Source organism: Triturus cristatus, chromosome 5_1, assembly GCF_964204655.1.
Source record: "Triturus cristatus chromosome 5_1, aTriCri1.1, whole genome shotgun sequence".
Taxonomy (NCBI): Eukaryota; Metazoa; Chordata; class Amphibia; order Caudata; family Salamandridae; genus Triturus; species Triturus cristatus.
Window position 1 is genome coordinate 192,054,145 of NC_140587.1, and position 72,089 is coordinate 192,126,233.

Here is a 72,089-nt window from a genome sequence, read left to right on the forward strand (position 1 = left end):
TTTATGTTGAGCCAGAATTTTTTAATATTTTCTCCTTGGTCCATTAACAGGGTCTGATTTTCTGACTGATTATTGACCCAATTCATTTTATATTTCAGTTATACTAAGGAAGCTGATTGCTTTCATACATTTATGTAGCAGATTAAACACATGAATGTCACAGACAAGGAGAGCCTGACCCCAAAATCTCAATTGCAAAGTCCCGTCACTGCTTCTAGCACAAAGGTCATTAACTAAAGAGAGCATTGTGCCTGATATAAGAATGTCCCAATAAAATGAGTTAATGTATTAAAAAATCAGCACAAGATTGTCACACGTTAATTTCCCAAACAAGCCACAATTCTACAAAGCACTTTCATTTCCCTTCAAATAAAAGGTCCAGTTTTCTGCTATCCTGCACCACACAATATTAACTCACTCTGCTTTAAAACACTTTCCAGCAGGGTAAAATGTTTTCAGATGGAGAAAAAACACACGTGGATTTTTACATTGGGTCAAATTTCCGCAGTGCTAAAGACTACCTATGTAAAGTTACTCATTAGTAAAATAAGAGTCGCGTAATACGCCCCGTAGTTCAGCTGGTGGCCTGCAGCTGTTCCACTGCTGGAAATATTGGTGATTTCCAACAAGCAGTGAATCTGCTTCGGTTCGTTCGAGTATTTGCAGATGTTCTATTTTTAAAATCATATTTATCGTTTTATAATAAATAAACAAATGCACACATCACTGACGTCATAGAGACAGCTTCACAATAAAGTGAATCGAGTCGGATACATCACGTTGTTTCTTGCTCTACCGTAGAACCCGTCAATGCGACTCTACCTACAGACATTAGGGTTGAGAAACATGCCCAGTGTCGGACTTACCACACACCCCGTCTGCAGCAAGTCCCCATGCCGCATAGAACTCCTCTATAGCATGTCTTTACAAGTTCGAAACTGCCCCCAATCTCAGAATGTGGGCCACTTTTATAGCCGTCTAGTTCACTATTGGGGGACATTTTAATTTTGGTGCCTGGGCCTATTGTCTATCCCAGTCCAACTCAGGACAAGCCACTGTACCCGTCGGATAGCCTCGATCACTCAGTATGCTTGATACCATTGCGTGCCTCCTCCCCCTGCTCCCCCGGCCGTGCACACACGGCGCGCGCCCGGCCCGCCCTCGCACAAGTGATGAGCCTCAGCAGAAACCTGGGGCACCGTCTGCAAAGACCCCCGTTAGACCTGCAGAGAGCCCCAGAGGCAAGGGAGCGTCGAGAAACAGGCCGCTCGGGTTTAACAGGAGGCCGCCAAATCCCTGCCAGAGGCCGCAACGAATATGTATTGTATCCGATTCCTCGTGGCTGCCCCTGGGGTTTGGCGGCCCTGTGCAGGTGCACAGCTTGCACATGCCTAAGGCCGCCCCTGCTTAGGCTTTGAGAAAGTAATGGTGGAGAAAGTAGTAATAATGGTATTATTAACCAAAACAACAACTGGTAACATTTACAAAGAAAGCATTGAACATGTATACAATTCATTCTCACTAATCCCTGGCAAATGTACTCCATTAAATGCATTTTAGCGCAGATTAATATCAGCAATCCAGATGTCTTTGAAAACAGAAAAACGTTAATATGCACACACATCTTTGTTTAATACACACAATAAATGCACCCTCTATACCTTTGGCGCACTGTATCTCATGAGTATTCTAGCATCACAAGAGTATATAGGGCCAAAGGTAACTATACATATATGGCCTAACCAAGCGTAAAAGGTCGAAACCAAAATTATACTACTCCAATGCCAAACAGCTGAAGCAGCGGAAGCACCACCTCCTGTAGCCCACATGTGGGTGTGTACCATGTTCTGATTCAAGGGAGTAGCCAGAAAATTAAAATAACTCCACTTGCAATCAAAGCTCTCATGGCTCCAAGCAAGCAAAGTAAGTCATCACAACCCTACTCAGAAGAGTTCTCTTGTCTCTTAAATCGAAGCATCTATCTATTCATCCTTTTATCCTTCCATCCACCTGCTGATTTCCACAATTTCACCTTTACATTCCGTCTTCCATTCATTCTTTCATCTATCATTCAGTCTTTCACCATCCTGCCCCTCTGCCCATCCATCCATCTATCTAACCATCCATCTATCCTTTCACTAATCCATCTCTCTATCCACACTTTCACTCACACATCCACCCATACTTAACTCACTCAACTCTTTCATGTTATTTATGAGTTTGCCGAGTTGCAGACAGAGGAGGCCAATCAAGAACTTTACCCCCGCTGTAGCTGCTAAAGCAGGGGGGGGGGAGGGAGGATTGACGGCATACCTGTTCTGATTTTATCATTGGAGTGGAAGCCTTTTTCGAGTGAAATGGTTCTAACTTTCTTGGCCTGAGCCACGTCATAGAGGAAAAAACAGCAAAGGCCATCCATTATGCCAGATCTGAGCAATTTTAGCATTTTCCCAAAAATCTGCTGCCAAGACAATGGTCGGTCATGGTGGGACTTGCCTTTCAGTGAATGAGAAAAGGGTTGAGATTTTCACTTTCCGGTAACACCACAGTGTGCATGTCAGGTCTGCGCAAGAAAAAGTCAGTGTAAATGGAGCTCAAAGGACAGCCGTAGATGGTTTGGGCTTTACAGAATCAAGGGCCAGATTGGGAACCAAAAGCAGCCGTCACAAATGATGTCAAACAAACCCAAACACTGCATTTGGCAAGCGAGAACCGCGAGTGAGATGGACCACTGAAAGAGGGGCTATGAGAGGGTTCCTCTGCCAAACATTTCTTGAAAACAATTGCAAATGTCGTGCATTTAACAATTCATTTTGCATGGTGGAACCTTGTCCAATCATTGAATGCATGAATGGAGGCTGGAAACTGATCTGCATAGTTTAATGAATGAATAGTTGGATGGTGAGGAGAGGTTGGATGAATTTCTTCACTGATGGATGACAATGAATAAAGAGTTTTAGCTACATGGGACGAATGGTCTCAATCCACTGACCGATGGTAGGTGCACTGGTTTTCATTTTAGCTTCTGAATAAAACCATCACCCTCTCCAAAATGTACTACCACCTAACCTTATAAAGCCTGAATGTATTTAACACAGTGCACTGATTAAGTATCTCGAACAATCAACCACAAAGCATTAAGCTTTGACCTAAAACAGGAGAGAGAATGAGATGACCATATAGTGGCTCAACTGCACAATGTGAAACCAGGAAACTTTAACCCTGCTTCTCAGGTTTGAATCAGGTAAGCAATCACGGCTTCCACTTTACCACACTATGTGATCCTAGGCAATGACTTTTTTTTCACTGCGCCTCCTTTTCCTTCCTCATCACATGCGAGCACCTTCAAATACATCAGTTTGTGCAAAAGACTCTGGGGGCAGATTTAAAAGCCCTTGCGTCACTTTTGCGCCACCGTTGCGTCACTTTTGTGAAGCAGTGGCTGCGTGAAAGTTGCGGCCGATTTACAACGTGATGCATCTAGGGAGATGCGTCACGTTGTAAAGCCCTGCGTCACATTATACCTGCGTCAGGTAAAATGTATGCAGGGTGGGTGTTCCCATGCGAAAAGCCATGTAGAACTGACGCAGTGAAATTTACAACATTTCACTGCATCACTCTGCGCCTTCACTGCGTCAAAATCCCTACACCTGCTCAGACCAGGCGTAAGGAATGACACAGGGCTTTTTAAATGGGACTCACCTCTCTGTCGTGTCGCATTGCTGGAGTTGCGTCACTTTCATGAGCAACTCCAGCAATGCGTCACTTTTGGGTCAACAGATGCATCAGAATATCTGACGCATCTGTCAGTCCTTGCGCCATGGTGCGCCGTATTGTAAATACGGCGCATCCATAGTGACACTAGGGTTTAGCATGGTGGCGCAGGGAAAGTGACGCATCTCTACAGATGTGTTACTTTCTTGTAAATCTGCCCCAATAATTTTACTTTATTTATAGTAAAACAACAGGCCACATATCAGGGGCAAAAGAGAGATGACTTTGCTCTTGGTTTACTAATAGCATCGTTGTCAGGCCAGTTGGGGGGGGGAGAGGTGTGGCATGACGTTTCTAAGTTCATGATTAGAATCTGTTACTGCTAACAACTGCAATAGGATAAGTTATTTACTACATGAAACTGAAATGCCTTGCAAAGTTCACATTTGACGAGTCATATGTACTGGACTTTCTGCGCAAAGCAACAGGAGATCCTCCAATCCCACGGCGCTGAAGGACAGCGCTGCTTGTGGCGACCCTGCAGGAGAAACGAACCACCCAAAGTATGCTTTAGAGCCATTTGTTCTGCATTATTCATTTGTAAAGAGCTGAAGTGCTGCCAGCAACAAACCGGTCCCCACCAGCAGTGAACTGGGTCCCCACCCTGACAGCCCACCGGGGAAAAGCCTGGTGCCCGGTAGCGCCAGGCTGGGCCTGCCAAAGCCATGTTTGTCCGCAGTTGACCCGCGGCATGAGCTTTGCAGGCAGGTATCTCGCTATCTTCCAAATGAGGTATCGGATACAAGAGGTCGGTGGAAAGAGCATTCACCAACCTTTGGCAGATCACTGCTGCCACCCACCTCTAAACGACCCCTTGTGGAGGAGGAGAGAAGAAACAACAGGTGAGACTTGCTGATGCCTGTTGCCCCAGCTGGTTACTGACTATTGTTGCTTTTGTGAATCCTTCTGGGAATAACAATCTTCAGAGAAGTGAAACTGCTAATACCATGAAATAATGTGTCATTCATTTAACACTTCTATTGGCAGGGCTGCGTGCCTTGCCTCTGTAATTACAATGGTGTGATGGTCAAATGCCTAGAGTCAATGCGACAAGGTCTAAGATGTGTGTTTCAATAATATTTCTTGTGTGCTCTCTCTTGGTGCTAGCATCATGCTTCATTCTATTTTTTTAAGTAGTCATTTCCGAGCATTCAGAAAAAAAACAAATATTGGAGGCCAAATTTATCTAGAATATATTGTTCACAAAGGTTTACTATACAAATCAAACTTGGCAGAAAATCTTTGGGAACTCAAAAGTGATTATCAATTAATCAATCAAGGCGAGCTCATTTCGGGATCTATGCTAATGAAGCCACCGTTCTGAAGCAATTTATCTAAAATGCACAAAATACATATTCAGATTTCGATGCCATGAACCCATTCCATTTACTACTTCTCATTTTCATAGAACATTGTCTTATTCAATCATCAGGAAAAGAACAATTTAACAGTTCACATCAACTTAAAAACGTGCTCAAAATACATTCTCCAATTTACATATCTACCCAGAACGCATCTCTTAACAAAATAGAGTGCACAACTAAGGGTCAGATGTATCTCGCCTTTTTGAGCTCGCAAGCAGCTCAATTCGCAAAATCAGGCCATTGGGAACCGCAAAAGGGCATTTTCACATATACAGAACCCTATTTTGCAGTTCAGTAACCTATTACCAAATCACAAAATGGGTTAGTGATTCGGTATTAGGAAGGGTCTTGTTATGGGTGTCCCTTCCTAATCGGCACTTAAATGCGGTCACCAAACATTCACATTTTATAGTCTATTTAATGTAGGTGGTAACCCATTCACAAACAGGAAGGGACCCCTTCTCCTTTGAGAATGGTTTTAAAAAGGTTTTTTAAGAGCAGGCAGTGTTCCCACGGACCCCTGCCTGCTCTTAAAAAATGAAAAGAAATATAATTTTTGTTTTGAAATGCATCCCAAGGATCACGGGCTGCATTACAAAAAAAAATTGGTTTATTTTAAAGCAATCACAGACATGGTGGTCTGCTAACCCCAGCAGGCCACCATTGCTGTGATTTTAGCAAATCCCATTGGGTCACAAATTGCGACATACCTCGTGGATATTTGTGAGGTAGGTCTATTTGCGACCCAATGGGAATCGTAAACAGTGTAAAACACACTGTAGCAAATTGCTGTATGCAATTACCTAATAGCGAATCACAAATATTATTACTATTAGGTAATCGCAAATGCAAAGGTATGTACATCTGGTCCTAAGTGTTTTTGTATATTGTCTAACGGCAGTTCTGGTAAATGAAAATAAGTGCCATTCTTTAGCAGCTGCAGGGCACTGCGGTAAGGAGCACTTTCAAAAAGATAACAGGAAGTACACATAACAAGGATAATCAGATAATCAGAGCAATATTTGCCAACATGTTACGTGTTTGTTACAAATAACTCGCTGAAATATTTTTTCTTACCTTTGTTTAATTATGGCTTTGTCTGAGACTTCCGACTCCTGCGCAAACCCCAGTTTGTGCAGGGGCTGGAAGTTTCAAGCTGTTTGGACTTTATCACACACAGTAATTAGCGAGTGTGATATATTCAAACCCCTCCCAATAAATTTCAGCAGGTGAAACCATCGAGAATTTAATGGAGAAAAGGCCCTTAGTAAGTTAGTAATCTAACATTTGTATAGTGCACTCCACAGCAGGTGTTGGGTCCGATTCACAAAGGTAAAATTACTACTTTTCTGTACTCACAAAGGTAAACTTAGACCAAAGGTCTAACTTTGCTACTTTTCGGTATTCACAAAGTTAAACTTAGACCAAAATTCTAACTCTACTAGTAGTAACCTCTGTGAATACCGAAAAGTAGTAAGTTTACCTTTGTGAATCAGGCCCAACATCTGTTGTGGAGTGCACTATATAAATGTTAGATTACTAACTTACTAAGGGTCTAAATAGGGGTGCCCAGAGGGAAATACCAAAAAGTATTAAAGTGAATAGGGCCCGTTGTCTCTTGGCACTAAACGTCATGAACCTATCACACAACCAAGAAAACCGCCTAAAAAAGTCTTTTTGAGGGATTGCAATCTCTCAGTGATAGAAGTTTTTAAATCTTGAATCACAGCATATTTCACAGTATGAACTTTGAGCTTTATTAATAGTTCCTGATTTTGAATAGCTTTAGTAGAGAAATAAATAAACTCACTGAGCTGGTGAGGCACTTGAAAATATTTGTTTAAAAGTCCCATGCATCAGTGCTAAATCTTACACTTATTCATTGCTACTTCATTTCCCAAGATGAGGATGTTAGGGACCCGTTTAGAGGATGTAGTAAAATCTGCAAAAAGGATGGATTTACCACCTGCATCTCCAGCAGCAAAACCAATCCGTGTAGAGTCAGGTTCATAAGTCAAAATATGGCAACAGTAAAACTGTGGGCCACGCTTCATCCTACAGTTGTTCAGCCAGCTTCAAAGAACAAGCATTGGCAATACCATTAGGTCTGCCTTTAAAGAAATGCAATATGGAAATGTGAAGTTTTAAAAGTAAATAGCATGGGAAAAGATATGTTTTTGCGTTGAAGCAAATAACTGTAGAATAATATTAGTGTAGATTAAAGGGTTAGGTGACAGTTACTCTGTCAAGCAAGACCTAATAATCCATGTAGGTTAATGACTGCCATTCTCCCATCTGTGCTGCTGCCAGAGAAATCATACATTATCTAGTTATCTTCAACACTTTCATAGCAACCCACTGTCATGTGTGTGCCCCTGAAAGTTCAATTTTAGGCAGCCTGATAAATAGACAATGTGATCATAGCTGCATGGAAGGCAAGCGCTTTTAATGCGAAAGCACACACTCTGCTCAAACAAAACATGTACTCCAGCCACCCAACATGTAGGCAGAACTAAATCCCCTCTCTAGTGAAGTTCACATAATTGTCTGGATACAGCTGAGCTATCAAACCAGACCATAGAAAATGTGGTGGGTAAGCTGCACAGTCTAGAGTGGATGATCCGCAACTATGTTTTTCAGAGGTAGCTTCCTGAATTAGCTCCTCGGAAAGCGCGGTGGAATTACAGCTAAAATGTTGGACAAATGAGTGACAACACTACTGGTGTTTTAGGAAGACTAGCTATGTGCACATTGAGAGTATACCTGAGTTTGGTGATGTATTTTTATCACCAATATTTTCTGGTTTGAATTCCAAAATCTGCCACTGCCATTGAGATAGATTTTGCTGTCCCTCCCTCTTCGTAAAGTTGCTTTTCCAATTGTGTATACAACCACTTTGGTGACTCAACCTCCTTCTTGTGGTCTTCTTTAAAAGTGTTGGACTTTCATAGTTATCGCAGTGCTTAATTTGAGCTGGTGGTTTCTGATGCTCGGCACCAGCACCTAATTGTCAATACCAGCACTTACGACACTCTGACACAGGGTGGCCCTGTTTGTGGAATTTAGAGAAGAGCACAACAACAGTTGTTAATTAATGCAACATACATTACATTACATTACATTACCAAAAGTCATTATTATAGCTTTGGTGTACTGAAGTTGTCAGAATTGTCGCACTTGTAGGAGTGTGACGGTTAGAAGTTGGGTTGCCACTGTATTTGGCAGCGCTGGCAGTAGCAATGGGCGATGCAAGTGGAAGTGGCTTACTTAAAAGGGCCCTACCTGGCACTTATATTTTTTACAAACTAAGCACTGGCCTTAGCAAAGAATTTAAATCTAGCACAGCGGAATCAAGCTGTTTTTCTAAATAGGGCAATGCACCATCAATTGTTATATTGTGTGTTAGACCTGTCAGCCCTAGGGTGGTCTCCCCCTCTATTTTTGATCATGCCTCATTTTTTCCACCCTCATTTTTATGTTGGACCTAGGTCTCCGGGCGCCTTTTCATTGCCAATCAGTGTTAAGGTGCAGGTGCTCCCTTCTCCCAAGATGGCTGCCACAGGCCCCTGCTACTGCAGAGTGGTCTTTCTAGTAGCACCTTAGCTGCCAGGAGCTGGCTGGAACCCCACAACAATGTTGCGACACCAGCCCGCCTTTTTTGTCCCATAGGTAGAATGGGGAAGCTCCCGGAATGTGCTGGAACCTTCTAGAAGGGAGGTGGGGTTTTTACTTTTGCCGCCTTGGATAGATGTCACCTGACCTAGGGCTACTTAACAGAGGGAGGGAACATTTTCTAGTCAGTTGGCCAGTTGGGATAAAGCAGACCTGGAGGATCCACGCAGGAGTTTTAGGCGGTAGGGCCTAGCCAGGGACTTATGCCTCTGAAAGTGACAGGACTTAGGTACTGCCTTTTAAGTGAGTGAGGGATCCTGTACAGCCCACTGATCTAGCCCAGCGGTAGGAGAACCTAGGGGCCATCTGCCAAACCTGACTAGGAGGGAACTAGTCACCAACTCAATCCCTACCCCTAAGAAACAGAACCCCTAAGGGCGCCAGAGACATCTGCGCCAGAAAGATCTCTAGAACTTCATGCTGAAACTGAATGCTGAAACTAAACGCTAGAACTTCATGCTGAAACTGAATGCTGAAACCAAACGCTAGAACTTCATGCTGAAACTGAATGCTGAAACTGAACGCTGGAACTTCATGCTGAAACTGAATGCTGAAACCTAATGCTGAAGCTCCCTATTGAAACCTAAGCTGAAAGTGACTCCTGGACTGCTGGGGATCAACCAGGTACTAGCGCTGTGACCCCTGCGCTCCCCGACCTTGCCTGGGATCCCCCCGAGTCAGTCCCACATCGGGCGCGGAGCGCTGAGCCCGCCGTCGCCCCTGCTTAACTTGTCACCCCCCCCCCTGGTGCGGGGACCTGAAGCGTGCTCACCGCCGCGGCCCGGAGGCCTGAAGTGTGCCCCATCATCGAGTCGGGGCCCGCGGAGAAGCCCGGGGCCCCGTCGCTGCCGTCGCAGCTGCTGTCGGAGGCGTGAGAGGCTGTGACCCGTCCCCGGGCTGCTGAGCGCATTGATTGCGGGGCCCGGAGCCGTAACGGACGCCGCTGCAGTGAAGATCCCCCCAGGACGCCGAGATCGAGGTAACCCCCGGGGGCTGGGAGGTAGAGTGGCCGTGCGGAGGCCTGGAACTCACCCCCCTGCTCCCCGGGAGGCTGGTGGAGGACCTGGTGCGCCCCCTGTCGATCGGGAGCAGCACCGCACTCCGAGACTCTGGTTCCCCTCCGTGGGATTCCCCCCTGGCATCGGAGACTCTGATTCCCCTCTGTGGGATTGCCCCCCTTGCTGCTAGACTGCTGCGTGCAAGGGGACCAAGTGCTTAAGGCCTGATTATTACGAGTAGCGCTGTATTCTTAAGTTCTGCTCTGACATGCTTACGGCCTGATTATTACGAGTAGCGCTGTATTCTTAAATTCTGCTCTGAAGTGCTTGATGCCTGATTATTACGAGTAGCGCTGTATTCTTAAGTTCTGCTCTGAAGTGCTTAATGCTTGATTATTACGAGTAGCGCTGTGTTCCTAAGTTCTGCTCTGAAGTGCCCAATGCTGGATTATTACGAGTAGCACTGTGTTCTTAAGTTCTGCTCTGAAGTGCTTAATGCCGGTTTATTACGAGTAGCGCTGTGTTCTCAAGTCCTGCTCTGAAGTGCTTAGTGCCTGGTTATTACGAGTAGCGCTGGGTCCTCAAGTTCTGCACTTAAGCGCTAGTACTCTTCCAGGTCTGGCGCTACGTTTTCCAGCCCTATTTCAAAGCGCTGATAATCGCTAGATACTGCGCAAGGTACCCACGGCAGATTGAAACGCTAGTGGTGGGAGGGGCGCAGCGCGCTGGTTAACCGCTGTGTTCACCGTTCCCCCAGGTTCGCCAGGTATTGCCAATGGAACTATGATGAGTTGCTGATGAATCTGACGCTAAATGTATTCAGGTACTGCATATTGCATCATAATGAATTGCTGGTGAATCTGACGCTAATGTATTCAGGTACTGCCTAAGGCACCATAATGAAATGCTGGTGATTCTAATGCCAATGTATTCAAGTAATGCCCATTGCCATCTCATGAACTGCATTTGCATCTAACTGCTTAGATAAACTTGATTGATTTTCATTGAACCTACTGTGTGGCGTTCATTATTGTGTGCGTTTCCTGCTTCAGGGGGATGTGTGTGTTGCATGGTCGCTTTACACTTAAGCCTTCGGGTGCCCAACCGCTCGAGTCACGTTACCCCCTTAGGGCCCGGTGACCCCAGGTCTTACATTGTGCAAATATGATTTAGGTGTGTAGCGTTATGTTCCTTTTGTTATTGTTTGATTATGGTGAGTGTGTGCACTGTTGGTTAGAATTTTGTGAGGATTCCTGAGTGGTGGGGGACAGTTGGAATGGTGAAAGTTGAACCCGAGATCAGAGTGGAGAGTCTCTCTCTTTTTGGCTGTTCATCTAAATAAACAAATCTACTACTCATGATGTAAGAATCGTCATTACAATTTTGGCAATGATCTTAAGAACAGCCAATGACTTTGGACCCTCTACGTGTGTATGAGAGAAAACTGAGCTTATAGCTGGCTGCTGAATCATCCGTTTGCCTGAAAACCTCCCCGAGGAGAAAATCAATGCTGTTCTGATGGCACCTGAACCTCTCGCAACTTCCCCCTGAGCCTTTAGAGGCGGAATCATTGGGCTGTGTCAGGTGCGTCGAGGTGTCCGGCAGGCTGACTTACTATTACAGTGGAACTGTTTGTAGGAGTTCCTTCAAGACCTGCCTCCACTTACTTCTATGATGATTAGGAAAACAAAATATGTATTTTGCATTTCACCTTTTCAGGTTAGTGTGCTCTTAGCTGTTTCTCCAAGCCCTGCTGTCCAGCTATTCTTCTGTGAGGCAGATACGAAGTTTATCATCCTCTCTCACACGAGCTTTTATCTTGGGAAAGAGATGTGATCAAACTGAACATACTGAGAAACACAACACCATCATGTTGTTGATGTGGGAACGCACGCCATTTTGGTTCGGACTCATTCAGTAGAGATGCACCACCATTTTGGATTATGTTGTTGACATTAGTCACAGTAACGCACCACCATTTTGAATCGGGTTGGATAACCTAGTCCATTTTTTACATATTTGGATTGGCTCATTCTCGTTTTTCATTTAGTATCACTATGACTGTATTTTTGCTTGGAGGTTCTCTCTTATTCCCACTGTATTTGGTGTTGTAAGGACACAAGCATTATGGCAGATGACAGGACTCATGACATCATGATTATTACTTCTAAAGATTTCCTTTCCATTTCAGGTCCTCCGCTTTTACCATGGTCTGAATTGAAGGTTTATTGAATTAATTACATAGGATGAAGGGACCACATTGTCCCCTGAAAGGAAAAAAGTTATTATTGCACAATTTGGCAGTGGTGGCTGGGACAGGTAAGAGTGGTAGGCAGAGCGGACTGGAGGTCGGGGAAGTCGACATATGACAGAATAAGTTAAATTAAAATAAAAAAAATAAAACCTCTTACCATGCACTTGCCTTATCAACAAGTCGGCGATGCAGCGAACGCTAGGTATGTGGTTTTATTTTTAATATAATTTAATTTAACGTACCCCGTTGTATGTTGACTTCCCCGACACCCACCCCACCCCAGAAGTGCTGAAAGTTTACAACAGACTTTAGACAACTGGCAGTAATGGTGTTGATGGTGATGCTTTTGCTAAAGCCTTGAAAGATCTAGATCAACACTGCTCATCAACTATTTGCGTTGCCGTTACAACTCCTTTCTGAAAGTGTGGAAGAGTATGTCACAGCTCTTAAATTACTTGCCAGGAATTGTAAGTTTGAACAATTGCCAGATGAACTTATCCGATACCAGGAGATACTGCATACAAAGACACAGAGTATACAAGAAAAAGTAGGGATTAATGGGGATGCAGATCCAAACAAATTTGTTGCTTAAGGCTCCGACTTTTGAAAGAAGTGTCAAAGCTACTCTTTATCATTTGAGTAAAAATTGACAAGAGACTGTAAATAAGATTTCTGAAGAACATTCTGACAAAGAAAATATTAAGGGTAAACTTAGAAATCAATTTCCACAGCAAAGAAAATCTTCCAATGTTTGTCAAAGATGTGGTAACACATTACACTCCACAAATTATCTTAAGTACCCAGCAAACAATTTGAAATGTTTGGAGTGTGGTTTTGTTGGACACTTTGTTAAGGTGTGCAGATATAAAAAGCAAGAAACAAGTTGGAAACTGCATCAGAAATGCAGAACATTACAATTCTTCAAATTTGGAATCTGACAGTCTCCGTTTGAGCACTGAAGTAGTTTTAAGGATGCAAACAAACCCTTGTGCTGGGTAAATGTTGGGGTGTTCTTTTGCAGGTGGCAGCGGATTTGGGCTCACCGTATACATAATTGCAAAATCTGTTTGGGAAAGTGAGTTTATTGGAAAAATTGGTTTACGCCTCGATACAATTGATGTTAAGCCTGAATGTTGTACGGGTGATATCAGTGACATGTTTGGGTATTGATCATTAATCTTTAACTTTAAAGGCGGGAATGCTTTGTGTAAATTGTATGTAGCTCAGAATAGACCATCTTTTCTAAGATGGAGACATCAACGTTCTCTCCATATGATTTTGGACCCTACCAGTCCTGAGCAAGTATTGGTGGCTCGTGACTGTGAGGATACAAAATTACACATTTTGAAGTGCTTTCTTACAGTTTTTGAGAAAGGAATTGGGCAACAAAAGGGTTTTCACACACAATTGTTTTGAAGTCTAATTCAAAACCTAAGATTCACAAAGTAAGTAACATTTCTTTGATTGTTAGAGATGAGGTTTCATCTGAAATTAGGAAATAATTGGATGCTAATATTAATGAGACAATTGAATCCTCTGATTGGGATTCGCCATTGGTAGTTGCCAGATGGGCCAATGGCAAAATCCGTTTGTGCATCGATTTTAGGAACCTTAGTAACAATATTGCAGTTGATCAGTTCTCGCTTCCAAGAATAGAAGAAATATGTATTGTTAACTGTTGGACTTTTTTGCAGGGTCATCCTTGAACTTGTTGCCTTCCTCCCCTATTTTTTCTGACCTGTTGTTGGCTGTTTTATGATTCTGGGCACTTTACCATTGCTAATCAGTGCTAAAGTGCATATGCTCTCCCTATTATAAATTGATGTATGGATTAGTGATTCCATAATTGGCTGGTTTGGTTTACCTGTCAGACCCTAGTACAGTGCACCAGGAATGCCCAGGGCTGTTAATCCAAATGCTGTTAGTGGGCTTGCAGCACTGGTTGTGCAACCCACAGAAGCAACCTGTTAAAGTGTGCCTAAGGCTTGCCATTGCAGAGCCTGTGTGCAGTCTGGTACTGCCATGCTGCCTGGGCAAGTGCACCCACTTGCCAGGCCCTAAACCTTCCCTTTTCTTCATATCAGACACCCCTATGGTAGGCCCAAGGGCAGGGTGCATTGTAAGTATAAGGTAGGACAAGCCCTGGTTTGTGTGGCATGTCCTAATAGTGAATTAAAGAAAGAGGACAACCAACTAATGGTTGACACTGCGCACAGTGCTAAGGGTAACAAAGACCCAAATGGTTAGACACATTGGCAAAAAAATGATCAAATACAGTAAGTAGTTTTCGGAGAGACATATATTAACTCATATATGCAATGAAACAGTATAACATTTTATCAGCATGTTAAAAAGAAAATAACACTTAATGGCGGTCATCCACCTGAAACAATTCTGACATAAAATCTAGTGCACAATACATTTGAATGATCACATGATGGTATATTGGTGAGCCCAATGCATTTCGGGACTATGATGTCCCTTCGTCAGGGGCGATCTGTGAAAGAGAATACATAAATATCACAAAAAGTAATAAACACTAAGGTTTACATTCAAGAATACTCCATGGTAAAACATCTCAAGTCATGTGGTGGTCAACAATGCCTTAACCCAGATCAATATCCAAGAGACCTTGTTGATACCAATCGTGCTGAACAAGAGTGATGTGAAATGCAGTAAAAAGGATTTGACAGTCATATCACCCAGAGGTGTGGTTGCACCAAGGCGGTGTAGGTAAACCAAGTAAAAACAGTTAAGATGGTGTCATAAAAGAGTAGGGGAATCGAAAAAGTGATGGCTGAAAAAGCCTCACCTCAAGTATTATGTATTGACCTCAAAATGAGAAGAGAATCGTGAAACCGGACAACGACGTTGTTGACTGAAAGGCAAGGAAATTAGTGAACAAGGCATCAAAACACAGAAAAAGCGGCTGAAAAGATTATTGGGAAAAGACTAATCCCTACTTACCAACTTGGTGATATAGACGGATGCTAAGGCAAGTGCTGAAAGAAATGGATGGGAATAACGTTAGAAAGTGGCCTGAGGGAATGGCGGAAGAATAAAGCAATGCTGGCGCAGAACCTGCACGATGACAGGGTACTCACTAGAAAAAGGGAAGATAGCGTAGCGTAAGCCGTGGTGTCTCGAAGCCTCCCGTAGCTGAAGCGAGATGATCTGATGCGAACCAGACGCCAATAAGTAACACTAGAACGGAAGCTCTAATGCGGATGCTAAGGCAAGTGCTGAAAAAAATGGATGAGTGTAACGTTAACAAATGGCCTGGGAAAATGGCGAAAGAGTAAAGCAATGCTGGCGCAGAACCGCAAGAGGACAAGGTACTCACTGGAAAAAGGAAGATAGCGTAGCGTGAACCGTGGTGTCTCGAAGCGTCCCGTAGCTGAAGTGAGATGATCTGGTGCGAACCAGGCGCCATTAAGTAACACTAGAACGGAAGCTCTAAAGCGGATGTGGATATTGGAGAAATAATGAAGTGGGAAAGAGGACTGACTCTGGGCGCCATGTTGGGAAGGTGTGTCGTGAAAAAACGAGAGAAACGTCAAGAACAAGGAATAACTAAATAAATATCGTAAATAATCAGAGAGGAGCGGTATAAGACCGGTGCATAGCGTATTGATGTATGCTTAATAAATGGAAAACTGGAAAACGGTGAATCTCTTCGCATATTGGGAATATAGAAAAAAAAAAAAAAAAACAAGTATCCATATATGTATGTGGTATACGAACAAATGAATACATAGAAGTTGTCATAAGGTCTAAGTTCGAACAGTCAAAAGTAATGAAAATATTATATGAGTGTGGATGGACAAGCATACTGAACCGTGGTCATGTGATGTTTGGAAAAAGACAAAGAGTGGAAAGGCAAGTGGCCATATAGTGAGAGAGTGCTAGAAAAGAAGGGGATGGTGAACCTCAGTGTGATGGGAACAGGTCAAGGAAAAAATGAAAATGTTTACAAAAAACATGATAAATCTAATCGGTCATTGAGCCCACATGGGGCCAGGGTATGTAATTTCTGAATCCAGAAAATCTCCTTGCGTAAGAGTAGATTGGTTATGTCAACGCCTGGTCTGACATCGATGGTTTCAATAATCTGAAAACGGAGTTGGGAAATTGTATGTTGAGCTTCTGACCAATGAATGGCAAGACTTGAGGTGCTGTTTTTATTTCTGATCCTGGATTTGTGCTCTGTGATACGAGTTTTTATTTTTCGTTCGGTTTTGCCTACATAGGCCTTGCCACAAGGGCATTTGATACAGTAAATGGCATGTGAAGTGTTACAGTCACTACTGTGCTTCAAAGAAATCTTGGAGCCCAATGTGGGATGGGTAAGGATGTTTCCTGTAATTACATTGTTACAATGTACGCATGCATGACATTTGCGAGTTCCATGGTAAAGGTTAGGTTTTTCATTGGTTCTGGTGGGTTTTAGGAGTGCCCGTAGGTTTTTGCCTCTGGTGTATGCGAACATGGGTTTCTCTTTGAAAAGGTTTTGGAAATCTTGTTCCTGTTGAAGAAGTTCCCACCGTGAGTGGATGATATTCTTGATTTTGGTCGATGAAGTAGAAAAACTGCTGACAAATACCAGTCTTTTTGAGGGAGTGCGTAGTTGCTGTTTCAGTAGGTCATCACGCGGTGTGGCCAAGGCTCTTGTTAAACAGTTGTTTAATACTTCCTGAGGGTACCCTCTTGATGAAAAACGTTTTGAAGTTTCTAGTAGTTGAAATGAGCTGTTCACGGGGTCAGAGCAAATTCTGCGTATTCGTGTGAACTGAGAGAGTGGCAGATTCGTGATGAGGTGACGTGGATGGAAACTTGAAAAAGTAAGAAGACTGTTGCGGTCTGTAGGTTTATGAAAAATAGTGGTTTTGAAATGATTCGAAGATGTTTTGGTGACTTGAACATCCAGATAATGAATCGAGTCCTTGTGAATAGTATATGTAAGTTGAATGTGGGTGTTGGTCCTGTTTAGAGTCTCAATCATGGAGGTAAAAGACTGAACTGTGTCGTTCCAAATCAAGAAGATGTCGTCTATATAGCGATAATATAGACTTATTTTCGACCACCAATCAATATTTGAGATGATGTTGTCTTGTTCATATTGTGCCATATAGATGTTCGCGTAAGCAGGTGCTCCCGAAAATCCCATGGAAGTCCCATTCAATTGTGCATAAAATTGCTGTTGATACTGAAAGTAGCTATTATGCAGGCAAAACTTCAAAAGCTGAAGAATGAAATTTTTTTCAATGTCAATATCCTCCATTCTGAGTAGGGCCCATTCCACTGCCTCAAGGCCTGCAGCATGTGGGATCGAAGTATAGAGGGCTGTTACATCAATGGTGCACAGGAAGATGGAGCTTTGAGGATCAATCGTGATCTGTTGAAGGACTTGGAGGAAGTGAGTGGTGTCTTTGAGATAAGTCGTCCATGTCTGTACAAATTTTTGAAGATAATAATCCAAGAGTTTATTACTTTTTGTGATATTTATGTATTCTCTTTCACAGATCGCCCCTGACGAAGGGACATCATAGTCCCGAAATGCATTGGGCTCACCAATATACCATCATGTGATCATTCAAATGTATTGTGGACTAGATTTTATGTCAGAATTGTTTCAGGTGGATGACCGCCATTAAGTGTTATTTTCTTTTTAACATGCTGATAAAATGTTATACTGTTTCATTGCATATATGAGTTAATATATGTCTCTCCGAAAACTACTTACTGTATTTGATCATTTTTTTGCCAATGTGTCTAACCATTTGGGTCTTTGTTACCCTTAGCACTGTGCGCAGTGTCAACCATTAGTTGGTTGTCCTCTTTCTTCAGTTCTCCATATGCTCGACAGACAGCGAGCATAACACTGCAGCACCCATATCATTTACCTAAAGAAAATTGATAAGGAAGTTAATAGGAGTGCGCTGCTCCTCTTCTTTGCTAATAGTGAATTAAAGCCATTTTCGTTTTTCACTATTGCAAGGCTACCTCTTCCCCATAGGCCAGAATGGGCAGTTTGATTATTACATCCTATAATCCTAACTGACTCAGAGAACAGTCAGTTCATCTTTTAGTGAAGTTGGTTTTAATATTCTGTGTTTGAAAATACCACTTTTAGAGAGTAGGTATTTTCTTGTCTAACCATCCAAACCTGCCTCGGCTAGGCTGTGTATTCCTTGTCTGGAGTTTGAGTGACAGGGGCTGTGGAATTCCAGGGGGCTGGGAAATTCCCAGAGACAGGGTGAGACAGCACAGGGCTGAATAGAGAGATCTACATGTAGAGTGGTGGGAGGAGTTGCACCTGGGACCTGAATAGGGCTGTGCTTTCCCTCCACAATGCTGGCTCCACCTCCTGTGGTGCGTCTGATGGCCCTGGCCTACACTGTCAAAGGAAAGAAGGAGTCCTGTAAACAAAGTGCTCCAAGACTGACCAGAACTGGTTTGGACTAGGCAAAGTCCTCTCTGCCTTTAGAGAACAAAGAGCAACTGTGTATAAAAAGGGGAACCAGACCCCAAAACTTTAGATCACTTTGGGAACAAGAAGAAACCTTTGCTGAGGAGTGAAACCAGAAGAAACTGAAGAAAGGCTATCCCTAAGCTGAAGTGCTGCTTGGGAGATTGGCCTGCAGTGGTTGTCTGACTGCCAAAGAAAGGAGAAAGGACTTTGTGTGCATTTTCATTCAACTTGTGAAGGATCTCGAAGGGCTTGGAAAAGAGCTTGCCTCCTGCTGAAGTCTCAGGGACAACAGACTTCAACCACCAGCTCCCCAAGAGTTCTTTGGAAGTGCCTGTAGCTGTATTTGGGCCTTCTGAGGGACTGCATATCGCAAGGAGCTGGAAGCGCGACTCAAGAAGAAGAAGCGCGCCGCCGTCGCAGCCGCTGCCGTCGCATCACTGAACAAGGATGTCGTCGCTGTAGCTGTCGCATTGTACCGCATCACGAGAAGCGTCCTGCAACACCGAAGAAGCGTATCGCCTTCGCAGCCGCTGCATCACTGAACAAGGATGTCGCCGCTGTAACTGTTGCATTGCACCGCTTCACGAGAAGCGACTCGCAACACTGAAGAAGCGTGTTGCAACCGCTGCCATCGCATCACTGAACAAGGGTGTCGCCGCTGCAACTGTCGCATCGAGCGGAAGCGTCTCCCATCGTTGGAGAAGAGTGTCGCCGCCAAAGCCGCTGTCGTCGCATCACTGGACAAGGGTGTCACCGCTGCAGCTGACGCATCGAGCCGAGACCTCTTGCAACATCAGAGAAGCGTGTCGCATCAACAAGAAGACGCCATCTTTGTTTCTTTGCACTAGCTCTTCAACGCATCACCGCCTTTACATGTAAAGACCTACCGCATCACCTTCCCTGCAACACTTTTGTTGCCATTCATGTCGCACCATAAGGTACAATGACTCAAAGTGTCGCATTTAAGATCTAAAGTGAACTAAGCTAAATTCTACCCTTTTAAAGTAACAGTATTGTGGATTTTTGTCGTTTATGGTCTTGTGTTAAATCTATTTAAAGAATACTTATTTTTTATATAAAACTTGTGTGGTGTCCATCTGTAGTGTTTTCACTTGATTACTGTATGTGTTCACATATGCTTTACACACTGCCTCTGAGATAAGCCTGTCTGCTCGTGCCAAGCTACCAAGGGGGTGAGCAGGGGTTATTTTAGGAGTGTACCCCCTTACCCTGACTAGAGGCAAGGGTCCCTATTCATCACAAGTACCTACCTGTGCCAACTAGAGACCCCAAATCTAACATTAACACATAATGCCAAATAGTTTTCTACTATTAACCTATCTTCTGCATATCACCAGATTTATTTACATCGTGATAGCAAGTCTCTTGTGGCTCTAATCACACCTTTCAGATCTTACCAATTTCTCTGTATGCCGTTTTGGTTAACATCAGCTGTTGCAGTCTTCCAAAGAGTTGTGGGTGAATTGTTTGGTAATAAGCAAGGGGTTGTATGTTTTCAGAATGATATCCTTGTTTTTAGTACATCTACGTCTGAACATGATGCTAGGTTACATGGTGTCATGAAAATCCTAGGAAAGCATTTCTTACAGCCGAAATCGCTGCATGCCCTTTTGCTTAGAGAGAGTTATCCTACCGTGCCACGTTATTAACTGCATTAGCATTAGTCTCAAAACTAAACTCGTTGAAATCATTAGAAAATGCACCTCCTCCACAAACCAAAGGGCTTCAGTTAGGTATGTCTGAATATTATGCCAAATTTGTATGCATGATTTAAGGTCCCTTCTCAAAAACAAATGCAAGATTGAATAGTGCTTGAGGTTAGAATGTTGGGAGAATCCCTGAGTGGTGGGGGACCATGGGATTGGTGCTGGTTGAGACCGAGATCCGATAGAAAAGGGTGCTGTGTCTCTCCCTTGGTGGCTGCTCATCTGAATGGAAGTTTACTATTCATGGTGTATGAATTGTCATTACTAGTTGTTTGCCCAAATCTTTTTTTTGTTTTGCTTTCCCGCAATGAGATTGTTTACAGACATAAGTGTTTGGTTTTGTTCATTCAAATTTGTGCCCCTGGACCTAGGCTCCAATTCCCAGTATAATCACCACCTCCATTTATGATAGATGTGATGCTTAATAAAGTTCAGTTAAGTCTTGCAATTTGACTGTAAGAAAGTAATTAAGTAAAATACATTTATTTCGGGATCTAGCCCATTGTCTAACAACGATTCATCATTGAATACCTAAGAAAAGAAAAGATAATCACAAATAAAATTGCTGAAACATGAGGCAATTCCTGGAACAATGACAATAAAGTGCATTCCATGAATAAGATTTACCTAGACAATACTTGAAATGATTTGGCCTGACAGCTAAAATTACATAAAAGATACATGAAACAAATGATTCATGAAATATGTCAATGAGATAAAATGCACCATAAATTAATTTGATAATATTTCATGCTAGTATCATACATATCGACATATGGCAAAAGAGTCAAAGAGAATGATTAGAAAAGTCATTTGGATTATCGTGACAGTTAGTTCAGGGGTTCTAGCGAAAAGCCCAACCACTTCCTTAAAAGCCAAACTGAATATAAATAGCTGCTAAGACCAAAAACTATAAAAGGGCTAGTGTCTCTCTGGTGGATTCGATTGGCCACTTTAAAGTGTCTCATGCCCAAGGCAATACAAATAGTCTTAATCTAGGTCCTTCTTGGCCTTCTGTACGCAGGACAGAAAAATAATAGATGTTCATCATCGTCCAATTACATCCTTACAAAGTGTGCAAAGTGGAGGTTTGATTGGCTTAGATTTCCAATTACAGGTAAACTTGCTTACCTGCAATAGGCCCAGCTGAATTCTATAAACAATATGCAAGCCTGACATGGTACAATTGCATCCATATATGTTACCAAGGTGGGTACAAATGTCTTGGCTACGAACACGTCCACCAACCCCCCTGGTTTAGCGTTACTGTGGTTAAAGTTAAACTTATGGATGGATCCAAAATGTCTCTTTTAAAGTTGCTTTGGTATTTTTGTTGATTGATGTAGGGTCACTCCAGTAAATCCTTAATCCCAAGTCATTGAAGTGTGATTTAATATGTGAAAACCATGGAATTAGGCGTGCTTTCCTGAAACTCATAATTTTTTCTGTGGTGGATCTCTATTGAGATAACTCGGGGGTTGACTACAGTCTAAATTAAAAAAGGGGAGGTGTTAGGGTAACTAGACCTCCAACCTTTCAAGCCCCATATCAAAATATAGGGGGATCATGGGAGTACTCCGAGGTAAACTAAATAGAGATATTAAGAAGTTTTTTTCTTTAGAGGTCAACCCCACAATATTCCCTGCCCCCCCAGATTTCCACCTCATATAGCACACCAGCTTGTACCTTTGCTTGTTAAACGGCAATAGCTGGGGAAACAGATTTAAAAGTGGTGGCTTTGTATCTCTTGGTGATCGCAGAGGCACTATGCAATAGGGTCACTTCACTTTTCTGAATAGTTACCTTACATTTAGGTGATTAATCTATCCTAACTCTTAGAAATTCAAAGTTGTCAACTACTTGCAAGGTCAGCTCCTTCATTCGAAACCCACCTCTGAATGATCTACTGGGATTGAACACCGTGATCTTGGTCTTTAGGGTGTTCGCTTCCAGACCACCGATCTCACAAACGTCAACATTATTGTTGAGCAGGTTTGTAATCTGGCAGGGGTGCGGGAGATCAAAAGAGTGTCGTCTGCAAACAGCAGTGCTGGGACCGGAGAGCCCCCCAATCTGGAAGAATCAAGGACACAGGCCCTTAGATGTTCAATGACATCATTTATATAAAGTGAGACCAGGGTTGGGGCAAGCCTTGAGGCACTCCACGCTCAGCAGGTATGCAATCTGTGAGTTTGCCCACTGCTCCCCACCTCATGCCAGCAAAAGGTTTCCAGTGCCCTCCAATAAGGATGTCTAGCAGTGCAGGGCTGTATTTTCTTTAGAAGTGTTTCTTGGGAACACCATGTTTGTATTGTTGTGCTTTTTTTGCCATTATGCCTTTACTCTCCTAGAATCTGCATTGCTACCCGTACTCTAACCTGAAGGTTAAGGAATTTAACACACCTGGTAGAGGCTGATACCTCAGGCTGACGTATTTCCTGGGTGAGGTACCTCATATTCCAATTTTGTCTCCGGAAAATGAGGAGTAACATGGGGATTCTGAATTTTCCTTGATGGATACTGAAATCGTTCACACATTTTCTCGCAGGAGGTTGAGGCAGGATGGACATGCTAACATGTTGCAGGTGAAAACTGGGGCTTTTCAATGATACTCTCAGATTTCCAATCCCTATGCACATTCCTGATTTCATAGGGCCCTATACGTACTGGTCGCTTCATGACAAGGGCCAGAAAGAGCAAGTGAATGCCAAGTCGGATTAGCAGTAACATTTAAAGGTACCTTGAGTAAGTAAAACACCAGATTTGGTCCTTTTTGTCTCAACATTTGGCCACATAAAACAAGGGACAGAGGAAGTACTGATTTGTACAATTTAGATGTCATTGTCCTTTGTTATGAGCTGGCTGCAATGTGCTGCGGTAATACCAAAGGGCTGGAATCCCCGATTCCTCTTGGTTTACCCACACCAATTCCAGCTCTCTCTAAGTTTCTCACCAGAAAGGAGAAGGACCACTCTGACCCGGGGATATCATGTCCTGTACCATGTGGGCTTCCCTGATTCTGGGGGTAGAAAACGCAGACATTGTCTATGTGCTCTTAGCAGGAGGAAAGAATCAACAGGAGGGCCAGTGGGGGTGGGGGTGGAGGTGGGTGGAGTGGGTGGACGTGAGCTGGGGTGCATAGCAAGTTTGGCCAGTCTGAGGAGAGCATTGTTTACTCCCTCCAGGCTGCCGCAGTGGGTGGGAGGGAGGCAGGGACCCCTGCATCCCGCAATCCTTACCCCTGCAGCATCTGAAAAATCCTGGTGTCTCTGTGGGTCTGGAACTTGAGAACCTGATAATTCTGGGCCCTAAGGCACTTGAAATTGTGAATGGTGGTATTTAACCCCGAGTTATTGCTCCTGGTGAATACTGTAACTTGTAATAAGGGGCTTTAATATGTTAAACAAGTAATCGGAACAAAATCAAATGAGTTTCAGAATGTGTGGCATTCTGAAATGGTATGTAAATATGGAGCGAGGTGTTTGCCTTTATTAACTCGCCAATTGTCCAGAGCAGCTTATGCGACTGCTCCTAAATGCCATCGGTTTTAGTTAATAAACGGCGACTTTTACATAATTGCTACAGCTGCCTCTCTGTGTAGCCATTCCGGAGTTCATAATAACAAGTGTACACAGTAATTTGGGAGAGCAATGATTTGTCCTCCCGCCATGCCTGCAAATCAAAGTCATGCTCATTTTGCAAAAACAACACAGTGCTCGGCAGATGGAGCTGTCACTGGAACTGGCAACGCAAGAATGCAAAAGATCACGGATTACTGCAGAATGACTCCTCTCATGTCATAATATGAGGATGGATTCTTGAGGCAGGGCAGCTGATGCTATGAAGTTAATGCAAGCCATTCTAATGCACAAAACATATAATTTTCAGAAAGAGAAGGTGCATAGTCAGTTTACCCCCAAGGGTGCCCCATGGATCCCCCAAAATCCCCCTGCAGGAGGGAGTAGTCACTCACTGTATTCACTAGCAGGGAATTTCACTTGCTCTTGAAAGTGCAGCTGGGCAGGCAGATCGGCTTTTCAACCAGCTTGTCTGTCTCACTAATGCACTGCCGTCAGGGCAGCCGCCGGCTTGCATCGGCTCTGGGGGAAGCACTTTATCTGTAGTGTTCTGCATGATCCCTGCTGGAGCCTAGCACATCCAGTTAAGGATGTACCACACCGCAAACAGGGACAGAAGTTCCATACTGTGATATGACCCAAACTCAGGGCACTCTTGGGTACGGCCTTTGTGGTGGCTAAGAGGGACATTGCTGCCAAATGCAAGAGTTCCACCCCCCTACAATTGCCTAATGGAAGAGGGGCTTGACTGGTGCACGTCGCAGGAACAGCCAGTATACCAGGCTCGAGGATGCCCAAAGAAGTCCAAACGAAAGACGGACCACACCGCAAACAGGGGCAGAAGTTCCTTACTGTGATATGACCCAAACTCAGGGCACTCTTGGGTACGGCCTTTGTGGTGGCTAAGAGGGACATTGCTGCCAAATGGAAGAGTTCCACCCCCCTACAATTGCCTAATGGAAGAGGGGCTTGACTGGTGCACCTCGCAGGAACAGCCAGTATACCTGGCTCGAGGATGCCCAAAGAAGTCCAAACGAGTGTGGGGCAAGTGGTTGGGGCTGCTGGGTTGATAAAGAGAGGTGGGGGCTGGGGCGTTTCCAACTCTTAACCTTCGCTTGGCTACATATGTGTAGCAATAAGTTTTGATAAGTGTTATGCTGACGTGTCACCTGCCATTTCATATGCAGTCTGAGTCAAGGATCGGAAATTCATGTACAAGTACTGTCGTGTCTTTACACTGTCTGTTAAAACCCAATACAAATAGAATATTAAAAGATTTGTTGTATATAGTGGTGTTAACAATGTATGAATACATTGTAAAATGTTTGTATATGTTTATGTAGCCTTGAAGAAGTCCCAAGGGGGATGAAACATGTTGCCTATGGCTGCAATCAAAAAATAATTTTATAAGAAGATGAGCAATGAAGATGTCAACATTAACTATACATGGGACTCTTTTATTATGTTCCATTGAAACATGGATAACTGATTTATATTATATGAATACTAACCTTGAACATTTGATTGACTTGGTGATTTTTCTTTGGAGTGCTGTGTAGCACAATGTTTTTCTCATAAGGGTATTAATCTACAAGGGGTCTATGGTGGCTGTTCCCCTTTACTCGCGCACCCAATTATTTTACGAGTTTGGTTTATAACGTATTAACCACACTGTGCTGAAAAGTGTGGTGTCATTTGCCCCAGCCACTTATTGTAAATTAAATGTTTACTCACTTTTTGACACAGTGCTAACCAGCAGGTTGTAACTAACAGTTGAAGAAAACTGAGCACAAGGGGTATTACCACAACCAACATGGCAGCAAAACATTTAAACTTTTTTTGCACTTAATTAAATTGGACATTAATAACATCCGATGGACAGTACGAGGTTATTTGCCCTGTAGTATTAATGCACAGATATTTCCACTTAGAACCATGTGTACCCATTCTTGCACTCCGGAAGGAGCTGGTAATTTGGTTGCTGTGCTCACATTGCACTTGGGCATGGTTATAACATAACACAGAATCGGCAAAATGGACAAAACGAACTCACAATGAATCTGTGAATGTTCTTCCTCATTATTAGCCACACATTCATGATTAAACCACTGCAGGGCGCATTTCTACCCATCATGTCTGAATTCAACTGTTGGTGTTTGTGTTACGGATTTAGATAGAGGACTACAATCTAAAATGCAAGCAAGGAGCATCCTTTTTAGCACTTGATCCCACTAGGAGCACAGTGTAAATGTTGGTCTCTCCCATCTTGTACCAACACTTATCAGCAGCTCTGGGCTTCTGGTGACTGTTAATGGTTGATGCCACATACCCCTCAGTAAGGCAAACTTTATAATGTTCTGATTCTGACCGCACACTCGCTGCCCCTGCCCCCTTAGTTTAAGGATGGCAGTTCCCATTCTTTTTAAGGCACTTTGACCATTGCACTAGTCAGTAAATTGATCAAGCAAGAAAAGAAGGGCAAAGCAAACTGTAATAAAATGAGGTTTATTTATTAATATTTTTTCAGTGAGGCATTTTCCAACAAGTCACAAACATAGGCTGCACAGATAAGCCGAGACAGGCCCTGAGTCTTCCCACTCTCCTGACTCTTGGGTAAAGAGGCTTGAAGGACTCCTAACCAGGGGCGTAACATAGGCGCACGCAGCCCCAGAGGTACGGGGGGGGTCGCCAGTGGCATAACATAGGCGCACGCAGCCCCAGAGGTACGGGGGGGGGGGTCGCCAGTGGCATAACATAGGTGCACGCAGCCCCAGAGGTACGGGGGAGGGTCGCCAGTGGCATAACATAGGCGCACGCAGCCCCAGAGGTACGGGGGGGGGGGTCGCCAGTGGCATAACATAGGTGCACGCAGCCCCAGAGGTACGGGGGAGGGTCGCCAGTGGCATAACATAGGCGCACGCAGCCCCAGAGGTACGGGGGGGGGGGTCGCCAGTGGCATAACATAGGTGCACGCAGCCCCAGAGGTACGGGGGAGGGTCGCCAGTGGCATAACATAGGCGCACGCAGCCCCAGAGGTACGGGGGGGGGTCGCCAGTGGCATAACATAGGTGCACGCAGCCCCAGAGGTACGGGGGAGGGTCGCCAGTGGCATAACATAGGCGCACGCAGCCCCAGAGGTACGGGGGGGGTCGCCAAGCTGCAGAGGGCCCTCTCCACACAGTACCAGGCCTGAGAGCTCCTGATGGAGTCCGGAAGGGGGGCTTCATGTACCTTGCAAGGGAGCCCTTCAAGTTTCGTTACACCACTGATCCTAATCCCCATTGGCTCATGGGGACTGGAATTGCTCTCCAGGTTCTAGGATACAAAAGGCAGAGGGGGCCTCGATTCTGTGAAGGAGATCCTGCTGGCCAGTTGTAAGTGAACTGCACTAACATTAGTGAGGCTGCTAGCTGGAGAGAGCCCTGGTGCCTAAGAACCTGCCTTGAACACCTAGGGACTGTAGGAGGTGACAGGAGTGACTTTCCCAGCATCAACGTTTTTCTGGCTTCCACAGGACTACGACAATTCAGCAAAACTCCTCGAGAAGGTCGTGATATGGCTTGCTGCAGATTGCCCGATTGTCCCACTCAGAGCTTTTTCACCTTTTTCACAACTACCTGTAGGCCACGACAGAAATGTGTTTGACACTGTAGGTCTACCATCAGCTACAGCCTCCTTCCTTGACAGGCTGAAGGGAAGCAAGAGTTAAAAATGTAACTGCCGAAATGTAGAATTTGGGACCAGGTGTCTATGAAATGCTATCCTATCCTTTGTCCTGCTGGTGCCAAATCTAAAGGCTTCTCAGGGAGATGGACTTTGAGGAACCCTGGTGACATCAGTATTCTGCCTGTATGCATGAATGTACGTATGCATATTTACATGCGGTATTTCTATAGCAGGAACCTAGCCAAAAGACAATGCAAAACTGTACATGGTCAAAGTCCAGCATAAAGTCAGTGAATGATCGAAAAGACTGCTGCCAGAGGAGACGTCTAGACACAGTGGAGGTGGCCGGATACGGGCACAGTGAAATGAGCACGCGTTTGGAATTGGTGTGGCTTGCTGAAAGGATGCGGAGAAGTTTAATTTGTGCATCCCATCTGAATGTTTTTTATTTCTCTTGCAACAATCACCTAACCGGCGGTTTGAACACACTTAGATAAATTGTCCCCCCGCGCCTTCCCCTATTTCATGCAGTGATGGTGCTGGTGAAGGAGATGGTCCCGACACTCACAGGCATGGCTGAGCAGAGCGCAAGGTGAAGTTGTCCGATAGCCATATAGAGTACTTGTGCTGCACCTATTAAGGAAGAAGATGAAGATGGGTCAAACTGTGGGCAGAAGCTGAAGGGTGAATGAAGGGCGGGGTCAGATGTTTTCAGTGATGGTGACATTGATTCACATGGACGTCTATTGCCTGTCTCGATGTTGCCTCCGATCTTTATGTTCTGCAATCAAATGTAGAATCTAGTCCCTTTCACAACACTATCTCAAACTGTTTATACTCATAATTACATGTATTTCATTGCCTTCTCAATCTGGCTGGAGGTGAATCTCAAATGAGTTTGGTGAGGCATTTCTCCCTATTTTAAGCATCGTCCCAGAACTTGCACTTGATGTACTTGGACATGTTATATATATTTGTAAAGTGCACTAGCGCCCGCGAGGGTATCCATTGGGTATTGGGTAAGACCAACAGTAAAATACAGGAGAGCCACTGGAGTCAAACAGCAGACTCAGGGAAGACTCAAGAATGGCAGAGGCACTAATCGGAGAAAGGAACAGCCAGTTTCTGTACATGCCGTGAAGCGAAAACAGAGGCAGGCCACTGAGCCTCCAGATGTGATCCTCTGTTCAAGTGCTGCCTTGAATACTTTTTTTGAGGGTTTTGGCAAAGGTGTCAGGGGTAGTACAGAAGACCTAACACTTGCCATACCCCGGTAACCGCGGGGCACTGGAACATTTCAGAACTTGGCTCCCAGAAAGCCACAATCTAGCGCCCCCCACCTGCATCGCAACCAACGCTGCCACAGCCTCATCCTCAACCAGACCACTGCAAGCTTCATGAGCTAGATGAGCCAGTTCAATTAGACCAGATAAATACAGGATCTTCTCTTCTGAGGACGACTGATGTGTTTTTATCTTTTTCAGGTCCATCTTACCATGGTCGATATGCTGTGGGAATCACTGGGTTTGAAATGCGCCCAACACAAATTTGACCTGAGGACCTGCCAAACAGAGCTAATCTCTTCCGAGTATGGATCAAGGGAAATTAAATAAGTGGGAAGTGGCAATGTGACTTTGGATGCCGGAGGGTCTCAAACAGTCTCTCGGAAATGTTTGATAAAAGCAAAAGAATCATGCAGGCGATGTTAGAGGATAGTAGAAGAAAAGCCTCAGGAAGGTTTCCTGTCTGAGGGGGCCCTACTTGGAGCAAAACTACTTATGATTCTTGGGAAACCCCAGTTAGAATATAGGTTAATAGCAGATCCCCCATACCCATTCATCCAGTTGTAGCGCTGCTCAAAAAGTATATTAAAAGCACAAACTCAGGAAAAAGCTCAGTTGCGGATAAGGGTGGCAGTCCAGCCTTGGAAGTGAGGCCGATTCAAATGCAATGTCAAGACAGGAAATGACAGCCCTGAGCGCTGAGGAGTGAAATTGCAGAGAAATTAAATAGTGCGCTTGAAGGAGGAGCTGATAAGAAGTGAATGTACAAAGACCTTGAACACCAAGTATTGCACCAAATATTAAATGTCACCTCACATAAACACAAACACTTCCCACATAGTCAAATTACCACCTCAAAATGTGGCAGCTGAGATTCAAATCCCTTAGATTGGAAACTTATGGAGAAAGGATGAGCAGATAAATGCCTGTCTTAGAGAGTAAGGTGACCTAAGCAGCCCACGCTTCACACCAGCTTACTCGTACATGGACTCCAAGAAATAAAATCCAACTTAACCTGAGCGTACCTGAATTTCACACTGTGCGTTCCCTCTCCACTCAGATACAGTGAAAACTGTTCCATTTAGCCAGTCTTTAGGACCTCAACTTCCTGCAGGATCAAAACTGGGAATGATGGCAGACAAGAAACTTCATGACCTGTTTCAGGATAATGGAAACATTATGAGTTCTGAAAGTGTCAACATGGGAATTGTGTGAAAGGCTTAGGACTAGGCCTCAAGAATAGCTGAAGAAGAAGGTCTGCTTGTGTATAGTTTGGCTGCAAGATCTAGAAATTCTGAAAAGACTCCACATTTCAGACTACAAGGCAGATATTGAATATTTAAAAAAAAAAGGTGAGAAAGGAACACTCTACCTTCTACCTTATGATGAAGAAACATCAAAATGTAGCTTAATTTTGGCCATATAGCCAAATTCCAATAGAATCCTAGCTGAAGGAAAGACTGAACTGGTTAGAGTGAACATAATTGAGATGAGTCAAGATGTCTGCCTCCCACCAAGCATGCGTATTATACTTTGCACAGGTTGCAAGTTTACATCTCTTTTCTAACTTTATAATAAAAAAATTCCTTTTTAATTTTTTCTTACTCTAGATTTCTATTTGCTTTGCAATGTGCCATCACTTAGTGATTTTTGTTTTAATCAATGCTATATTCCAAAGTCTCTGGCAGCCTTGATGCCTCCAATGTCGAGTTAAGAGTGCCATCTGTGTGGAAGAGGAGAGGAGAACCCTGTGTGGAGGTTAAATGGAGGCTATATCAAATTTAGAGTGAATTTAGAGCATGTGGATTCCTTTGAAGATTCCCCTACCACAAGTTGTGTAAATTTATTAATTTAAATTTACTCCCACCTTTGGAGTCACAGTAGCAGAGAAGGGTATGGTTATGAAGAATGGCACTACCCCTCGCTTCTGAGAGTGCTACTTAGGTAGACACATATTGATCTCATACCAGGCCAAGTTAACACCATCTTTCTATTCATCGTCTACCCACTGGAGACAAGAATAAAATGTAGGGACCTCCAGGAGGTAGATTTAAAAGCTCTGTGTTTCCCCTCTGCAAGTCTCACCCCTTCACACACCCATGTCAACCCCCATACAGGACCTCCTTCAGACTTTCCCATACTCCAAGAGCTCCTCTCTCAGGACGAAGGTAGTTGCCTACTCTAGCACCTCAAGTGGATTCGTGTGAGTAGGGACCCCGTGATGAAGCATGCCACTCTTGGGTGGCTGAGATCCTTCATCATTTTTTTAACCTTAGACATTTTCTGCAGCACCACTCAGATTTTTTGTTGCCATGAAGAATGGAGAACTGACAGTGTGCATTGAATACCAAGACAAGATTAAAACCCAGGTAATGGCAGGCAATATCTTTACAAAGATGTGTCTGCATATGGCTTCTTACGTGCTACTCGTTCAGGCCTGAGATGAGTGGAAAATAGTATTAGGGTCTGGTTGCAATAATATTGACCAAAGCTAGCCCTACCCAGTAGTTTCTAGTCTATGTCAGCACCTCTAACACAGCTGGTGGTTTGGGACTCCCCCAGTGTCATCTAGATACCAGTCAGTGTGATCTTGTAGGTTAATACTCTTTGAAGATATTAGATACAGAAGCTAATTACACCTCATACTATGTGGTACTGTGTGGGCTATTGAGTCAGCAGTAGTCAGCAGAAACTCTGGTCACAATCCTTACTGACTGCAGGGATCTTTAATTCCTCAGTTAGACAAAAGCTCTATCACCCGGTCAACTGCATTGGTCTCGATATTTGCAGACAACAACGTTGTTATCCTTTTCCATTTTGGTTACAATAACAATAAAGTTGATGGGGGGGCGGAGCTAGCCGGCAGCGATGGCGGACGCGTGAGTGCGGAGCTCCTCGCTGTAACCCTCACACGATCCGCTCAATGATCCTGCCCAACGGTGCTGCCTAGCGGGGAACGAAGGGGAATTCTCCCTCCTCGGAGCGGTGTTGTCGGTGAGGCCCCCCCGACAGGGTAGAGGGCCGAGTGCGCAGATCGGAGGGCCGAGGCTGTGACTGGTGGGCGGGCCCGGAATCCCCGGCCTCTGCTGGAGACATCCCCGACGTGCGTGCTGCGACGTGCGGCAGCGAGACCGGCAGTGGACCCGATCCCACGGGCCTTCCTCTGGACCCCCCCGCCGGAGGTCGAACCAGCGGAGCGGACGGCTCTGACGGACGGTCCCCGGCCCTGAGACCCATGCTGTGACATCCTCTGGACCAGGTACGGGCAGGGAAGGACGACCTGGACTCGGTCGCGAGGCGGTGCCCTGAGGCTTGGGTGGATCCGAAGACGGCTGCGGGACGCCCGGACGGCAAATTCCCAGGAGCGCCCCGGGGACAGTGTTGCGGTCAGGCTGAGCTGGGGGCCTGCTGAGCAGGGTGACTGACAGTGGGCGCGGAGACAGCGCCTGGCGCCGGTTTTTGGAGGTGCGGTGGGCACGTTGGCCCCTCTTCCCCCCCCCCCGGGGCTGGAGGATCATTACTGGCGAGCCTGCTGGGCGCCCCGGGAGACGTGAAGGGCCTGGAGTAGCCCCCTAGGGAGCACCTCCGCCTGCCTTTCTGGAGGTTCCTGAAGATTGCACGGCGTCCCGGGGTAGGGTGCGTCTACCGCTGTGGTGCACCCTGACGTCGATAGGATCTACCTGCGGGGATCGCCTCTCCTGACAGCGCTGGCCTGGGCCGGGAGGTGGAGCCCGCTCGAGAGGTGGCCGAAGAGGGGCGCCGGAGTCCTATGGTCCCTAGTGTCAGTTGGAGAAGCCCGGACCTGGGGTAGTGCTTAACCTGGACGGCAGCCATGGTGAAAACAGATAAAACACAGCCCAAACTTTCCTTCGACCCCCGTAGGGCAAAGGGGCCGGCCGCGGAGAAGGCCGAGGCGGCGGCGGGTGGCTCTGCCACGGGGGGCCCCGCGGAAGCGGACATCCGAGAGATGCTGGTGGCGATGGAGAGGGGCATCCAGGGCAGTCTCACCACAATCGACGCCAAGCTTGACGCACTTACTTACCGAATGGACCGCATGTCGGAGCGTGTAGATAAGAATTCGGAGCGCATCGACACGACGGAAAAAAGGGTGTCCCAAGTGGAGGACGCGCAGACGGAGGGTGACGCGGAGAGGAAGCAAATGAGCAGGCTGTTGCAGGTCATCCAGGACAAAGCGGAGGATTTGGAGGCCCGCTCGAGGAGATCTAATATCCGTATCACGGGGGTCGCGGAGACGACGCAGACCGGGAAGATGGAACTCTTCGTGGAGAAGCTACTGCGTGGCCTCCTGGGGGAGGACGTGTTCTCTCCCATGTTTGTTGTCGAAAGAGTGCACCGCTCTCTGGGGCCGCGTCCGAAACATAGGGCCCCGGCGAGGCCCATAATTGCAAAACTGTTGAACTACAGAGACCGAGATGTAGCCCTGCGGGTGGCCAGAGAGAAGGGCGCGCTCCAATATGAAGGCATGGACATATCCATATTCCCCGACTTCACGGCTAGGGTGCAGGAAGAGCGCAGACAATTTGCTCCATATAAAAAACAGCTTAGGGATCTGGGCCTGGACTACGCGATGCTCTACCCTGCGCGACTGCGGATCAACAGACAGGGCCGTTCCCACTTTTTCACCGACCCCAAGGAGCTGCATCGGTCCCTGAAGGACTGGTCAAAGGAGCAGCGGGGTGGTCAGCGACGCCAACCTGATGCCCCGGAGGGGTCCTCCCGCCTGGAGGAGCAGGACTAGCCCGTGAGGAACTGTCGGACTTTGGACACGACGAGGCGGATTGTTTTTGCTTAGCGAGTGGGGGAGTGATCGATGGCCTGGCGGCGGAGGAGACTTTGGAGTTACCCGGCTAGCTGAGTTTGGCGTAGACATACATGGAGACACTGCAGCAGCCTCTTAGTGAGACCTTTCTGACATATTGGGTGGATGGGTGTCTGGAGGCCCTGCGGCGCACTTTTAAGGGGCGGCAATATGTTGAGCCCGCTCAGACCCTGGCAGAGGTGATCCGACTCCTGGGGACCCTGGGAGCCCTTCCCCCCCCCTCCCGGGACGGGGTATGTTATTTGCTTCCCTGACCCTGAAGTGAGTTTACCCGGGTGGGGGGCTGGCGGGCGGGGGGGGCCCCGGTGGACTTGTGCTGCGTAGCATCTGGCCTGGTTCCTCTGGGGGGCGCCCTGAGTCCATCCCCGGTCCCCCGGGGGTGGTCCGGGTGGGGCGGCGCACGTTGGGTGGTATACGAGGGCGAGGCGGGGAAAGTCCGCGACTGCACAGAGGCGCTATCTAATTGGGAGTTCCTGGCGCCTAGCTTTCTCTGCCCCCACGCTGCGGCTATCGGTGGCCCCCAGTTGGGGCTGCCCTGGGAAATGTTCTTGAGTGATGTTTGTGGTTTCGAGGGGTGGGGGGTGGAATTGGGGTCCTGTCTGGCCAGGTTGGGGGAGGTCCGCTGTGGGAGGGGGGGGAGGTATTTAAGGGGGGGGGGGGTTTGAAAAGTGGGGAGGTTGGGCACACTGCGCGCTGCGAGACCTAAGTTTCGGTTGGTTCCTGGCATGCTGGCGGGGGAGGTATGCCAGCGGCTCAGTCGGCGATCTCATGTGTGAAACTCATTCTGCCGACACGAATGTTGAGTGGATGTTGCGATGGCTGCCCCCGAAGTAGTGACTGGTGACGGTAATCCTGGCACCTTAAGAGCACTGACGTGGAATGTACGAGGACTGAATGACTTCCGCAAGCTCCGGAAAGTGCTGAACTATTTCCGCAGACACCACATTGACCTAGCCTTAATACAGGAGACACACCTTCCCACAGGGAGTAAAATGCTCTCGGCACGCGGCTTGGCGGGCAACAGCGTGGCGTCCGGCTTCACAACACACTCCCGGGGGGTACTCACGTGGGTGAACCCGACCTCTAAATTGAAGCTCACGGTGCTGGAGGCGGATCCACACGGGCGTTACTTACTCGCTAGATGCACAGGGCAGGGCCACGACCTAGTGGCGGTTAACGTGTACGGCCCAAACTTTGATGACCCTGAGTTCTACGGTACGCTGGCCGCACTTTGTAGGCAGTACGAGCATGCAAGACTGGTGTGGGGGGGCGACTTCAATTTTATATTCAACCCGTCGCTGGACCGATCATCGGGGTCGGTGAGGCGTCCGGCGACTGCGGCCGTGCGCATGCAGGCGGAGATGACTAGGCTTGACCTGGTTGATGCCTGGAGACACGGCCATTCGGGGAAGGGAGGCTTCACGCACTACTCCGCACATCACGACGTGCACAGCCGAATCGATTACTGGTTGGTGTCGCGCTCCCTACTGGCGGCGTTTAAGGGGTGCATAGTGCTCCCCCGTACGCTCTCGGATCACTCCCCCCTCCTCCTGACCTTGGCCTCTCCGGTTGGGCGGATTCCGCCGTTCACCTGGCGCCTGCCGCCATATTCGCTGCTGGACGAGGTCTTCAGGGGGGAGCTAGCGGAGGACATCGCATCCTTCTTTGACCAGAACCTGGGCTCGGTACAGAGTTTCGACACGCTTTGGGATTCTTTCAAAGCGTACATACGCGGCATAGCTATGTCCAAGCATTCTAGTGTCCTTAAGTGTATCCGGCAGCGCATGCGGACCATTGAAACGCAGTTGGCACAGCTCGAAGGGCAGTTACTGCGGTCCCCAGCAACCGGGGTCGAAGAAAAAATCCGCGAGTTGGTCTCAGAATACAACAGCGAGGCAGACAGAGAGGTGCAACACATGGGCAAATACGCAACCGCCCGTACATATGGGGAGGGTGAGCGCCCGGGTTCCTTGCTGGCACCGTTACTGCGTAATCGTAGACGGCCCTTGGTAGTTGAGGAGCTGGTCTCCCCAGCAGGCGTAGTACTCACGGACCAGGAGGAGATTGTGGCTGAATTCAGAGCGTTTTATGCAGACCTCTACTCCTCTAAGTCGTCACGGATGGAGGAGGAAATAGATGATTATCTCAGCTACATTAAAATGCCCTTCTTGTCGAACTCGCAGAGGGAGTTTTTGATGCTGCCTATACAACCCGACGAGATACGGGAGGCACTGGGGGGCATGCGGACGAGTAGTGCGCCCGGTGTGGACGGGTTTACGGTGGCCTTCTACAAAGCATTCCAGGAGGTGCTCCTGCCCCACCTGATCGCGCTCTTCGATGAGATATGCCAGGAGGGGTGTATGCCTGATACCATGAGAGAGGCACTTCTGGTTGCGGTCCTGAAGCCCGGGAGACCTCCTAATTTATGTGGGTCATACCGGCCCCTTTCACTGCTCAACGTAGACGCCAAGCTGTATGCTAAGGTCTTGGCCACGCGCCTGGCGCTCTTGGTCCCGGAGCTGGTTGCCCCGGAGCAGGCGGGCTTCATCCCATCGAGGAACCTCACATACAACATCCGCACGGTAATGGGAGCCATGCAACATGTGCGTCCGGATTGCAAGGCGCTGGCGCTTTTCCTGGACATGGAAAAAGCATTTGACTCCGTAGAATGGCCGTTCATGGTACGTGTACTCCGTAAGTTGGGGCTGGGCGAGCCCTTCCTGCAGATGCTGGGGGCCTTGTACTATCGCCCCACTGCTAGGCTGCGGATTGGGGATCGTGTCACGGATGCATTCGACATCGGCAGGGGAACTAGGCAGGGCTGCCCCCTCTCTCCGCTCCTATACGCCCTGGTGGCGGAGCCTTTGGCTTGCGCTATCAGGGAATACCATAGCCACGAGGGCATCAGCTTTCCCACTTACAAGATCGGCATCTCAACCTATGCTGACGACACGCTGCTGTATGTCCGGGACCCGGAGGTGAATCTCCCTTCCATCCTCAGGGAGGTGGTCCGGTTCGGGGCGCTGTCAGGCCTGCGGGTTAACTGGAGTAAGTCGTTGGCGTTCCCTTTGTCGCCGGTGACCCGGCCGTTCCCCATGGAGTACCCCCTGCAGTGGACCACTGATTCGATAAGGTACTTGGGGATCCAGCTGCACAGGGACCCGGAGGTGCTCCTTCGGGAAAATTACGGAGTGGCATACACCAAGTTAGTTGAGGATGTGGAGGCGTGGAATAGACTGCCCTTGACGTTGCTGGTCAGAATAGCCATCATGAAAATGGTGGTCCTGCCGCGGTTCCTGTTCCTGTTTAATAATATCCCGGTTGTGTTATCTAAGGCCTTTTTTAAGCAGCTCAACCAAACGCTTACTGCCCTGGCCTGGGGGGGCAAGCAGACCAGAGTCCGATGGGAGGTGCTGACGCTGCCGTACGAACAAGGGGGACTGGGGGCTCCAGACCTAGAAAGGTACTACAGAACAGCGCAGGCGGCGCATCTGCATACGTGGATTCATGCTGATCCGGGGGTCCCCCATGTGACCCTGGAGAAACTGTTCGTGGACCCGCTCCCCTTACCGGCTGTTGCCCTTCAGCAGGTAGATCGCAGAGTGGGCAGTCTTGACTCCCTTAAAGCCACGACGCACACCTGGTGGGAGTTGGCGAAGGCCCGGGGCTGCGCGATTTTGTACTCCCCGCTGCTACCGGTGGAGTGGGCGGTGTGGCTCCCCCCGCTGCGAGAAAGGGGTGTGTTACGGGCGTTGCACGCTCTGGGCATCTCAAGGATGGAGGACCTGTTCGTTAACGGGGCGGCCAGGGCGTGGGACCAGCTCGGGTCGGCACCGCCGGCTCCCACGCCATTGCAGCGTTTTCAGTTCCACAGAGTGCGAGCTGCGCTCTCTACCTTGTTGGGGCCGGGAATGGTGGAACCTCCGGAGGTTCCGGAACTTACTTATGTAATAAAGACCACGGCGCCTGCCAAGCTGGTCGCGACGCTCAAAAAGCTGGGGGACCAGTGTATGCCGCGCCGGTGCGAAGCGGTGAGAACTGCATGGCAGACGGACCTGGACATGGAGGTCACAGACGATATGTGGAGGTACTGCTGCACCAGCACTAAGACGGTTTCCTTGAACGGCCGGCACAGATTGGTGCATTTTAAATTCTTGCAGCGGGTATATTATACCCCGCAGCGGTTACATAGGTATGGGCTGCGCCCAACTGCGGAGTGTGAGCGCTGCCACCATCCGGAGGCGGATTTCATGCATATAGCTTGGAGCTGCCCGGGGGTTGCCAGGTTCTGGGCGGGGGTGTTCCGGGAGCTCAGTAAGATACTGGAGGTTGAGATCCCTCCTAGCCCCGCTTTGGCGTTGCTGGGGTACTCTCGGCCCCTCCGACCGGCGTTGCGTCGCCTGGCGGACATTGCTCTGTTGATTGCCAGGAGAGTGGTGGCGCTTTGCTGGATGAGAGGACCTCTGCCCACTGTGAAGCGATGGGCCAGCGACCTGTTGTATTGTAGTACGCAGGCGGAGATATATAGCGAACTACTGCCACCCAAAAGCCGCCCCAAGAATTTTTTGGGGCTGTATAAAGCGTCGTTGAAGACCGGAGACCCTGCAGCGGATGGTCAGGGGGAGATACTAAATGTGGAGCTCAGTGGAGGGGTGACGGCGGCCGGGGATGCCGAGCATGGCCGGCGGACCGGGGAGGAGCGCCCAGGAGGCACTCAGTAGCACAGAATAGTGGAGAGCGCTGCATGCGGAGAGTGTGGACGGAGGAACCCATGATTTGGCTAGGGTCGGGCTCCCGTTGGTACAACATTAGGGGTGAGTGTGCTGCTAGAGGGAACGTAGACTGACTGCGGGAGGGCACTTTGCCTGGGTTTGCCAGGATGGCGGGATGGCAGATGCGGGTAACAACACAGAGACATGGGGGTAAGGCGGTGCGTGTGTGCTGGGAGGGGTGGGAGGGGGGGGTTAGGGGTACGGTTGGAGCTTGCAGGGGATAGGCCGGCGGTCGGTGCCCTAGTGGGTGCGTGTGTGGCCACAAGATCTACTGCCACGCTATCCGAGGGCGGGGGGTCCACCGTGGTCGTGTCTGCGGATGGGGCACTGCTTGGGCGCTACTAACGTATTGAAGATGCAACGCCGCCGGTCCTCCGGGATGTCGGCTAAATGGCTGTGTAAGAGTGATCCTAACTGTTTGCACGAGGGGTTTCCCCCCTGTGTTGTGATATGCCCGGAGGGCGACTGTACCTGCATTGTTGCTTTGAGTTAATAAAGACTTGTTGAAAACTAAAAAAAAAAAAAACAAAAAAAAAAAACAATTGATGGTTATTTGTGGCTATCCAGTCACAAAACAATCCTTAACTCGAAAAAAAACATATACTTTCTTCAAGTGAAACACTCTATTAGGACAGATTAGTTCAGACAGCAACCCACAGACACCTTCATGCCTTAGGGGTCAGGGGATCCACTTCCTTCTTCATATGAAGAGCCTTCAACAACAAGCCTTGATGTGGCAACATTGCACCAGGCTGGAAGATTATTTTTTAGTTCAACAATCATTGCCCATTTAAAGCAGCATTTATCGTGGCCAGTCATTACCACTAAACACAGAGGTTTTTTGTATCTGAGATATGCACTGGGGAAAATAAAAATGAGAAATCATCAGCCTCCATCATCCTATTCAGCATAGCTTCCCCTCTGACTGGACTTCATCACAAACCTCCCATAAACCTGGCCATTCAACACCATGCTGCAGGTGGTGGTGGTAGTGTAAGTTCTTCATTCTGCACCAATTTTGTTCAGACCTTAAATTCACTTAAATAAGCCATCCATACAAAGGCGGTCTTCGGTTGGGTAACTTACCAAAATATTGTGGGCTAAATATCATGTGACAAAAATATCGTGCCCTCAATTTCGTCCCATTGCAGATAAGAATATTAAATCTACACCCAAGGGCATAATATTTTTTTAAACTATATTTAGGACACTATAATTCAATTTTCAAACCAAAAATATGCAATTTCCACTGCTACCGGTTTGCGAATGGGAAGGCAACGCATCCCCTTTGAAGCACTGGTATCTGATCAGTGGTTTGTAACCACAACTACAGTCACAAACCTTTGCTGCATTCCTCTCTGCATCACAAACAGGAAGGGGATTTGCCTTTCAGGCCCCCATGTGATTTGTGTTTCGGGCAAGGCTGCAAAAGCCATTTTATGGGTTAGGAAAATTTTATTAACCCATATAAGAGCTTTTGTAAATAGAATAATTGTGTTTTGCTGTTACAAACCCTGTGATTTTGTGATTTTCAAGATTTGCCATCACAAAATACCTTTGAACATCAGGACCTAAATCTCTGGTAGTGAAATCTCATAAAAGGATCATAATGATGTTACAAAATGGTAGCCCATGAGAGTGATAGTAGTTCACATGTATCTGCACCAGGCAGCCTTCCAACCAGGGGTAAGCTCCTTGGATGAGTCAGCCAATCAGCACTTGAGGGGTGCATTTTCCAATTGGATCCAGTAAATAAGGACCAACAATTTATTTGTCAGTGCAAAAGCTAGATCTTGAAATGAGACAATGCACATGGAAGCAGAACCAAAGGCATCTTCCTGGGCATCACTGACCAAGTCTCATCTATTTAAGACAGGCGTGAGATAGGAGTCGGAAGTGAAAGGAGAGTGCAAGAAAGGGAAGCCTCTGTAAATTTACCTGTGGATGCATCCAATATAATGTTTAACGCAAACGTGTCACCACAGCCATAACACACCCGTCCATGCGGGGAGGTGGCCAGAGTAGAAAATTGAAACCATATGCTGAGTGGTGACTGTAATGAACGTTCTTGTGGACCGGTAGTATAGAAATTAATCATTGCTCAGCTCAGTACCCAAATTGCGTCCTATGTAAGACAAATCCTACATCCTTGTCCAATCATGCCACTAGGATGGAGATCCTCTATTAAACAAACTTCTTTTAAGGCCCCCACTTGAAGAAAAAGGCTGTGCATTACCATTGGCAAGCAAACTATGACCCCAGTCAGTAAATGAGCTCATAAAGACAGAAGGAAGACCTCAGTTATCCCTGACTGGGCTATCTTGCACTGGGAGCTGATGCTAATTATTTCATACATGTGGTGGATGCTCACTTGTGGGGGTGAGTGTTTGATTTGCTCTAACGCTCCGTCCATCATCCCCTTTGGTATCGCTTTGTTCGCCCTAAGTTGGCAGAGTATACCCAGACGTGGGTCCCTTGCTCACTTTGTCACTGGATTCAAGATAGCCTGGCTGACGAGGGTTATGAACCCGAAACCGGTCCCAGGATGCTTGTTTCCGGTCCAGGGAAGACATGGCTTGGCAGTTCGGGCTGGACTGTTCCCATGAGGCACAGGGTCAGACTGATTTGCATATGCCATGTCTGAACTGGGGTGGTGGAGTGAGCTAAAGAATGATGATGGATTAAACCCAGATCAGTTGACTAGGGGTAAGTGTTTGATTTGCTCTAACGCTCCGTCCATCATGCCCTTTGGTATCGACTTGTGGAGGTAGGCGGGAGTCTTGTTCAAGGACTTGTAGGAAAGTGCAGTTTCACCCTGAGGAGAGCACAGTGTCCAGGGTGCAGATGTCCTGTGTTTAAGGTTGTGTTCTGTGGTGCGATCTCACACTTGTGCAATGGGTGCTATAGTTGATGTGGTGTTTGTGATCGTTTGGCATCTATTACCATGTTGATTTTGTGTTGTGCGATATTCTTGGGGGCCTGTCTAGGAGGTCTTTTTCTCTGGAATTCGGAACCTTATGTTCTTGTTTCTTGTCTGTACAAAAAAGGGAAAATGTGGTGTGAAGTATGCTGGTTTGTGCTTACTTGTGTCTCTGTTCTGCAGCTCAGTGCACACTGACGTCGTATGTGTTAGTTTTTATGCCTGTATTTTCCATGTATGTCATTTGGCTATCAAATTCCACCAGAGGGGCCGAATGATACACTTTTAGGGCTGATTCGGCTGCACAGCTGTCTGCAACGCCTTTCATACAAATTCATAAAATATCGCAAGAGTAGGTTTTGACTCTACCCAGAGAAATATTCCTATTTCAACTCACACTTTCGGCTGTTCGGTGTACCATGCCACTTCCTATGGAGTGCTTTTATTGGCAATTCATGAGCGACTATTTTATATCTGAATAGTACACTCAACATTGCATAACACATTTTGAATATCACAGGTGCATTGTATACAGGAAGCAGTCGCTTTTTGTCTTTTCACTGCCGCAGCTTTTCTCTGTTGTTATAGTTATGACTCTAAGAAGCATATATACAAGGAAGTGACTGGACACAGCGTTAGCCTTATTTGCTTAACGCCGCACTCCAAAACTTCTGAAACGCAGGGCTGCACCGTATTTACAACAATACGGTGCAGTCCTGCGTTTTCCCCTGCGCTGGTGCTAAACTTAGCTGCCTAGTGCCAATGTAGGCACCCTTACACCATAGTGCAAGGGTGCCTGCGTTGTGGGGAATGATTTTTTAATCATGCATGGCGTTTTACAGTTTTTATATGTGCCGCACAATGCAGCACACATTAAAACAGCAAAAACGAGGCGAAATTATGCATTTCTCCTTGTTGCGACCTGTTATGACCAGGTATTCCCTGGTCTTAATTTTGGTGCTGCACTATACTTACACTAAGCCTGGGCAAAGCACTATGTTACGCTCGCGTAGTTTGCGAAGTTTGTACCACTTCGCACTACGCGAATCGCACATAGCACAGTGCAAACACACGTAGCGTAGCGTAGTGCAGCGGTCATTTTTTGCTTGCTCGCGGTCCTCAACGTCAAGTTGGCGACCGCGAGCAAGCAAAATGACATCCCGGTGAGACTTTTTCCTCGTTCGCGATCAGCAACATCAAGTTGCCGATCGCGAGGGTGGAAAAGAAACCTCCCGGCGAGATTCTCAACGCGGGGAGGTCAGGTTTCTCAGTGCGAGAGGTCGCATATGCTCGCGACCGCTCGTGATGAGAAACTACCAGTCCGCGTTGAGAAAGATGCCGCTTGAGTAAAAATCTACTAGAGCGGCAGAAAACTACAGCTCTCACTGTACAAGATACCGTTTTCAATGATTGCACAGTGCCGGATGCTTGTCCGCACTGTGCAATCATTGAAAACGGCATCTTGCACAGTGCGAACAGGGTACTTCGCAGTTCGCGAAGTGCTACGCGTAGCTTGCGTAGAGAGAAGTGCACTTTGCGTAGCTACGCGTAGCGCTACTTCGCGAACTATGCCCAGGGTTAATTTACACCACCCTTGTAAATATGGGGCAGCGCCAAATCAATGGGTGTTGTGGGGGAACGTCCACCACAACACCCATTGCCCTCCCCTTTATAGTATAGCATACGGCCTTAAGCCACGTCAAGTGGCTTAAGGCACGTCAAGTGGCTTAAGGCGCCTTGCTAGAGCGCCAATAGATTGCACACTTCCCTACTAATGATGGCAGGTGTGTACTCTTCATATGCACAATATAAAACAAAATGGATTATTACAAGGGTTTAAGATTCCAATATGCCATTAAAACACAGTTAAAATAATCGGCAGAAGAATTTAGAAATCAAATATCGTGTCAATAGAAACACACTGAGTTTAGCAGCTTCTGAATGTGTGTGTTTGTACTACATTGTAACAGCAGGTGTCCTCGTTTGATGTGGTTTTTAAAATGCATTTCCACTTAAAAGGAATATTGTGTATGCTGTGTTCTCTGCTCGCTCAAAATCTACTGAATACATTTGCCTATGACCCATATTCATTTACTGCAAATGCCCTACATATGTACATTTATTTTTTCCCCTTTATATATAAATGTATATAGTAGATAATTTGATGCGGAACAGTGAGCTAATGATTCTGCTTCTTATTTTGTTATAAAGAATACACAGGGGTTTATTTACAAGACACTTGCACCGCTGGGCCATCTTTTTTAATATGGGAAAAAGTGACCTACCGGCAGCGCAAGGTGCTTGTAAATAAGCCTTGGCGGGCCTCATTTCTGTTTTTTTTGCCGTAGGGCAGCTCCGCAGACCTTCCTGCAGTAATGCCCGACAGCAAAACAAAAGAGCAGGAATGCATGTATCTATCAGATACTGCACATTCCTGTCCTTTTCCCCTGTGGCGGGCCACAATGGGCTGCCATGCACCAATGCAGGCACCCTTGAACCATGGAGTAAGGAAGCCTGCAGTGAGGGGATGATTATTTTTGTGCAGGAAGGAAAACCTTCCTGCACAAAAACAATTCCAAGAAGCAAAATGCAGCACACATAAAAAGAGAAAAAACTAGGAGAAATAAAGATATTTCTCCTTGTTGTGCCTCCCTTACGCCTCCCCTCAGGAGGCATAGGTTTTTGGTGCTGCCTCAGACTTACGATTTCTCGTAAATCTGGGCAGTGTCAAAAATGCCCCTAAGCAACACCCATGGAACATCCCTTTCTGCGTGAATGGGACACACATTTAGAAGGCCACAGAAAAGCCACGTAACATGGCTTTACGTGGCTTTATAAATATGCCAGTGACACATTGCGCCACCGGAACGTCAAAAAAGTGACGTTCCAGCAGTGCAAAAGTGCCAGTAGGGCCCCATAAAGGAGGCCCATAGGCAGCAAGCTACACCATATAGGGTGTGTGGTTGGAAGGGTGTTGCATTTGTTTTGTGATTCTATTTGTGAAGTGTTCCTATGTCATATGTGATGACATACAGTTATAGTGTTATGGGAAGCAGCGCATAGCAATATGGTGGATGATGAGGTGTGAGAGACACAGAAGCATGGTATATGGTTTTTCAGACAACTGACTGCTTTAAATAGCTCTGCAAGTTCCTTTATGGTAATTCTTATGATTATAGTCTGCATAGCTGATTATTGGGTTGTCCAATCAGAAAGTTTGTGTGAACTTGTGGGCCTGAATTGGCATGGTTGGAGAGAGAGAGAAGACGAGATATCTTCTGGGATGTATATTGTTACTATCCTCCCATATCTGAGTGCTATTGTGTGACGTGAAGAAGCGGCCATGGTGTATACATATTTGAGACCTGCAGTGGTGGACTAGAATAAAGTCCTCTGAGTGACCGGCAGTGTGTGACAGATCTCTTCATATATTCTATTCCTGTTCATTTGGTGATAGCTGGTTAATGGCTGCACCGTACAGGTGACTGGCAACCTTTGCAGCAGATGCATCTTAAGTGAATGTAAGAGCTGTAAATTACAGACGGCTGCCAACAACGGAGTGTTATGGTGTTAGAATTAGTGTGCTAGATGAAACTGAATAACTATAAATTAACCCAGCAAAGCATAAGTCAGCCTTCTTTAACCTACCTATCGAAAGTAGTTTGCAAGTTGAGTTGTTTGCATTGTTTGCATTGTGTGGATTGTAAGCGAAAGATTGAGATGGAGGGTCCAACTTTCTTCACGCATTCTGTTATTGGGATGTGGAGTAGTGAAGGTGTTTTGAAAATAGCCAAGTATTCAACTGTCTTCAGTATATGGTCCTCAATGCTTCGAATGCTGGTCTGTAGTGAGTTCCAGAGCGTAGCTGTTTGTCCTGATGAAGCAGTGCCTCCTACAGATTTCTTATTGTAAGATTGTATAATGATAAGTTGTGGAAGCCTGAAGCTCAGTATCCTGTTTTGTTTGTATTGCATACATCTAACTTTTATGTATGGCTGTCTTTTTCCTTCAGAGGCTCAAACATTCCTCTTCTACCTACAGGTAGGCAAGTGGAGTGATTTCAACACCTAAGTCAAGTGTTCTCTTGGGTGTAGGCAGAGAAGAAGTCTTGTGGCAGCATTTTGTGTGAGCTGGATTTTGCATATGATGAATGTGAGTGCGACATGATGTTTACATAGCCAGTCTTGGAGATCATGATTGCGAGGATGGCTTGCAGTTTCTGTTGGTATCTAAGGTATGGGAAGATGTACTGTGTTTGTATTGTGTAGAAGGCATCTTAAGATATGGTATCAAGTGTAGTTCTGAGTCTATGATTACCCGTATGTTTCTGACTCCTCTTAATACTGCTAGAGGGGCCTCATTTTCCTTAAGCCATTCGTTGGCAAACTTAATGTGCCTGTTGCAGATGTCGGAAAATATTCTAACTAGAAGTAGTGTCAACTTTGGAAGGACCGAATATAGCCTGTCATGTCACAAATGACTGCTAAAACATACTATATATCTTGCGAAAAAGGTTTAATATGTAGATAATCTTGTCAGGGTCAATATGCTGTGAATTCATCTCATTGTACCAAATAGTGTGAAAACCATAATCAGGGGATCTGAGACTGAAAGCATTTGTATTATTTTTGACATTTCAAGACGCCGCTCACCACATTGACTAACATTTTCTGATTTTCATATATTGTAGTCTCAGACCTGTGTAGTATGAATCTGCATTTTGAAATGTATTGACTCCTGTGAAATTCTTCTTTATCTTCATCTAATTGATGCTCATAGGAAACAAATTGCTGTTATGAGGTCCTGTGTAATTCATGTTCTAAATGCATAATACTTGGTGAGCATTTGGAGTACAGTATTTATTAGGAGAAGTGTTGGAATGCAGGTAGGAAATACATAGATCCTCACAGATTCCAGAAATATGAGGACAATATATGAGTTAGTCAAAGTGTGATGTTAGTGGGCATTTTGGGTAAGAAAGGCTATTCAGATTCATGCAAGTCACTGCAACCTGGACTATCGTAGGTGCCTTGTTTTTAGAAACATCTGGGCCTGGCTGGTTCTTTCGTTGCCAACTGAGCTCCGTCCAAAGTACCACAACTACCCACATGGCCAGAATAGGTCAATTTGCATGGGGAAATCTTGATGTTTCCTTGTTGCTTTTGATATCTTTCTTTTCAGGAGTGATAGCGCAACCCCACAATTATTATATGGAGGGGTTAGGAATGTTGTGTGGTAGGACATTTTTGATTGCACAAAGGTTCCAATACTATGGTCTGCTTTAATTGTTGTGTTGCTGTGACATCAACATGCACAGTGTGTTAGGCAATACAGTAAAACAAAAGACTTTAAACTCGTGAGTCAAGGTAAGCACTCCCTTCATGCCTCAACTTTGATTTTGGAGAATAAAAGGTTTCTCGTGATTTAACCAGTAAACAATATTTTCTAGTACTGTGGACGACCTATTGAAGGACACTGCACTGGGAAGGTCATGCAGTGGACACAAACGGGCTGTCCTCTGCCCTATAGCAGTTAAAAGCTCTCAAATCCATGCAGCCTGATGTCCTGCCCAACAAAAATGGACAACAGGCTGCAGGGATATCTACTGTGCTCCATGATTTTTGCAGGCGTCTCTTGCACGGCCATGTTGGGGGAGGTGCTGCCACACCACAGGGTGCGAAGCTCCTTGGGTGTACGAGTGGACCTGTGTGTTTGACAGACTTTCCTAGAGGAATTCAATGGTGTATCCTTAAATTTTCTGTAGGAGAATACAGTGTGGCGGGTCCAGATATTCTCGGATGTCGCTGGGGTGCTGAGTTTTGGACTGTTCTGGGACGGGAGATGATTGGCAGAGAAGTGGCTGGCACATTGGTTGAGCCAAGGATAAAGCATTGCCTTTTTGGAGTTTTTCTCACTTCTGGTAGCCCTGGCAGTTTTGGGAAATGTCCTGAGGAAGAAGACAGTTATTTTTCCATGTGGACAATATGACCATGGTCGACCTGGTGAACAGGCAACGAGCGAGAGACTTGAGGGTGTTACATCTGTTGATAAAGTTCATGCTGGTGTACTTGCGGCTTAATGTGGTGTTTATGGCAAAACATGTGCCGGGGGCCAGCAATGATATAGCTGATTCCATGTCTCGTTCGCAGTGGCATCGTTTTCGCTGTCTGGCACCAAGATCGGAGGAGATCATGAAATAATCGACAGTGGAACATCTGGTCCTGGGGAGAGTGAGAGTTGTTGGACTGGTCGAGAAGTCGTTTACAGGCTGGCATGGAGCGAATTTGGGGAATTTTCTGGCCGTTCTTTGGAATTGATGTGCCTTGAGTGACAGGACACTGAACAGGGAGTTCTGAGTTGTGTTGCATTGATAAAGATTTGTCGTCAACAACTATTGTAGGCAAGGATTTCTTTCTATGGTAAGCTGTATTTGGGTTTTGTCCCTGCCAGGCATGAGATTCTTTGAATGATCTTTAAGGGGTTGGGCACGGAGCAGGGTGGTGGGAGGATATGGTGGCATTTTGGGAAGCTGTCACATTTGAGTTGTTGCTGGATTTGTTGGTGGTTCTGCCTCTGTGTTGTTACGATCCATTTGAGGTTTCAACTTATCGACTCTCTATGAGCTGGATGTTTGTTGGGGCGTTACAGGTTTCTGAACTTATGGATTCTGCTCACCAAGAGGGTTTTTTTAAGAGGAAGTGAGTTTGGACCCAGGTAGATTCGGTATCTGGCTGAGACGGTTCAAGATGGATCAGGTGGGTAGGGGGAGATGGGTGTGGCTGCGTGAGGGTGGTTGCAGTGAGGTCTGCCCTGACCGGGCATGGTGTGCTTTCATTTTGTTGCCTGGGAGATGTATTTCAGGTGTGTTTTGTCATGCGGACGGTAGCAGGGTCACTGCTTTTCAGTTATTGGTGGTGGTGTGAATGGCTTCGCTATTTTTGGCACGCATTCCTTCTGGATTAGGGTCGCATGCTTAGGATGGTCCTGGGGTAGAATTTGTCAGATTGGCAGATGGAGGTCAGGGTGCTGCGAGCGATATGTACAAAAGTAGTACCGTCTCTTTCCTAGTTGAGAGGGATGGGAGAGTAATTTGTCTGAGCTAATTGCCTAATTTTTCTACTGCAAGGTGTGTGAGCTAGCTAGGAACCAAGACGGCTACCTGGATCGTGGGACATTCCTTTGTACACTTCGCAGCGAAATAAGCAGACCAACCAATTTATGGACAAAACTTGGGCTTGAGGAGCAGCCACCACAAGGGGTTTTGGTGGGGTAAGAGGGGAATGCGCTTTACAAATGCGGATTTACATTTTAAATTTTACATTTTTACACTTACATTTAATGCATTGGGATGCGTTATTTCCTTGGCTGACGAATTTGATTCCGCAGCAGGGCTGACTGGACATGCTCTTGGTTTATCTGGGGGAACATTACTTGGTTCGCTTGTCTGGACTGACTTTGCTTCAACATATGCAGATGTTCTTAGAGGCGATCAATCTGAATTTTTCAGGAACATGTGTTGTTTGGACTGAGTTTGTGCCACGCAGGGTTTGGAGGGGGGATGTGAAACATTCTGCAATTGATAAGGCCCTAAGGAAGTTGAACAGGGCAATGAGGATTTTCTACTACGTGATTGATTGCACATGTGGGGCACGGATGACAGAGTGCACCTTTCGCACTTGGGAAACGCCTATTACATGATGGCATTGCGGGGCGGGATGTGGTGAGTGCATTATGGAACGAGTCGATTTGGTGTGGCAGGACTTATTGCTGAGAGGCGAATGGTGCACGGGTTTGCTGGTGGGGCAGGTAACCACCCTATGGGGGTTTCCTGGTTGGCGGTAATTTGGGTGGGTGGTAAGTCACATACGGCCATGTTCACCCCTCAGGGAGGAGGAAGGGTGCACAGGTGATGGATGGCGGTGTGCGGGTTGTGACGAGCAAGGGAAGGATCTTCAAGGGAGGATGTTTGGAGGGTAAGTGAAGGAGAGATTGGGTATATGAAATGTGGTCAGCAAGTGAAAGGGGAAAGAGTGAATCAAATGAGATGGTCTTACTGGGAAGTGAAAGCAGTGAGTTGTTAATGGTGCGGGAGAATGGAACTGTCTGAGTTATGTCACGATTCATATTTTGGAATTATTGTTAATGTTAATATGGGCCATTAGTACGTGAGCAACCTTGTACTGATAAATGGCCTTTTACACTATCATAACAGCGTGGAGTGTGGTTAGTGCACGAATCACGGGTGAAAACACATATTGAAGCCTCGGCCAATTTAAGAATGCCAAAAGACTCAAGAAAGTAAGTCTGCAACTGGCTACAATGTATAAAGTTAGGACATTAAACAAGCTGCAAACATAATGCATATTAAAATGATTCTGTATTTCCTTGTGGAATTAAAGTAACAGATAAAGAAAAAGCTACTGCAATTGTCAAAAACAAAAGTCTGTCACAAAGAAAACTGAGGAAACTAAATGGCAGTGTGATTTCTGCATATTCTAACTTATGGCAGCACAACAAGCGCACATATTTACACAATGCACCTACAAATCTTGTAAGTTTGAGTCCAATCAGGAGTTTAATGTTAACAAGACAAGTTCAATTCAGCTTGAGCTTAGATTGTAACCAAAGATTCTATTCTTTGCTTCTGTGTCGAACTACAGGCAAAAGAAGAAATGAATTACACCAGTACAAAAAACTAAAGAAGGTACACATTTAGAGCTATTATGAGGGGCTAAGCTCAAGATAAGTCATGCATTCCAAAACGTATTCATTTATGTTTAATATAGCACTTTATTATTTCATTTTTTACAGTTTTGCCCAGTTCTTGATCCCGAGGAGACCCCAGAATCATGAGGTTCGCAACACATTGACACTATGAGTTAAAGGATTTGTTCCCTTTTTGGTATGACAACTTTTAAAAAACAAGCATTGGCATAGCCAATAGGTCTCGCCTTTGGGACCTTATAAGTGTTTAGCCATGCAACAGTTGATGTTGTTGTACCAAGGGTATTGTGCTGCATAACTAAATACTTGTAAGGTCCCAAAAGCGAAACCTATTGGCTATGCCAATGCTTGGGGCCCTTTCCTTGGTGCCTTAAAAGCCTCGCTGTGCCAAAGCTTGCACATTCATGCAATATGTGGAATGAAGGAGATCAAACCAAAACAGCCCTTAAAGTCTGCTCTTCAGCCAGAGGACAGCGAAAACATCCCAGTTGTGGTGATCTTACAGACGAGCAGTGAGAGTAGGGGAGTATTAGAGTGCTGGGAAGTATTTGAGGGGGGTAAGCAGCACACTGGGGAGAGAGCTAAAAATCAAATGCCCTCTCATGGAGTGCTGGATGGAATAGGAAGAAGTTGTTCCCCAAAGATGAAAAGTGTAAGGATGCACGTCAGCCAATCAGAACAATTGTAAAAAGGCTGTGCTGCAGGGCGAGACAAACACAAGAAGAGGACAAGCCATTGAATAAAAAGTAAACACATGAGAATGACAATAATGCCAACCAATGATAAACAAAGGGTGGGCTGTGAACTACAATAGGTCTTTAACAATCAGACAGGTGACCCCTGAAAAGGGAGCATTGTAGGGCACCAAGACATCTGGTGGAATCGCTCCTCTGCATTTATTTTGTATTGCATGAGACACACACACACACACACACTGTCTCACTTTTGTAAAGGTTGTCGCTGGGCAGAGAACACCTGAGCCCTCGAGTCTTGCAGTGTCCTCTGAAAACCTCCTAGAGTTTGAGGTCCCTCGAATTGATAGCTCTGGTTGTGCACCTCTTCATTGTAATCCAGGCCTGCAACTTGGGGTTGTGCTTTGTGCAGGGGACAAAACAATGACTTTCTTAAGGCCACATCGGCGTTCACTCTGCGAGAGCCCCTGCAGTCTTTCTGTCGTTGGAACAGCAATAAAGTGTGCGTTAATAGAGCCCCTGGTGCCGCACAACTTGCTATCGTTGCAGTCCTGCTAACAATGGATTTTTCTATTGTAAAATCTTACGACACTCAGGTCATCAACTTCCAAAGGATGAAAGTCTAAGTTGGCCCTGACTATATTTGAATCTTAGCCCTGCAGGTTACTCAGATCTCTGCAGCAGGAACTTGACCCACTGAGTTGTCTGACTTATATTGTAGCATTCTGTTACCCTTTCCCGGCCTCCTGATAATCCCGCAGGGCTCTATTATAAGGGGTGATTTAAATTGTGGGAGTATGAAATGTTCCTGCAAGAGCACCATATGCAAATAGGAATGCAAAGACAGGGCCATCCACAGTCATGTATTTACATGTTTTATATGAGAGCAGTAGAGGGTGGCGGGGAGGGAGTGTGTGCAATGGCAGTGCACATCCATTCCCTGCCCTGAGATGTCTGCTAAGTGAGCCTGGGTCCCTATCGAGTGAACGCACAGGCAGACACATGTAAAGTATCCATGACTGTGCAGGCATAGGGTTGCTGAAGACTTAAACCTGGGATGAAGGCTCCCGGGGTTTCGGAGGGGAGCGCGAGCGGCTGCTGCCAATGTAACCGTCCAGTTCCATATAGTGCCGCTTAACAAGGCTATACGGCTTGCTTCTAAGCGCTCCCACCTTTGTCAGAGAACATGGACAAAGGGGTGATGGGCGATTTGACCAGGATCACACAGTTTGAAACCGTGATCAATACAAGCATTTTGTGGCACAAGGCTATGGCGAGGTGTGAAGGGAGCACCGATCGGGCTGCGTATTGAGGGGAAGAGGGAGAGGTAAAAACAAACAATCACGCGCGCCTCGCGCACAATGAAAAAAAAAAGATTGACGAGAGGCAGCAGGGGAGGGGAGAGAGGAGGGGGCCTGCGCCTGTTTCCCTTGCGGGAGCGAGCAGGAACCAGATGGTCTGAAAGCTCGCTCTCACAATGAAATCTCCAAACGTGCACGCGTTGCCATTCAATGCAATGCAGTGCGTGCACGTTTTCGACTGCAAAACTGAATCGATTTCAAAAGGTCTTTTTCCTAAGCAGCACATGTTCGCTGTGTAGGCGAGACCTAATTAAGTGCCTAATTCAGGTTGAACTTATAAGTTGCCACTACCCCTCTGTATGCTTGGTTTTAGGAAATTGAAAAAATATTTTTTATAAATTACTCCTTGTGTTTAAATAATAAGAACTGGTGAATTTTAAATGTATCACGAATTGCACGCTTGTTTTTGAAAATGCACTATTTATTGTTGCTTGATATAATAATTTATTTTTTTATGAATACTGTACATTTGACTGTAGGATATATCATCCAATGTATATAAGGTGACATGCAAAATTTAAAAAAAAAACATGTAAAAGACATATTATTGAACAAAAATTGTGGTCATGTTAATTACATTTCTTGGTAACGCAATAATAATTCTTTGTGTTTGCTAAATAATTTCAGTCAAGGTACTTTGTTGTTGTTTTAGATTTTTACTGCTTTAACCTTACTGATCAGATAGACCCAACCCCTTAGTTAATATTCTCTAAAACTGGCATTTTCTGTATTACAATTCAAAATTCACGTTCACCACGAGCTAGGATTTTTAATTTTGATTCCAGAGACACTATATGAATTAGTTATCTCTTCCCACTTGAAAATTAGACGTATAAAATATAATAAGGCAACTTCAATGCTGTCCTACGGGTGAGATAGCCTTGTAGTAGTGGGAAACGATTTTAAGAGTTTTCCACTACAGGACAAGTAAAACTTATTTGTACATGTCCTACTTTTTAAATACCTTTCACCCTGCCCCCTAGGCTGTCCAGGCCCTACATCAGGGGGGACTTAAATGTATGAAAAAGGAAGGTTTTGGCCTGTCAAAGAGTTTATTTTGCCAGTTCGAAATGGCAGTTTAAAACTGCATGCACAGTGTCTGCAAAGGCAGGCCCGAGACATGTTTAAAATGATTACTTAAGTGGGTGGCACAATCAGTGCTGCAGGCCCACTGGTAGCATTTAATTTACAGGCACTGGGTAGAAGTAGTACCACTTTACTAGGGACTTAAATATGCAAGTTGGGTACAAGCCAATTCTACCATGTATTAAGGAGAGAACCTAAGCACTTTAGCCCTGGATAGCAGTGGTAAAGTGCTCAAAGTCTTGAGGCCAGCATAAAGGAGGTCAGAAAAAAATGGAGGAGGAAGACAAAAATGTAGGGGGAAGACCACCCCAAGGCTGACAGGTCTAACAGTGAACAATGATTAATTGAGAGATGTTGCTGCGTTCCAACAAATGGAGATTACTAGCCCACACCGCCTCCACCTAGATGACCTTGGATTGCTCTGTCTTGCTTTCCTTAGAGAGTCAAGTGCTCCAATTAGTTCCCAGTAGAAAGACAATTGCAAACTCATTACTTGTGCGGGACTCACATCTTTCACAACTTATAACCTAATTTCTTACATCCACACATTCAAATATGCAAATAATTTAGAAATTGGTAGAATGTTTTGTTTGGACTCCAGTGAACTGCTGACACAGTGTGTCGACTGTTGATTTTGCCATTGTTGTTTCACTCATAGTCCAAAATTAATACAGGCTTCTACAAAAGATTTCCCGTTTCCTGCATTGTAAAGTTGATTTATTGACCGCATCCCTCTTGCAGTGACATCAGTTCTGAAAGGATCTTTGCCCTAATCTGTAGCAAAGCCAAACCAAACAGAGATGCTCCTACATGTAGCAGGCTATCTGTTTGTAGTAGATGGTGTGCTTTCTGCAAAGCAAAAGACATGGCATTCAGGTGTTTGCGGTCCATTCCCTTCTAATTGCTGAAGTATGGAGTTCTGTTGGCCCCTATGCCCTCTAAAAGTGCATTTTTCTTTTGCACCAGCCAAGATGCTTCCACGGTATCATGTAAAAAGTAGCAAATTTTAGCAAATTGAACAGTTAGCCAGTATGAATTGAAATGTGAAAGACTAAGCCTGACATTTGGCCATTTTCAAGTGGGGCTTCTTCCTGCCCCAAACAAAAAGTTTTACTATTGTGGAAAGTTCTGTCACAATCTTCCTTGGGGGTTTTAGTGGAAGCATCGTAAAGACATAGTTATTGCGTTATGCTATGGTTCGTTGCTTGAGTCCTTCCACATAGAGGTAGATTACGGGCTGACCCTATTGCTGAGTCCTGTTGTATCCGGTCTAGTAGTCTAGTAGGCCCCTCAAATTGACTTCTAACATACTTTCAATGCAGCTGGATCTTGCAGAAGGACAGCATAGCCAATAACAGCTGAGATGGCTCACGGGTGGTCGGGCGGGGACCGGCGCGGGTGGGGTGGGTCTGCAGGAGAGGGAGCGCGGTATGGGGGGTGTGCAATGTAAAAAAGAAATAAACATTTACCTTCCCGCTGGGTCCCGAAGTCTCTGCTCCTATTCTCCTCGTCAGACTCGAGGAACAGGAAGCACAGTAAGGCTCCTCTGACCAATACCAAAGCTGCAATGCAGCATTGAGATTGGTAAGCACCAATGCTCCCCTGACCAATAAAAACGTTGCAATGCAGCGCTGTGATTGGTCTGTGCGTCCTGGTTCGCCGCTCAGCCAGGGAATGGGGGCCTTGGCATGTTCTCCACACAGGCTGTAATGCAGCCTGAGTGGGGAACAGGGAAAGTGTGCATGACTGTTTTGGGCAGCCCGAGAGGGCCAGCCAAACAGTCATGTGTACTTAGGAGTGGGCAAACCACTCCTCACCTGCCCTGCTCCAAGAGCAGAGAAGCTCACCCGCCCGCCCGCAAAGCAGCACGTAAAACAGTACTGAAGAAATAAATGATAATAAAATCAAATGTCAAAAATTAGTTTATATTGTAACCCCACCCCACCCCTCCACTCATACCTGTTCTGTAGTGCTACATGGGTACTGCTCAGTGCATGTGCTTATGTTTTTGCTCTACTTGTGAGTGGTGAAAGGCCTTTCAACAAAGGCTGGACTGGCTGTACCCGGCATTACCCCTGGAGGCTGAAAGAGTGGGGAGGGGGGGGCACTTTTGTTACTGGGAGACGGTTTTGTAGCAGTGCATCAGTTTTGCACTGCAGTGTTCATTGTAAATCCAACAGTTTTATAGTGCCAAGATAACTCCGGTGATTAATGTACCTGATGCAGAGAGATCAGAGTTATGTCTAGTGACAGTTTTGACTCATCTAAGGTTGTGCAGAGGTTTAATATGCCTCCTACAAAGAGTGTGTACTATGCAGATCACAGAACAGTATTTCATGTACATAGCTCAGTGGGTTACTGCTTTTGTCACAGAAAACCTTTTGTCACTGTGCAGTTCATAATTTAGAATCGTATACAGGTTAGAAAGTTATGTTTGTTTCTCCAGTCTTTGATTATCTAAGCTAAAAAGGGTTTGTTTGAGTACAAATAAATTCTTATTAGTACAATCTACCCTAGCCACTGTGTTACATTCTGAATCCTGAGTCTAAGCTTCCCCAGACCAAGTACTCTTTAAAAATGTCTACCAATATGGCTGACATGTGAATCCTACACCTTGTAGCCCCCTTTATCTTACGTAACATTTTCTATACACTGATTTGCGCACGTATGATTCATTGTCTCTGTATTTGTGAGTGATGTAAAGTGCTCCGACACCCTACACTGGTATGAGAGGTGCTATAAAACAAATAAAACAAATGTGAGAGAGGGGCTTTGGAAAGATGAGAGGCACTGTTGAAGAGTGAAAGTAAGAGAATCATTGAAAGCCCCAATAAAGATAGCCCTATGCTGATGCACTGTAAGGTCATCATTCACTATGCTTTAAAAAGGATACAATTGAATATATAATATATAATGAAAAATGTGTTGTAGAATGCACCATTTTTTCCTAAATTGTCTTGAGGGGAGAAACACCCCCCCACCCCCCGCAAGCATCATTGTAGTGGTCAGTCTCACTTGCTGTGCACCATATGGGGGCTGGTCTGACAAAATTGCTCAGGGCAGCTGTGGGTTCCCAGTCTGGCGCTGTCTCTACAGCTCAAATTATACTTTATTTTTACTCATCTGCACTGTTTGTGCACACTCATGTAGTGGGCTCAACAGACATGTCAAATCTTCCAAACACTTTTACTGAAAGGGGTGTCATAAATTAGGAATGGGACATGTACTGAGATCTATTTTGGAGAATATTTCTGCTCAGAGGTCAGAAGTATCAGTAATTGAAATAAAAGAATGGGAGAACCACACAAAGAGGTATATTTACCGAATCTTGTTAGCCTCAACTTTTAATTTATGGCCCTTTTTGTAGGGCTCATAGATTTTACCCTTCCCAAACTTCTTCCCCAAGAGTCTGGTATTATCAGCAATATTAACTTGTTATGAGTTTAGAAAGGTACCTAAACAAAGGTTCAATACAACCCGGTTGAGAATCTGTTGCGGTGTCCTGAACCTTAAAGGCCTTATATGGTTAGCTGGCAGACCCTGTTCTGGCACTGGCCTCGACAATGTAATACAACCTTTAATTTCTTTACCCGAAGCAACACTTTTTCCTAGTTGAAAGTCCAATGAGGTAAACTGCAATACTGCATCGATCAATATTCATTTTATTTATTCTATAATTCCTTTATAGCACACCTGGACTATGAGGTAATGCAGCACTTTATATAAAAATGGAAATTCATATAAAAAAGCAGAGGAACAAGCTTGAAGTGACTAGGAACTGTGGAAACCTACTTAACTTCTAGGCAAAATTAACTGAATTAGAAAAAAGCTGTTCAAAAACAGTCTAAACAAATGAGTTTTAATATGTTTTCTGAAAGCACACAGAGGGTTGTTTTTTTATCTTATGGGGTAGCGAGCTCCAGGCGATGGTAGCAACCCCGGAGAAGGGTTGTTTTAAGGCATATTTTGTCCTGAATTCAGTAACCTCTTATAGTAGTAGGGTATTCCTATATTTTAGTAAGCTTGGGCAAAATTTAAATTGTCAATTAATTAAATAAATAAATAAAATGTAAATTGTCAATTAATTAAATTGTCAATCAATCAATCAATCAAGTAGTATTAGTAAGGCGCTACTTATCACCCAGGGGGTATCCAGGCGCTGTGCTTCAGGTCTCAGTTGAAGACCACGTCTTTAGGACCTTTCTGAAGCAGTTGTGCGAGAGTGAGGTGCACAGGTTGAAATGGCGGGTGTTCCAGGCATTGGTGGCGAGGTGAGTAAATGAGCATCCTCTGGAATGGCAGCAGCGGATGTGTGTCATCTGTGCGAAGGTGAGGTGTGTGGAGTGCAGGTGTCTGGTGGAAAGTCAGGCGGTGGTTCCTGTAGTGTGGTCTAATATTGAGCAGAGCTTTGTATGCATGGGTCAGGCGCTTGAACTGGCATCTCTTGTGGATGAGGAGCCAGTGGAGGTCTTTGAGGTGTTGGGTGATGTGTTTTTCTCTTGGGCAGTTTGAGGATCAGTCTGGCTTTTGTCCCAGCATAGAGGGCATTGCCGTAGTCAAGTCGGCTGGTGATGAGGGCCTGTGTCACCATTCTCTTGGTGTTGATGGGGAGATATCTGAAAACTTTTCGGGGTATGAGGACAGTGTTAAAGCAGGCAGATGTAGCAGAGTTGACTTGGCGTCTCATAGAGAGTTCACTTGCGAGAATAATTTGCATGGTTTGGGGAATTTGATATTATAATTGTTATGCAAAATGATCAAAATTATGCCATGTCGCATAATTATGATCTGTTTGTGGTAAATATTTAATACAAAATAGCCTTTCACAGTAAAAAATGATTGCAAATGCACTCAAACAACAGAGTGCGACTCTTGTTCATGGTGATTTGTTTGCACTTTTTGAGCACAAAATGCACCATGGTGTTAAAACTCGGCGCAAGGATGTTTTTTGCACTAAAATATAACAGTAAATGACAGATTTGCATGGCACTTAATTATGCGTCATTTCACATAACTGTTATTTTTAGGCTTCTCAAGGTTCTCTTGATGGAGAACTTTTGGGAATGGACGGTTAGCAGTGATCCCTGGGTGGAGGAGGCTATGCGTTTGCTGGCTGGAGCGGGCTCATGGACCTCGTGGTCAAGACAGCGAGCTAGTTGGTGCGGCCCGCATGGCGTGCGGCTGGTGGTGTGGCTGCGGCTATGTGGGCGTGCTCACCATTGCGGCCCCAGCTGAGCGGCCAGAAGAAGCAGGCCATGAAAAGGGAGCAGGGTGCCGCGCGGTGTCCTCTCTCCAATTTGAAAGTGGGAAGGGCAGGGCCACATGCACTGAATGAGGAGATGAGGTCCCAGCGGCTGGGAGAGCCGCGCCTGACACAGGGTTTGAGAAAAGGGAGGGGTGGTTGAAATTTGAAAGCAGGAAGGGTGGGGCCACATTAAACAACCAAGTGGATGAGGTCACGGTGGCTGAGAGTCGCACGTGACACAAGGGAAAGAAAAAGGGAGGGGGGGTTTCATGCTGCTTGGGCGGTGCAAATACGAAGAGGCCTCGGGAGGGGGGTGCTAGTCCTACGGGGATAACGGAGGACAAGGTGGCAAGGCCCCTTGTAGGGCAGCAGCAGGGGAGGCATTTGTTGGGGGGGCAGGGGGCCTCAGCAGAGGAAGGAGTCCAGCGGGGAGGTGGGGAGGGTGGTTTTAGGGTTGGACGCCAACAACTGGTGACAGGGGAGGAGAGACAAGGGTGGAGAGGGAGACAGGTCAGAGAGGGAGGCAGAGTGACCCACAGTAGTACGCCCCAGCGTCGCTTGAACTCGGGGGGTGGTTGTAGAGGGCACAGTGGGGGCGCAGGTCATGGTGGTCAGAGGAGGGTGGGTAGAAGCAGGAGAAACGACCGGGGGCCGAGGAGATATTGGCGACAAGGGAGGTGGAAAGGGTGGGGATGGAAGGAAAGGAAATGGGGTGAGGTCCCGCATCAGCCATAGTGGGGCAATGCAGGAATGGAGTGATGGTTAGGATCAGGAAGGGGACATGGGGAGGGCAGGGCGGCAAGGGGTATGCCACAAGTCAAGGTATATAGGTGTCAGAGGAAGGACAAGGTGGGGGCCCATCATGGAGGGGGGCACACTGCGGGGGCAGGAAGGAAATGGGTTGTGCAGTTTGGGTGGGGGTGAAGAGGACAGACGGGGCACGGAGGGCAACCCTCTGTAAGGGCAGGGTGACAGGGGTTATTGGTAGTGGTGTCCAATACCAATACAAGCAGGGACAGGTAGGAACACTAACCCCAGCTTGCCAGACCTTACTTTTTCTTCGCAGGAGCAGCGAGTGCGGGATACAGCAGTCTCGGGTGAGTTGCATGCAGCTCCACAATACTGAGGGGAAGAGATTGCACGGTCCAGGGCGGCCAGCCGGGGTACGTCGAGGGATTGTAGGAACACTGCCTCTCAAAGGTCAGAGATGGCCTCGGTGGTGCAACAGCCCAGTTGAGTCCATGCAGCCTCTGGGGCAACAGTGAGACAGTCAGGACAGGAACACGAGGCTGAGCCAGAAGGGCGTCAAGCGGTCCAGCAGTGCCCGGTTATTGATTTAGAGGAACTAATTTGCATTAGGCAACGTAGTGCGGCGGCACGTATTAGAGGTCAAATTGGTTTGAGGGAGGGAGAGACAGATGTCACACAACTGGACAATGACGAGGATAGCTTAGAAGAGGGAGAGACTCTGGAGAAGGAAACAGAAGGGGCACAAGAAAGATGGGGGGGGGGTCCCAGTAATGCTGTGCCTCATATTTTGCAGATACAAGCGAAAGTAGATGGCTATCCAGCCCATGTCATTACTATTCGACCCTATGCATGACTGGTTAGGCGGCTGGATCCATTACAGACTCTGACCTTGAAGCCAGGTAAGGCTGAGGACGAGTATAGTCAGCATTTTCTTCCCACATGCAGGGTGTCCATAGGGAATGACGTGGGCGGGGAGGAGGCAGAGGGGAGGTACACCTTCTCAAAGGGTGGTATTTAAGAGATACTGGGGCTGGCACGGAGATGCAGAAGACTGATGGGGAGGCACCTAAAACAGAGGAGATGGGGAAACAATGCGACAGCTTACAGAGGACGGTATCAGAAAAGAATGACGCAGGACAGGGAGGAAAAGATGATAGTAAAGGGCAAGCAGAGGGGGTAAGGGAAACCAAGAGATTAAACTGCAGAAATTGTCATATATGGGTGTGAGAAAGCCACTGGGGGCACACCTCATGTTGGCCACAAAGGAAAAGATTTGGAATGGAGAATATGTAGAGATGCTGAAGCTACTACATAGGGTAATGAGGTCCAAAGAGGGATCGAAAGAAGGAGAGCTGGAGTTGTCAAAGAGGCCTATGGTGCCCATTACAATAGAAAACTGGACAGCGGCTTTCCTGATATTTGAAAGCGTGTATTGGGAGAAGTATCCAGAGAGGTGCGTCTCCTTGTTTAAGTGTATGGACCTGATTAGGAGGACGCAGGTAACTTATGGGGGATATGCGTGGTCACACTATGATGAAGAGTTCAGAGCCAGGCCGGCATGGGACCCGGAGACAAAATGGGGTGAGATCGATACAGATCTATACCAACAAACAATGGGTCAATTAAGTTTGGGAAGACTACATACACAACCAGTGGGCTCCCTTTAGTTTCCCGCCCCTTTCAGAACCGTCCCACCCAGGGGTGTGGGATACACAGATAAGACTTCAGGGTTGGTGCAATAGACCTGTTGGGACTTTAATAAGGGAGCCTGCAAGAGGGACTATTGCACATTTTGGAATGAGTACTACAAATGTGCGAGACAGCAACCATTGTTGCAATGGTTTGTGCCGGGATACAACGGTCAAGGACACCAAGGGGCCCAAGGTTTCCAGCAAAATAGTGCATACCAAGGTCAGCAAGGGCAACAGGTGACCAGGGGCAAGGGAAGGAGGGGAGCACAGGGCTGCATGGGAAAAGGCTTGTACACCCATTAGACAAGAGTGTCTGGAGGCATAGCTGACACACTATCCACACAGGGAGGATGCTTTGTTATTGAGTCTTGGGTTTAAAGACGGGTTTAGGTTGGGATATGAAGGGCCTTGGTCTACCAGATGGGCTGAAAATGTAAGGTCAGTGGCTTCACATAAAGCAGTAGTGCTGGACAAATTGCTCAAACAGGTTGATGAGGGGCGCATGGAAGACCCGTTCATAAAGGGCCTGATTAAGGACTTGACAATCTCTCCTATTGTGCTGGTGCCGAAAAAAAATCAAGGCCAATATAGATTGATACAGCACCTGTCGTGGCCCAAAGGCGCTTCAGTGAATGTTTTTATATTAGAGGAACTAACATTTGTTTCCTATTTGGCAGTGGATGTAGCCAGGGAACTGATGGAAAGGGTGAGCAGAGGTGCAGAGATGGCAAAATGCGACATAAAGTCAGTATTTCGGCTACTGCTGGTACACCCTGATGATTTTCAGGTCTTAGGCATACAGTTTGATGGACAAATCTTTGTTGACAAGGCATTACCCATGGGATGTTCTTTATCATGCACTTTGTTTGAGTGCCTTAGTTCCTTCTTGCAATAGGTATTCTCATGGAAAATTGGTAAAGAAGGTCATTTTCAGAGCCAACAAAATGGCTGTGGTACATGTGGTCAGCAAGCAGTCCGCTAGGGACGAACAGGTCCTTACGTTGCTGAGAGTTTTCATTCTTAGTTGATTGAAGCATGATATTCTGTTTCAAGCCAGACATGTGCCAGGGGTGAATAATGATATTGCGCACGCTTTGTGTCATTCACAGTGGGATAGGTTCTATCGGCTGGCCATGGAGTGTGTTGCTACAGCTGGGTGAGGTACCAAAGGATTTCCGCACTAACTCATTCCGGATCGGGGTAGCAACTGATGCAGCAAAGAGGGCCTGGGGTGGAGACAGAATCATGCATTTGGGGCATTGGACCTCGGATTGTTGTCAAAGATATGTCAAGTGTGGGGAGCTTGGTAATTGTAACATGTCATTTTTCCATACTCACGCATGTGTCTTTTCAGGTGCAGTAGCGGGCCGGATAATTGGTCATTCCTTTGTTTAATGGGCAGAACGACATGACTTGCAGAAGGGGAAAGGTGTGAACCTTGGGTGGACTCTTCGTTGTTTAACATACGCTGGCACGGTAAAGGTGATATGAGATGGTACAAACTCTTGCCTTGTTTGAATAATTTATTGCAGTGACATTTGCCCTGACGTTTTAATCATACATCTAGGGGAGAAGGATTTAGTGGTATGCAAAGGATTGGTGTTACTAAAGCAGATAAAAAGGGACTTGCTAGAGATCGGGCAGCAATGGTCAGGATGCTTCGTTATCTGGACAGAATTTATCCCTAGAAGACAATGGAGGGAGGCCGAAAGACCCGCTGCCATTGATAAGTCCAGGAGAATTCGAAATAGAGCTATGCGACTGCTTTGCAGGGAGGAAGGCTTTTGCAGGGTAGGGCATCCTGAATTGAAGTATGCAGCAGTATATTTTTTCAGGGGGGACGTAGTGCACTTGTCTCACTATGGGATGGAACTCTATCTGATCCAGATGAAGGAGGTCATGGACAAAATACTAGATATCAGAAGGTATCCCAAAGCTTCTAAGGTTGGGGGGGGGGGGGGCAGGAAAAGTCATAGGACTTTTTTGAGTGGCGTCTGGTAGGTAGTTTAACGCATGTTTACAGTTGACTTTATGGGTGGGAATAAGTTACTCCGGGAGCAGGCAAAAAGGTTAAGATAGAAAATACTTAGATAGGTAGATGTTTAGAGAAGTAGAGAAGGGGGTTACATGATTAAGTTCAAGAGTTAACTACCATGTAGGGGCTTTTATATAGTTGCAAAGAAAGGATAAGGGTGGGGAAACCTTAGCGGTGGAGGAGGAGGATATGTAGGTGAATCAATGTATAGCGAGGTGTAGTTTTGTAAGGCAAAGACCAAGGGAAATGTTTTGTGAGGGGCACCTGTCTTCAATAAAGCGGTCTTTTTCACACATACCAGAGAGTGATGGTGGTCTGTGCTGAGCCCTTTCGGCCCAATGTCCCGGGACAAAGAAGCAGCAGCGTGGATGCCTCCTCCTTTAGAACTCCCATGCTGGTGTTTAGAAGAGCTTTTATTTCATTACCAACAAGCCTTGATTCGGTGAGTGACAGACATGCTCATTTTCCTAAGCTCTTTTGTGAGCTGTCAGCAGGTAAAAAATGAGAGGCTAAAAATAGAATAATTATTTTAAGACAATGCATGAATGAATTATGCAAATTAAATATGCAGAGGAAAGAAAGCACACTTTAAACAAGGGCTGGTTCCATGAAAATAAGAATTAGCACTGATGCAGTGTGATACGGCTACTGTCAGTTCCATGGCATATTTCCTTTATTCCACTTTTGACAGGCGCCATGCTGGCATGCCACAGTGGATTCAGCCTGGAGTCAAAGGCTCCAATTAGCTTCTGTTTGCATGGTTTTTGGCCCTCATCCAGGTGTTGGAGGCAACCCCTCGCTTCGAGCACAAAGACCGTCACCTGTTAAGGGAGCTAGACTTCAGTCATTATTTTATTCTTGACAGACATTGTGGGGTTATGGATTATTTCAAATGGACTTCAGCTCTTCTGAGACTGTTGTCTATTTGCAATTAAACGCAGCCCTGGGTAGTGCAGGCTGTTGGTTCATTCTGCAAAGTCTATTCCATCCAAGTGGCTTTGGCGCTCTCTTTTTCTGTTTTTATAGCATTTAAAAACATAAAACAGCCCTCAGCCAAAGGGATGGTAACTGTGCAGCAGGTGTGCGCGGAATCTCTGAGGTTCCTTTGTGTCTAGACATAATGCGTTTGTTTCTTCCAAAGCAAACAGGACAACATCTGCAGAACGATTTCTCCTAAAGAAACCAACCTTTTAGCGCCCATTGCTTTCATATAAAGAGATTTTACGATTCAGAAATCTGCGCTGGCGACGAGGCTCCATCGGCAACAGGTTGGGCCTCTCTTTACAAGCCGAGCAGGCGCAGCAGGAGCGGCAGCAGTGCTGCAAAACACCCACGACGCGGTGCAGGGACATGCTTTTCATTACATTTCAATTAACTTAATTGGTTTTAAACCTTGATTGTTTTACCATGTCTCCACACGATGTTGCTGGTTTAAGTATGGCATGGGCTCTTCACATGGGTTTTGAAAATGCGAAGTATAAAAGTACAGCAAAGACAGGTTCAAATTCATGCTTGTTGTGAATAGTTTAGCACATATCAGGAGGGCAGGTTCTAGGATTTTTGGGGCCCTGGGCTGAAACGGAATGTGGGCGGCCCCTCTCATTTGCAAACGTAACACATTCGGGGCTCTAGAAGCTGTTTTGTGCAGACTCCCCCTGCGCCGCAGCTCCCCTCTCTGCCACCTACAAGCACCTCTTTCACAGCTCATATGGGTTGAAGGTGTGAGAATTGCTTGGGGGCTGAGAGTTAAAACTGTGCAGACGGTAAAGGGCTGACAATGGGCGTCCCACAGTGTCTCTCAATGGGCAGCCAGACAGGAGGCCTAATTGCAAGACACACCTGCACAATGTGTCTCCTTGCAACTGGCACAAGATGAAGTGACCCCCTCCCCTAGACCGCCCCACACCATCCCTGAGAGGCCCAGGGAGGGGTCCCCCTCCTGTAAGCCCCATTGCAAACAGACACCTTTCTTCAATGGGATCGGCAGGGGCACAAGGTTTGGTGGTGTGTTGCACTGGTGTGGGGCACCATGCTGGTGGTCTGAGTGTGAGACCCTGGGCAGCTGCCCACACCTCCCTTAGGTACGTCGAGCGGTTACATTTCGCTATGTCTCTACTTAGATGCTTCCACTGCTTTTCCGCTAATGGAGTACCCACAAGTGTATCCCAAAAATGTTTATAACGTGGGGTCTTCCTGGGTCTCAAAGCTTGTATAAGAGCATACAGAAAGGAAATGCACCATCTGGAGGAGGACCCAGACTGGGCAAACCTTTCGATGGGAAGCAGGTCCCTGGTGGTGGACAGCCACACCAGGGGCTGCTGAACCCAATGTTTAAGCTGAAAATAGTGGAATTCCTCCTTGACAGTTAGTGAAAATTGTTTCCTGCATTCTTGAAAGCCCTTCTTTGTTAAATAAGTGGGAAATCATGAGACAACCCCCTTCCCGCCATGCCTCAAAGGGTCGCTCTCTGAGCGCCTGCGGGAGGGCAGCATTAAAATGTATGGGCGTGTAGGGGGATGGAAAGGTGGTCAGCGGCAGCTTCCCAGTGAGAGCATCCCATACCCTTAACATAGTGGAAGTGGGAGTACTAATGTAGGGATTGGGCGGTCTGTCATGTTTAGCCTTCCACAGTAGATCCCATATGATGTGGACAGCTATCTGCCTATCCATATCAAGCCAGTGTTTCACAGGGGCACCCAGCGACCATTCGGTGATTACGTGCAGCTGAACCGCCCTGTAGTAGTCCTGAAAATCCGGCAGCGCCAGCCCCCCTCCCCACGTGGCCGCGTGAGTAGGCAATAGGGCAAGCGGGCCTTCTTCCCCAACCAAATAAATTTAGTGATAATTTGTTGCAGCTCTTTAAAGAGCCCATTTTCTACTGGGATAGGCAGCCCCTGAAAAAGGTACAACAAGCGGGGAAGCGCATTCATTTTGATGGCATTAATCCTGCCCAACCAGGAGACGTATGCAGCGCTCCATTTGCCCAGGTCAATTTTTAGTTGATATAAAAGGAGAGGGAAGTTGGCCTTGTAAAGATCTGAGATCCGGGGGGTAAGCTTGATACCTAAATAAACGATCTCTTTAACAGTACAGCGAAGTAGTGAGTCGCTCTCGACTAGTCGCCACTCTTCTCTAGATTGGGTCAGATTCAGTAAAAGACTTGGTCATAATGATCTTGAACCCTGCTGCTCGCTCAAACCACGCAAGCTCCTCCTGCAGAGCCGGGAGGGATCTCAATGGTTCTGTGATTGGAAGAAGCACGTCGTAGGCATAGAGCGATATCTTATGATCGTCTGTGCCAAATCGCACTCCCTGAATATCCAGGTGTTCTCTAATTCTTTGCACTAGGAGTTCTATGCTTAGGGCAAAAATGGAGGGGGGACAGCGGACACCTCTGTCTAGTCCCACGCGCCAGGCTAAAAAAGGGTGAAGCAACGCCATTGACCAGGACCCGGGATTTGGGAGAATGCTAATTAGCGCAAACCATCCCTATGAAAGCCTCATTAAATCCGAAGCGCCAGAGCACGTGAAACAAAAAGGTCCACTCCACCCGGTCAAAGGCTTTCTCCACATCCAGCGAGAGAAGAGCTGCTGGGATGCTTTTCTTCCGAGCCTTCTCAATGATATGGATGATACGCCGCAGATTATCATGGGTCTGCCGACCTTTAATAAATCCTGATTGGTCTGGGTCACCAAGGCATGGGAGCACAGATTTGAGGTGAGTAGCCAAGATCTTGGAATAAATCTAGGCACCTAAATTCAGAAGGGCGATCGGGCGGTAAGAGTAGCAGGCTGTGGGATCCTTTCCCGGCTTGTGGATGACCGCCACAATCGCCTCTTCCAAGGAGGGGGTGACCTGCTGTGTAGAAGCAATGACGTTAAATAAGGTGGTTAAAAAAGAGGCTAATTCCGGAGCGAAGGTGAGGTAAAAATGGGCCATGAACCTCTCAGGCCCGTCTGGGACCTGTAGGAGATCTAAGGGGTCTAAGTACTCCGATTGGTCAAGCGCCCACAGGTATTCCTAGGTATAAAGGGTACGATAAAACTCTTCAAAAACCTGCACTTTCCCCTTCTCCATCTTGTGTGAGACGCCCATGTCATCTACAATAAGTCCTTTCGTGTTTGGCCCTGAGTTGGCGTGCAAACAGGGACCCCACTTTATTCCCTCCCTCATACTCCCTGGCCTGTAAGCACAAGATGGTTTTTTCCGCCCTATTAGTATATATGGCCTGCAGCTTCCCTTTGAGGACAGTAACTTTCCGCATCGCCGGAACCGAGGGGCTAGTCTTGTGCTCTTGTTCTGCAGACTGCAGTTCCCTTTCCAGCATAAGGCGCTCTTCTCGTTGCTGTGTTTTCAGGGTAGTAGCCAATTCAATACATTTACCCCGGATTACCGCTTTAAGTGCGTCCCAAGTGGTGGCATAAGAGGTAAGCGCGGGATCATTCTGCTCAAAAAAGTCTTTAATGGTTTGACTCAGCTCATCTCGCATTAGTCTATCCCTGCAAAGGAAGTTGGGGAAGTACCTCCACGCGTATTTTGGACGTGGATTCGGCCATGTGAGGGTCATCTCCAGGGGGGCAGGGTCAGACAGGCATATCAGGTGAAAGTGTGTTTGTAGTATTGAGGGGAGCAGGGATTGGCTCGCAAACATATAGTCAATGCAGGAGCATGTTCTGTGAGAGTGGGAAAAGAAAGTATAGTTGCGAACTGTGGGAATGCTATCCCTCCACACGTCTACCAAGCAAAAGAGTTGGAGTTGCGATCTAAGTGCCTTACCGAAAACCCCCCCTGCCGCCCTGTGTGGGTGCGTCGTGTCCAGCCCCAGATGAGATTAAACTCCCCCATGAGGAGTATGTCCCCGTGTGCGAAATTCGCCAGGGCCATAAGGGAGGAAAGTATAAAATCCCATTGTCCCATATTTGGAGCATAGAAAACTGCAAACGTGCACTGCCGACCCCTCAAGTCCCCTTTAATCATAATGTACCTCCCTGCTTTATCAGCTTTAGTGTCTTGGGGTTGACACGGGACCCCTGCATGGAAACGTAGTGCCACCCCATTCTGTTTTGAAGCGTGGGAGGATCTAAATATAAGTGGATAGGCTTTATGTTTCAGGCGGTTTTCCTCTGTTTTTTTTTTAGATGAGTTCCTTGAAGGGCCGCCACTTGAATATTATGGTTGAGCAAATATTTCCAAAGGTGGTGTCGCTTATTAGGGGAGTTTAGGCCCCGTACATTCCAAGTTATAGTGCTGACTGCCATACTTATTCGGGCGGGTCCCTACCTCACTCCCTATGCTGACTTTGTGTTTGAGCACCGCTTCGCCCTCCTATCCTACAAAGGAAGAATGTAAAAAAGGCACCATGACAGCTATCCAACATAACAAAACTAAACAAACAAAAATATTGTGTGCAGAAAATCCCCATCGCAGAGGGGAACCTCTATACTAGAAAAAACTCGGGGAACACAACCATTTCCGTCACTCCACCCCTCCAATATCCCTGAAGAGGCATACGCCTGGAGAAGTCATACCATAACCCTCTGGCAATCACATGCCCCCATGTAGTATCTACTTAAGACTGTCAATGCTAACAGCTCCACTACTGTGCAGAAGCTTGCAAGTCCTCCGCTACATTCTCCCTCCCAATGGAATCTCCTTACCACATCCGCGGTCGGCAGCTATTCAATCCTCTCCCATGTTTATGTTTATGTTTATGCAATTTTTATAGCGCGCAACTACCCGGGGGTGTCTCGGCGCTCAGAATACATAACTACGGCAGGCAATTATGGTGAAAAGAACCATGTTTTTAGTTTTTTCCTAAAGCTGATGAGGGTAGGGGCAGTTTTGATGTGAAGGGGCAATGTGTTCCAAAGTTTGGCTGTGGAGATTGTAAAACACCTGTCACCCCAGTTGGCCTTCTTTGTTCGCGGGACTTTGAGCAAATGAGCAGAGGAGGAGCGAAGTGTTCTAGAATGTTCAAGCGGACAATGATCTCTTCTGAGGAACTGTGGGCCCAAGTTGTTAACTGCTTTGTAGGCAATGCAAAGTGCCTTGAATTTTGTCCGGCTCCTGACTGGGAGCCAGTGCAGTTGCCGGATATATGGGGAAATAGATGTAAACTTAGGAACTCCCAGTAGAATTCTAGCCGAGGCATTCTGGACTAGCTGCAGTCTGTTCATAACTTTTTCCTGGGCATTCAGAAGAAGGGCATTACAATAATCTGTTTTGGAAAAGACCAAAGTGCTAATTAGAGTTTTTCCGGCTGACGAGGGGAGGTATGGCAGCAGTTTTTTGATCCTTTTCAGGATAAAAAAAGATGAGGAGACCACGGAGTTGACGTGATGATGAAAAGTCATTTTATCATCAAATACAACTCCAAGGTTACGAACCTTAGTGACTGGTTGAGGTGGAGCTCCCATCTCGGGTGGCCACCATTGAGGGGACCAAGCAGGTTCCAGTTTCCCGAATGTCATCACCTCTGTTTTGTCCGAGTTTAATTTGAGACAGTTTGATGACATCCAGGTACTGATAGCCCGCATTCCCTCTTGGAAGTTTGCAGCAACTGATGTGCCATCACTGTGTACAGATAGCACCAGTTGTGTATCGTCAGCGTAAGTTGTGAGGGCAATTCCGTAGGATTTTATTACCCTCGCTAAGTCCGAAACATAAATGTTAAACAATGTCGGACTTAGCGAGGAGCCCTGTGGGACACCACATGGAAGGGTGAAGGTGTGGGAGGTGAAATGGCCCATTTTTACTGTTTGTAGACGGTCAGCAAGGAAGGCTGCGAGAAGTTCTTTCGCTTTGTTCTGAATTCCTATGGCTGAGACACGGTCGATCAAGATGACATGATCGACCGTGTCGAAGGCTGCAGAGAGATCTAATAGTATTAATACAGCTGCTCCTCCATTGTCCAATGTCATCCTTATTTCATCTGCAGCTTTTAATAACGCAGTCTCTGTACCATGACCCTGTCTAAACCCAAATTGGGTATCATCCAGTAGGTTGTTTCTGTCTATAAATTTTGATAGTTGTATGTTCATTGTTTTTTCGAAAATTTTAGCTGGGAAAGGAAGGCATGCAATGGGTCGGTAACTGGCAGGAAGGAGGGGATCAAGAGTAGGTTTTTTGAGAAGTGGCTTAATGATAGCCTCCTTTCAGACTGAAGGGTAAGTGCCCGTTGTGAACATAGCGTTACAGATGGTCGTCAAAGCGGGGGAAATAGCTTCAGGAATAAGATTGAGAATGGCAGGAGGGCAAGGGTTTAACCCCTTCAGTGCCCATGACGAGCTGGACTCGTCATGGGCCGCGGTTGCGCTGTGCCCATGACGAGTCCAGCTCGTCATAGACCCCGCCCGCTAATGCAACGGCCGGCACAGGGCGGGTAAAGGGGCGGGCACTGAAGGGGCTAAAGGTGATCCTGATTTAGTACTCAAAACAAGTCGATGGACTTGTTCCTCCGTGACAGCTTCGAAGACCGAGAAGCTAGGTGTATTGCTGTGTGACGATAGATTTGCCGTGGCAGCGGGGGGAACGTGGGTGAAGGCTGAGAAAATGGCAGTGACTTTGTCTTTAAACAAATTGGCAAGAGAGTCGCAAAGGGATTGAGTTCCATCAAAGTGAGGGGCAGGAGGGTTGGAGAGGTGAGTAACCACCTGAAACAGTGCTTTTGATGAGTTTTTTGCCTGATTGATTTGGGAGGTGTAATAAGATGTTTTTTCAGCGGTAATCAGATCTTTATATTTGGAGAGGGCGCTTTTGTACACAGTTATGTCCGTAGGATTATAATAGTGGCGCCAATGTCTTTCCAAATTTCTGCAGTGTTGTCTCTGCAGTCGAAGGGATTCCGTGAACCAAGGGGCCGAGGGGAGTTTTCTGCTACGATGGGAAATTTTGAGGGGAGCTAGGTTGTGGCAAGCCATATTTAGGCTGTTAAGATAGTTAGTGGAGGCTAGTGAGGGATCCTGTTCGGTAGTGATAATGCTGTCAAGCAGCAAAGTGGCAAGATGGAGAGGATTGATATTTTTCCAGTCTCTGAAAGTGATAGGAGAAGAAGATGTGGAGGAGAGTGAAAGGGAATTCAGTTTTATGGAAAAACAGACTGCTGCGTGATCGGTCCAAATAAGAGGGATCACCTTGGAAACCAAAATGTGTGGGTTGCTGGCAAATAACCCATCTAGGGTGTGTCCGGCTTTATGGGTGGGCTGATTGACAATTTGCTGTAGGCCGGCCGCTGCTAGATCGTTAATTAGTGCCGGGGTGTCAGGGTCACAAATGGCTTCAAGATGGAAATTGAAGTCTCCCAGTATGGTAAAATGTGGCGCTCCTGCTGAGACCTCGATTAGGTTATTAAGATTGTTGAGAAATTTCAATCTGGACCCTGGGGGGCGGTAGAGCAAAATGCCTATAAATGATTGGTTAAAACCAAAGGAAATGATGGACGGAGTGTTGAACATTGCAAGCACTCACCCCCAGTCAACTGATCTGGGTTTAATCCATCACTGCTCTTTAGCCCACTCTGCCACCCCAGTTCAGACATGGCCATATGCAAATCAGTCTGACCCTGTGCCTCATGGGAACAGTCCAGCCCGAACTGCCAAGCCATGTCTTCCCTGGACCGGAAACAAGCTTCCTAGGACCGGTTTCTGGCATTTCAGCCATCTTCAGCCAGGCTTGCTTGAATCCAGTGACAAAGTGAGCAAGGGACTCACGTCTGAGCATACCCTGCCAACTTATGGCGAACAAAGCAAAAACCAAAGGAAATGATGGACGGAGTGTTGAACATTGCAAGCACTCACCCCCAGTCAACTGATCTGGGTTTAATCCAGCACTGTTCTTTAGCCCACTCTGCCACCCCAGTTCAGACATGGCCATATGCAAATCAGTCTGACCCTGTGCCTCATGGGAACAGTCCAGCCCGAACTGCCAAGCCATGTCTTCCCTGGACCGGAAACAAGCTTCCTAGGACCGGTTTCTGGCATTTCAGCCATCTTCAGCCAGGCTTGCTTGAATCCAGTGACAAAGTGAGCAAGGGACTCACGTCTGAGCATACCCTGCCAACTTATGGCGAACAAAGCAAAAACCAAAGGAAATGATGGACGGAGTGGTGAACATTGCAAGCACTCACCCCCAGTCAACTGATCTGGGTTTAATCCATCACTGTTCTTTAGCCCACTCTGCCACCCCA